At 40.6% G+C, this 57,650-nt stretch overlaps 5 protein-coding genes across 10 annotated transcripts; 4 read left to right on the top strand and 1 right to left on the bottom strand.

Annotated features, from left to right (window-relative positions):
• Window positions 1–1,956: 1,956 nt before the first annotated feature.
• trmt12 (tRNA methyltransferase 12 homolog) lies at window positions 1,957–6,507 on the top strand. The gene is made up of 7 exons (XM_073487051.1): window positions 1,957–2,096; window positions 2,497–2,665; window positions 2,773–2,971; window positions 3,057–3,207; window positions 3,332–3,441; window positions 3,626–3,783; window positions 4,707–6,507. Exons 1-7 carry the CDS (start codon window positions 2,044–2,046, stop codon window positions 5,103–5,105), a joined length of 1,239 nt encoding a protein of 412 aa, XP_073343152.1. The 5' UTR covers window positions 1,957–2,043; the 3' UTR covers window positions 5,106–6,507.
• A 1,924-nt stretch (window positions 6,508–8,431) lies between these two features.
• On the top strand, window positions 8,432–19,719 carry sytl4 (synaptotagmin-like 4). Of its 5 annotated transcripts, none has more exons than XM_073487560.1 (17): window positions 8,432–8,573; window positions 10,069–10,257; window positions 11,533–11,748; window positions 12,753–12,862; window positions 13,070–13,184; window positions 13,271–13,438; window positions 14,098–14,212; window positions 14,306–14,396; window positions 14,662–14,756; window positions 15,550–15,645; window positions 16,039–16,217; window positions 16,577–16,679; window positions 17,190–17,351; window positions 17,678–17,783; window positions 17,879–17,987; window positions 18,071–18,279; window positions 18,836–19,719. In XM_073487560.1, exons 2-17 carry the CDS (start codon window positions 10,139–10,141, stop codon window positions 18,982–18,984), a joined length of 2,142 nt encoding a protein of 713 aa, XP_073343661.1. In that variant the 5' UTR covers window positions 8,432–8,573; window positions 10,069–10,138; the 3' UTR covers window positions 18,985–19,719. The 5 variants fall into 5 exon arrangements, with proteins under 5 accessions (XP_073343661.1, XP_073343657.1, XP_073343659.1 ...); XM_073487556.1 differs by having other exon boundaries at window positions 8,432–8,697; XM_073487558.1 differs by lacking the exon at window positions 8,432–8,573 and adding an exon at window positions 8,788–8,949.
• On the bottom strand, window positions 19,257–28,268 carry srpx2 (sushi-repeat containing protein X-linked 2). The gene is made up of 10 exons (XM_073487561.1): window positions 28,083–28,268; window positions 24,885–24,962; window positions 24,322–24,513; window positions 23,613–23,789; window positions 23,115–23,238; window positions 22,909–23,030; window positions 22,081–22,260; window positions 21,844–21,977; window positions 21,524–21,645; window positions 19,257–20,334 (listed from the first exon to the last, which is right to left on the bottom strand). Exons 1-10 carry the CDS (start codon window positions 28,126–28,128, stop codon window positions 20,154–20,156), a joined length of 1,356 nt encoding a protein of 451 aa, XP_073343662.1. The 5' UTR covers window positions 28,129–28,268; the 3' UTR covers window positions 19,257–20,153.
• A 1,356-nt stretch (window positions 28,269–29,624) lies between these two features.
• Window positions 29,625–38,392, top strand: tspan6 (tetraspanin 6). The gene is made up of 8 exons (XM_073487304.1): window positions 29,625–29,831; window positions 33,099–33,290; window positions 33,378–33,452; window positions 33,548–33,643; window positions 33,962–34,117; window positions 34,268–34,351; window positions 37,450–37,534; window positions 37,736–38,392. The coding sequence occupies exons 1-7, from the start codon at window positions 29,745–29,747 to the stop codon at window positions 37,516–37,518; spliced, it is 759 nt and encodes a 252-aa protein (XP_073343405.1). The 5' UTR covers window positions 29,625–29,744; the 3' UTR covers window positions 37,519–37,534; window positions 37,736–38,392.
• Window positions 38,393–39,899: 1,507 nt separating this feature from the next.
• On the top strand, window positions 39,900–42,757 carry mid1ip1l (MID1 interacting protein 1, like). 2 transcript variants are annotated; one of them, XM_073486971.1, is made up of 2 exons: window positions 39,900–40,009; window positions 41,450–42,757. In XM_073486971.1, exon 2 carries the CDS (start codon window positions 41,522–41,524, stop codon window positions 42,011–42,013), a length of 492 nt encoding a protein of 163 aa, XP_073343072.1. In that variant the 5' UTR covers window positions 39,900–40,009; window positions 41,450–41,521; the 3' UTR covers window positions 42,014–42,757. The 2 variants fall into 2 exon arrangements, with proteins under 2 accessions (XP_073343072.1, XP_073343073.1); XM_073486972.1 differs by lacking the exon at window positions 39,900–40,009 and adding an exon at window positions 40,942–41,051.
• Window positions 42,758–57,650: the final 14,893 nt, after the last annotated feature.

Here is a 57,650-nt window from a genome sequence, read left to right as displayed (position 1 = left end):
TCTTTCATTTGAATGCAAAATGTAGATTATTTTTACTTAGGTGTTTTGTTGCTGGTCACTGTCCTCATGGTCAATTAGGAGGCAACAGATGTTCAGTAAGATAAAAGAAGATTTCTTTTATTAAAACTTAATATATTTGACCTACACTGGGGAAAATGCCACCTGTAAAACTGACATAAAGCCCTTTAATAAAAGTAGTCAGAGAACTTTCTTCTAGTAAAGTTGAGATAATCGTTTAACAGAATATTATCATTATCGATCTTGTACTAACAATATCTTTTCTTAAACAGTTAGTCCCCTGTGTTGTGTCTCTTTCATCGGCACCTTAACCTTTTACTTAAGTTTAATATCAAAGTCTTTGTGGTTATGTGTCTGTGGCTAGTAATGATAATGATATTTTCACTGGCCATGCAAGCTAATAGCCCCCGCTAAGTCTCTTTGGGTAAAGACATAAAAAGTGATTATGATGGTTCAATATTGGCTCAGCCCAGTCATACAGCCATTATAGCCTCCTTGTTGCTACACGGAGGCAACGAGATGGCACTTTATGAGACACACAGGGGAGGGCCGAACCATAAACGACCCTGAGAGTGAACCAGACATCCTTCACTCTCAGTCTGTCCTGAAATCAGAGATCATTGGTGGAAAAGCTACTGTACTTCTCCATCAGTCAGGATCCCTGCTGCTTTATATGTACTTCAGAAGAGGACATTATTAAAACATGACCTGTCAGATGTTGCTTTGATCAACCTGTCAAGTCAGGTTCCAATGCAGTCATGACTGCATGACAGTGGAAAGTCTGGATTTTAAAATCTGGTGCCACTTTTTATTACATAAGGAGAGATCGGGGTGTGGAGGTGGTTTAATACTGCCAGATGAAAGCTTATGACTGATCTAATGTGCAGCAGACAGATAGATAACTTCACCCCTAAAAGGAAAATGGTTTGACATAGGAAAAGACCTACTGATACCACCTCCACTCGACTAACACAAATAATAACACAAAAAAAGGCCATAATCCCCAAAGGGCATCAGTACAGCTCAGGAGCCAATCATCAGTAAAATTAAGAAAACCAATAAAGACCAAAAAAAACAGGACATGTTGCGCCAACATTTTAAAAATGATGTCAAAATACCATAAAGAGAATGTCAACAAGACTACTTGCATTAGTTTTTGACTTGAAATCTCATGCTACAGTCTCACAAGAAGTATTTTACCTACAGTACAGCCTGCACTGTGAGGATTATGATCAGTATGATAGTTTCACTACATGGCAGCAGTGATTTGGGTTTTGAAATAGGCAAACCCTAAAATACATAGACAATAAACACAACAAACGCCATCCTTATGCAGATACATTGCTTTTCCTGTTATGCCTGAGTTATTTTGTTGTTTACTTTTCCCATTAGAAACTTACTCTATCTGTGAATTTGGGATTTGTGACAGTATGTGACGCCCTGTGCTACACGATATCTGTCAAATGCGCCATTTTAAACACAGTGATATGACACAGCTGATTATAATGTCACAGACTGATTACTTTAGTTGTATTTAGTAGTTCAACTAATACAAACAGATGGCCCAGAGTTACATTTTCTTCGCTGTACAATAATATTACTCTCTTAACAGCCACTCGCCTTCATGAGGTTTGAGCCGTTTGTCTCCATCTATCGACATTGGCGGGAAACGTCCTCAAATTGATTTATTCCTTCTTGTTAGTTAGCGAGAGCAGCTCTCTAACACATATAAAAACACCAAACATAAATAGAGTTAAACCTACCAACATTTCGATGATAAATAGCTCTTCTTTTGGCTCAAAAAAGCTTAAACTGTGGCGGTTTATATCAGGACGTAGCCAGTTGTTTTTGACAATAAAGTTTTGTATTTTGAAACGTCCGTCTGCCTAATAGTCCGACTAGAAACACGCGTCGTGTGTTGTTGTGGAGCAGCTACGGGTTGCTTGTTATTTTTCGTTGTAGGCTAGTTTTTCATTTTTTGAAGCGTCAAACATAAATACAGTGGATTTGTTTGTTTGCTCGTAAATGGACGGCGTGCCTTGCCTTCGTGTGTCTCAATGTCATGCACAGCAGTTCAGGTAATCAGCAGTATAGTGAGTGAACAGCTAGGCTAAGTTAGGTGGTCGTTAGCATAGGAACCTTAGACATTTTTGGCAGTGTCCACAGAGATGTTTTGATTAACCCACTAATCGTAATGTTATTTTATTTACTGCACGGTGGGATCTTATGGTTTGTCCTTTCTTTAGCATCCTTATAATTTTTTTCTTTCTCTTTTGCTTATGTAGTCTTTGCAGTAGAGTGCCAAGAGCGAGCCCCTCTGAGGGTGTTTTGCTCCTCACTTTGCTAATGTGTATATTAGTCTGCATTATTTGTATATGTATAAACTAATAAAAAACAAAACAAACAAGCAAAATATCAACAAGTTCAATACGTCTTCTGTGACTTCCGGTCTCTATTTTGAAACGTCTCATCTTACAGGAGCTGTCTACAGTCCAAAGGAGCTCTTGACCTGAGTGTGTGTTTACAGAGTGACTCAACTGGGACAGTCCTTTTGCCCATTTTACCTTCCTGTCTGTCACAGCTTGATCTACAAACTCTCAAAACAGTGGTTGCTTCAGACAGTGCTTGTGAGATAGTTTGGAGTCAGGTAATTAAAGCTGAGTTTCACTTCAATACACTGGTAGAAACAGCACTATATTGCAGCTTTAAAGTAGTTTTATGTACCTCCTGTAACATGTCCTGTCTCCACCACAGTATCCTCTGCAGTCAAAGAAAGAGAGAGGACGGGCACATGGTGATAAACTAGAGAAAATCCTCCAGGAGCTGTTGGAATCTCAGGGTGAAAGATGGACGGAGGAGCTGAGGGGGGACCTCCCTCACAGCTTCCAGAGGCATGGAGACCTAGTCCTGCTGGCAGACAACTGTTTGTCCCTGCCAACATGGAAGAAAATTGGTACTGTTTCAAACTGAACCACACTAGTACTAAATGTACAAAATAATTAATTAGGACATTTATTGATTTCCTTTTACTTGCTTAGATCAGCAGCTATGGAGTGCAGTGGCCAAAGGACTTGGGGCGAAGCGCCTGGCAAAGATGAGTCGAATATCCAGGGATGGATTCAGGTCTCCCGTAGTGACGATGCTGTTGGGAGAGCACAGCTGGGTCAAACATGTGGACAACAGGATTAGGTAATTGTCAGTCAATCAGAGCCATTTATTTGCTCGCTAAATAGGTTGTGTGTACATGATTTGAATACATTTGACGATGACTAAAACATGCCTGAACTGATCATGTTTTCATCTTTTGTTTCAGTTATGAGTTCGATGTTACCAAATGCATGTTTTCAGCTGGAAACATAACAGAGAAGCTCCGCGTGGCTGGATTTGACTGCAGAGGGGAGACTGTGGTGGATTTGTATGCAGGTGGGGGACTTGGATGTTTGAGTGGATATCTCTGATGAATTTTGTTTTTAGTCCAGATTTTGATGTAATTCAGGATTAGAAAACTGGCCCATCGGGTTACTTTTACAGTGATTAACTCTTGCACTATTAGTAGTTATTAAACATAATGTTGGTGTGTAACTATCTCAACTGTATCTTGTTTCAGGTATTGGGTACTTCACTCTTCCATATCTGGTACACACAGGGGCCAGTCATGTTCACGCCTGTGAGTGGAACCCTGACGCAGTTGAAGCTTTACAGAAAAATCTTGTGGCAAACGGGGTGTCTGAGCACTGCACTGTTCACCAAGGAGACAACCGACTAGTAAGAGTGTTCATATGTGTTTTCGATAATGCCAATGTGACATGTATTGTTGACACACAACTATTATATTTATATAACTAGCTCTGTCTTAGTTGAATACTTCACCACAGGGAGAATGTTTTGACTAATGCCCTCTAGTGGTTGTTTTAGTTCCCATCTCCACTGGAGATCATGGCAGCAAGTATTGAAACCTCCAATATTTTTCAGTGTTATCTGTAACCTCAAATAGTATTGTTAATATCAAAATGATTAATTATTGTTAGAATACTGGTCATTTACACGTCATCACTCAGCTATAATTTAACAAGAATCAGCATTTTGACACTTTGATTTTATGTCATGAAACTTGAACTAAATTTACAAAAAGAAAAACAAAACTATGGTGGTGTGTTTGTGGGAAGGTCTTTCATTTTTGACAGCTATAATTTTTTGATAAATATATTAATGTGACAGAGACGGACTTGATTTCAAAGCCGCCTGGAGGTTTTCTTTCCAGAATCAAGAGAGCAGTTCAACTTGGATATATTCCAAATGCAGTCTGGTTGTTTTGTTTCTCTCTGTAAATTCTAGTATAATTGCAAGTGCATTTCTGGCATCACAGCAGCAAAAAAAAAAAAAAAAAAAAAAAAATTCTAAAATGCATCTTAATCAACAATTATCATCCAATTTTGCACAGTACAAGTCACTTGGTTTTAAAAGCCTATTGCCCATCTTTTAATCTGCATCTCCTTTCCAGGGATACCAGATATTTTTCAGGTGAAATAAGTGTAAATCATGGTCTTTAGCAGGAGCCACAGAGTCAACGCTCCTAGATATTATGTGCACTGACTGTCACTATTAAACTATAATCAGCTCTTTGACAAGAGTAATGCAAGTTTTAGAAAAAATAATTTGGTATCAAAAAGCTTTTTCTTTATTTTCAGCTCCAGCTGTGTGACATTGCTGACCGAGTGAACCTCGGTCTCATACCGAGCTCAGAGGACGGCTGGCCTGTTGCCTGTCGACTGCTGAAAAGAACAACTGGTGGAATTTTGCACATTCACCAGAACGTTACCTCACCGTTACCAAACACGGCAGCCATTCCAGCAATCGATGATGCCACCCAGAGGGTTTCTGGGAAGACAGCCGACAGAGAGGTGTGGCAGGCCTGGGCGGATGACACAGCAAACCGCATCAGCTCTCTTTTAAAGGACATCACTGGTGCACTGTGGATAACAAAACTCCAGCACATTGAACATGTTAAGTCATATGCACCTCATGTTCACCATATTGTGTTGGACTTGGAGTGCAGACCATCCCGAGGAGATGAAGACAGCTACTGAGTGGACACCATGGCATTCACCATTTTAATGTGTCACTTTAAAGAAATAGGCAGCTATACGGTCCTGAAGTTTCCATGTAACCAAACACTAAATCAGCTGGTTTCTGTGTTTATTTCATTTGTCAGCTGCTGCAGTGTCTTTATAAGCCTTTATTTATCCAGGGCAGGTTCTCCTCTGACCACAAATGCTGTGTTTTAAGAAACGCCCTGCCTCACACACATGCAATTCTAATCACACGTGGAAGCTGCCAAACCATACCACAGCCGCAGCCTTATCTTTTGGCCACTGGGCAGCTGTGGTTTAGGTGACTTGCTCAAGGACACCTTTTGGTTGTTATACATTGATTTTTCCCCCAGTGTTTGATCCCTACACCCCTTGTGGCTGGCTGCAATGAAAAGCTGAAGGCTGAGACATGAGTAACATCCACTGCTCCTGACGCTCACAAAAGTGTGTTGTAATTACAGAACCCCTTAAACTTGTAAAAATCAATATTATGACTACATTACTACAAGGAACTTTTACCCGTTTATGAAACCATCTTAATTTAATACTGATGCCTCTATATGACCTACATAAGGTCATATATCTTTTTTATTTTTTAACGAGCTATATCTTGCTGTTGGCTTATTATAATGAACGCATAAGATTACTATGAAACGTTGCTAACGTTAGCTTTGGCTCAATATACTTACTATTAAAGTGCAACCAAATCTGTTATTCAACATGTAACCTGTGTATATCACAGCTATTATCTTACATAGCCACACATAGCAGTTTGGAAAGCCTAACATTTATTGAGTTTTCAACCTACTTTAAAATATAAGTTTGTATTTGTTAACATCGGAGCAAAACAGGCTTGCATTTTGAATTATGAAATAAAAGAAAACAGCACAGTGCACATCTAGAAGTCATGCAGTTAAACACCAGTAAAACAAAGGAGATGGTGATCAACTTCGCTCCTTTATGCAGTGGTCTGCTGGGGAGGTAGCAGCACGGACAGGGACAGGAAGAGACTAAACAAACTGGTCAGGAGGGCCAGCTCTGTCCTGGACTGTGCGCTGGACTCCATAGAGGTGGTGGGTGAGAGGAGGAGCAAGCTGACGTCTATCATGGACAACAGCTCTCACCCCCTGCACCAGACTCTCACACACACTGTGTAAGAAGGAGCGCTACCGCAGGTCATTTATCCCCACAGCCATCAGACTGTTTAACTCAAGCACTACCTGAACAATCACTTTCCACTCTGTTTGTTTTTTGTAAATATCTTATTTTTGTTTCTATTTATTTTCTATTTAATTTTATGCACATTTTTCTGATTCTTTTTACTGTACTGTTGCATCTCGAGCTGTTGTAACAAGTGAATTTCCCCGTTGTGGGATAAATAAAGCCAATCTTAATCTTAGTTCAAGAATATAGGACTATGTATCTAAAACTGTAACTAAACAAGTTACATAGTGCGCTTTTAATAATTAATGTGGTTAAAATCAATCATTTAAAAAAGTGCAGCATCCCCAGTGTAAATGACACCTATGGGTTCACATATTGGGCATTGTTAAAAAGTTTGACCTCTACAAGAAATGTGAATAGTTGTTTTTTTTTTGTTTTTTTTTTAAAATATCTTGGAACGTCAGGAGGCAACAGCTGATCTTTGCAAAAAGGCAAATGCTACATGAAAGTTTCACTTCTAACTCATAAATGGAAGTAAAAACCTGGAAGAATGAGTGGAAAAACACAATGCGGATGCTTCCATACAAGGGGCTGACTTCATGTTTTCGTGAGTATGGACGTTATGTGAATCATATGATATGGCCTTCACAGTCACCAGGTCTGAACCCAGTTGGACAGCTATGCTGAGATTTAGGATCCAAATAAGGGAGTATCTTCTGGATGAATGGTGTTTATCCAACCAGAAGAAATCTGCCAAGGAGCACTGAAGCTGTTCTTGCACCTCGTTGTGCACCAACACGTTACTAAGACAGTTAATGTGTTTGTTTTTTCCCTTTGACACCCATCTGTATCTGCTGTGAAGCACAGAATTTGTCTTTGCACCACTTGCCAAAAGAGCCATTTTCAACAGACACAGTTGGATTTTAGTGATTGATGACCCACATGAGTTCCCTCGTAAGCGTAGTATTAATCATCTGAAATGCAAAGTCAGCAGAACTATCCAGAACCACCTCTGTCCTTTTCCAGTGAAGCTTGACACTTCAAATTCATGAAGGCACCTGGTTGTAGCCTTTGGCCACATGGACATTTAATGAATTGGGACTAAAAACAGCAGAGCGATTATCTGCATCAATCTAGTAATTATCAGCAGACTAGTGCTGCGACTAACAATTATTTTCATAGTTAATCTGCCAGTTATATTAATGATGTATTGATTGGTCATGTAGTCTGTAAAATGTACCAAACAAATTGTGAAAAATGCTCATTATACTTTCCCAGAACCCAAAGTGACTTTTCAAATTGCTTCTTAACAGTGCAAAACCCCAAATCTCCTCATTTTCTACCATACCATGACAAATAAAAGCAGCAAATTCTTACATTTAAGAGGCTAAAACCAGCAAATGTTTGCCATTTGTGCATGGAAAATTACTTAAACAATAAATTATCAAAGTAGTGGGCAACTCATTTTCATCTGATTGATTAAAGGTGCGATATGTAACAATCGGCCACCTGTCGCGTTCATAACAAACAGGGCGGCATATCACCAGAGAAACCACCAGCTGCTGTTAGCTACTTAGCTTGGCTTAACATAACATTAACACTTTTATTTTTTCTCCCTTAATTAATTTGAATTTTTCCAATTAAAATTGTTACATATTGTCCCTTTTAATCGACAGCTTTACAGCAGACAATCATGTGTTTAAGGCATCAACATTAATAAGAAATAAATCAATATCAATGGGGACAACAGACCATATGAAATCATTTATAGTGCCTTCTTGGATACCAGAGATTTGCTTTCACTTTTTTATTACCTAATGATCATCTGTTTTACAAGTTTATCACTTTGCATACGCCCGGACAGTAAATAACAGCATCAGGAAACCACAGAGGACACAGCAGCCCTTTTTTCTTTCTCAACATTTGTTTTGCTTTTCTCACTTTATGATAGTTGTAAAACTAAAAAACTAAAAACTTTCTGATAGTTGTTTCTTAAGTAAAAGCCCTGCACTTCTCACCTTACTCAACATGAACTGTCGCTGAAAAGGGGAACACGGGCTAATTACTGGACTGTTTCCACATCCAGCCCCTGCGGAGGTAAACAACAGCTCAAGGAAATGCACCTGTCATGGAAAATGTGGAGAGGCGCTCCCGTCCTGCCTGTCCGCTGCAAACTTTCCTCACCTTCCGGTTCTCCTCCGACACAGCGCTCACACAAAGTCAACAGTTTTTGGAGACGGGAGGAGGAGGAGGAAGAAGAAGGAGCAGGAGATCAGGAAAGCGAGTGAAGCAGCTTCTCCGGTACATGTCAGTGTAATTAAACGCGTCGCTAGCTTGTGAGCTACTTCGCCGGGAATATCGCGCTTGTTGCCCGTAGCGACGCGAGGCGAGTAGCGGAGGGAAGAGGACGACTTTTGAACGACAGGTGCGGTGTTGGTTTATCTTTTAATTAGCTTTTTCTTTTTGTATCGTTTATCACGCTGATTTCAGACTCGTATTTATTTAGAAAACACTGAATTTTCCGCCTTTTACGGTCGCATTTGGTGTGTTTAAAGCTCGCGTGACGCTGGTGGATGCGTTAGTTTACATTTAATTTACAGTTCGAACGTTGACGCAAGTTGACGCAAGTTGACGTTCGGGTCGCGTCCATCTTTAAATTCTTCACAAGTTCAACAAAGTTTGTCTCAGATTTGTTTTTCTGTGTGTTTGTTTGTCATCGTGGAGTTGAACGCTTGTTGAATTAATTCTGTTGATGTCATAGTTTACAAAGCCTCCGTGTCTAAAACAATGCTGTGCTTTTATTTAATGCGAATTCCAGCTATTATCTCCTGTTTTTTGGGTGTTTGTGAAGCGCATGCGCCATTTCCTTAAAGGTTAACTTTTACCTGTACAGGTTGTTTTGCAGGTATTGTCTAATTCCTGCCAGAGACGGACTGCCTCAGGTATTTAAACAATGAGGAAAAAAAAAAGAAGGGTGACAGGTTGAGAATTACAGCTTTCCCACTGATAAGCTTATAGCTACTTAACAGGGAGCATTTCCCCTCAATGTAATTCTCCTTTGTGGGAATTCAAAGGGAGCTTAAAGTTTGTAGATGGGAACAAGACACATGACAAGCTCGATGTTGTGCTTAAACAAATGGTTAAGCTACCGATCTCCGCCCAGTTCTCTGTATCCTTAGAGGGTGGGAACCCTGCATGATAGCCAAGTTGGTGTTGTTTTTGCCTGTCCCATTTAAAACAACCTTTCACCCGGGCACAGGCTCTCTGTGGGATTTTAAAACCCTCCAGCATCCTGGTTCCTATTAGTCACTTGTCATTTTTGTGGACGGATTCCTGCCCTCTCATGAAATGGAAAACACGAGGGTCAGTTTCTGTTGGCTTTGTGGTGATCTGGATTCCCACGAGAGATCATTTAATGACAGATTAACATGCAAGAAGGCGTCTCCGACTCTTGATCTCAAGACAATCCTTGACAAAGATGGTGTACTGAGGCTTACTTCATGGAGGCCTGCAGGAAGAGAGACACGTCACTCAGCTGTCTTATCGTTCATTTGATTAGGATCACACAACTGTTTATATCTTTATATCATCACAGCGCACCAGACAGTCAAGTTCCTCTTTCTATTCAGGTTGCTTTACATGAGATTGTAGAGGAACTGGCTCATGCTGTTCACCTCTGGAGGCGTTTTTTGATGTTAAATGTGCAGGTTTTGCAGTATTTGTTCAAACGTTTGCTGTAACTCATTAGAGGGTTTATTACCACTTCAGTGAATTTCCTGATGTTCTCTTTTGTCAGATCTTCTCCATGTGACTGCAACTGAGCCGAGCCAGTCGACCTGCACTAAGGGTTTTTGGTTAAAGGCACCATGCCCCAGGCTGCAGACATGATCAACCTGGGTTTCCTGTCTGAGGCTGAGCAGGAGCTGATCCTGGAGGTGCTGCGACGGGACGAGGACCTGAGACAGGCTGAGGAGCACCGTGTGAGGTGAGAAGAGAGCACCTCTTGTGAATTGTACTAAATGGTTATCTTACTTTCTTTAGTTTTCTCCAGATGTAAGATATTGCTTATCCCTTCAATTTATGTTACTTTCTTACCTAACTTACCTTTAATTCACAAATATAAAACATGCTTCTTCTTTTTATTAATTCAATATATGCTTTGACACTTTTTAAACGCTATTTTTCAATGTGAGTATTTGTTCATGTAGGTATTTAATATCCGTTACTGTGTGTCTTGTGAGATATGCACTCGATGTTGCTTGTAGGGCTGGATCAAAAGTTAAAGTATTGAAAGTTGGCATTTAAAAATTGGTCACATTTTGACTCTTGTTTACTCACAATTTGATCATTTTATCTAAATTATAAAAACTTTTTTATAGAATAGAATAGAAAAATACTTAAAGGGGTTATTGATAACATCCAGTCACTAAATGTGGCCTTCCATTTCCCACTCATGTCAAGACACCACTGTTGTTTGCATCATCTGCCCCCTCAAGTGGTTGCCAGAAAAACAAAAAAGTCAAATTTTGGTATCAGTACTGATATCCAGGTATCTTATTAGCACGCTTATAAAATATTTCAACAATACCCAGCCCTGGCTGCATGGTGCCAAAGACAAATTTACACTAGACGCCGTGCAGTGAATCTAATCTCATCTTGATATGAAGGTTTTTGTCTTGCAATGTGTACCACTTTGGCTTGGAAGCCAATTTAGTATTATTATCTACAATTGTGAAGAGGATTTTCTGATGTAATACATCACAATGTCAATTTCATTATTTTATGGGTTTTTTTAAAACATGTACCATATTGTGATATATATTAGATCTGCAACTAATGACTGATTTCAATTTGTCTTAAATCTATTTGCTTATTTTGCCTATGAATTGATTAATTGTTATATGTAATGTCAGAAAATAGTGTAAAATGTCCATTATAGTGTTTCAGAGCCCAAAGTAACACAGCTATTGAGCAACAGCCCAGAATCCAAAGATTCAAAATCCAATACTTAATTTATTATGAAAGGAGACTTTGAAAAGCAGCACTAATCACATTTGGGACCAGAACGAAGCAGTGAATGAGTGAATTTTTGACATTTTGGATTAAAATGCAATTAATTAATTCATCAAATAATTGCTTCAGTTATAAAACATATCAAAGTAGAAAAGGTTAAAATATTAAAAAGAAACTGATGAACATTATAACACTGAAGTAGCTTTTCAAAGTGTAATCTCTCAGTTTTAATTTCGTTTTGTCTCAGGAAGTTAAAGACGGATTTGCTGGAAGTGAAGAGGAAAGGGGCCAAACGTGGCAGCGGGAGATACAGTCAGCGCAGTTGTGGCAGATGCCTGGAGCCTCTGAGTCGACTGACTCTTTTCACCAGCCAGTGTAAGATGTGCAATCACTACGTGTGCCGCAAGTGCAAAACAATCCTCCCCAATGGATCCTGGCTGTGCAGTGTGTGTGCCAAAGAGACGTAAGAGACCATTTTCTTTATACTTTCCTTTGATCTAGTAATTACGTTTAATCAAAAATTGGGTCTCTATCAAAACAATCCTGTGTCTTCAGTTTATATTTTGGGATTTCCAACAAATCCCATGAAAAATTCCCAAATATGTACTTACATTTTAAATGGAGTATTTAGTTAATTTATTAGGGACCATTCAGTGGTAGATTAATACACATTTGGTGCTGGGACAAATATTTTTGGCACCAGGATGGTGTGTTAGTAGAATCAATCTATTGTTGGTTTTGGTCCTTTCATGGGATTTGTTGACAATAACAATAATCCTTTTAAGATAAATAGCCATTTTAAAAAAGGTTTTATGTGCATTTGAAAGAAGATACAGAGCAGAAAATCTTGAACACTGAAGTCACTAATAAATAGTATTTTGTGCTTATATTTCTAATCATGACGTTACCATTTTATTAGAGCATTTTATAGACGGATATATCAGTTGGCTAATATTATCAACTGATATTGGCCTATTGCAAATATATTGGTATTGGTGTATATCCTGTCCATGTGCGCTGACATTTACTGCTTCAGCGCAATGATGTCATTTTACACAATAACGTTTTTCATTAAACTTTTACAAATCTTTGTCACAAGTGTTTGATAACAACAAAAAAAATGTGTGTATATTGCCCGATATATTAATATCAGAATATTTTTACTGCCTAATATCAGTATCAGCATCAGGTTCTACATTTTAGATGCATAAAATTCAACTTGTAATAAGTTGTATTAACTGTAGTAAGTTGACATCAACAGTCCAACATATATCTGTCAATACATTTAGCATTCCTCACAGTTGCCAGCGGTAGCTGACTGTAAAAGGTAATAGATGTATCTCTGGAAACTCAGACCGTTGTGTTGTGTTGTAATACTCACAATTGACCTTTTTCAAATTGTCATTTTAACTGATTAATGAGTGTAAATGAGATGTTTTAAGTATTTTTATTTTTTTTGGATTCCAGGGATCTAAAGAAAATGACTGGTGACTGGTTCTTCGATCAAAGGGTCAACCGTTTCTCCACAATGTCTGGACACGACCTAGTGAGAGTTTCCCTGAAAAAGAAGCCTCTGCGTGAGTACAGGAAGAGGAAGTGGGTATGAACTGTTCAACCAGGAATGTAAACAGCCATCAGCCCAGGCTTAAAGAAATAACCACAATCACAGGAATGTTGTCCCAGTTCGGCAGTAGAAAGAGAGCAATTTTAAGAGCTGCAGTAACACAATAGAGTTTTCTTTGACTGGTGTGGAAGTGTGATTTAACTTTTGTTCTGTGTTATAGTGAATAGGCGTGAGACAACAGGAGAAATTCTGTTGAGAAGTACTGAAATACACCCAGATCCTCCGATTCCTGTACCTCGGGCCAGGCAGAAAAATCTGCCAAGCAATAAAAATGGGTGCGTCGCCATTCTCCAGTTTTAGAAATGGATGGATTTAATAAACACAGATTATCTCAACCTTTTGTCATTTTTTTCTTTCGCAGTCCTTCAAGTGAGAATTCAGGATCGATTGCTTCAAGAGAATCATTTGAATCAAAGGAGGACGTTTGGTCAAAGCCAACACGCAGCGACACAGAATCTGCAGAAAACGCCAGCATAACTAGCGCTAAAACTGGGACTGAGTCCGGCCGTGCGACCCCCGAGCAACCAAGGTAAACTCACCTGTAGTTATTCTAAAAGGTGGAAACACAACAGGATAACATCAAAGCAACTTACAAAGCAGGAAGTGTTGTGTTTGGCCCTCCTCCCCCACAGCTGGGTGGGGTACTGGACCGGTCTTGTCCTGCTACTAATTGAAGCTGCTGTTAGCTAGTTTGCTCAGTTAGCTGTGCAGTGGTTGTATTAGCTGACTCTCCCCACAGCCCGACGCCAACACTCCTCCAAAAGTGTTTTTGATAAAACTTGCTTTGTGATTGCACTGTTAAAATAGAGAATAATGATAATACATCAGTGCCGCCGATTTCATTATAGGAGCAAAAAATCCCAAATCATGAAAAGGGCAGCACTCTTGTGAAGTTATGTACTCATGCATGGACATTTTCAGGCTTGGCTGACACTTACACAACGGTGGAAGATCATCGACCTGAAACATCCATGCATAAATAAATAATGTCTTTAAAGTGCTGCCCTGCTCATGGTCTCTGCTATTAAAGTAAAACGCACAGACTGTTTCTAGTTTCGGGCTAATGGGACTGAGGGTTCACACATTCAGACGGCGGGTCACACACAACTTTTGAAAGAATATTATTGGTATATATTTGAATGTAAAACATTGTCGCTGTAATTGATAATGTTTTGTGTCACCACACAGGAAAGGGAATCACTCAGCTCTGTCCAGCCAAGCAGGATCCAGCGTTTCCAGTATGACCATCCCAGTCAAAGCAGATATTGAAAGCGTTGACGGCGGCAAACCAGACGCTAATAATGTACGATGCTTTGATGAGACACGGTCATGTTTCTGTCACAAGCTATTTTACCTCCTCTTCTCTGACTGTGACTCTTTGTTTCTGCCTCTCTAGACTGCAGAAGTAAAACCGGTCAATCCGAGCCCAGATTTAGATGTTGAAAGACTCTTCAAGAAGAGCATCAAACGAGACCCCAGGCCTACTGGTTAGTATGTGTGTGTGTGTATGTATATATATATATATATATATATATATATATATATATATACACACATACATATATATATATATATATATATATATATATATATATATATATATATATATATATATATATATATATATATATATATATATACACACATACATATATATATAACCATGTGCAGTGATGTTGTTTTTCTTCCAGAATCAAATGAAAACACTGTTTGTATCATAGCTTAATTGCTGGTCTGTAATTTTTATAACAGAGTATGTATCAACACTGGATCTGCGTGATGGACCTGACACATCAGAGGGCTCAATGGGCAACAGGAGCAAATCTGTTCCAGGCTTGGACGTACAGGTAAGAAGTTTGCTGAAAGAAATCTGATAACCGTTTATGTCATATTGTCGTGATTCTGTTCTGTTTAGTAAATCAACTGAAATGCGTGGAAGTGTTGGGAAGATGCATTTCCTTTGAGATAAGGAGCTGATACTAAAACTTGAATTTTATAGTTTCAGATAGGAAAAGAAATGATTGGTTGCTCCATGTAATACAGCAAAGCTAAAAATTGTGTCTAGTGCTCTTGGAAAAACAAAAAAGAGTAGTTCATAAACCGGAGGCACTCCAGATGTAAGAAAATGTGTCTGTATAACCTTCATTTTAGTGGCTAAATAATGAAAAGGATAATCATTTAAAAGGCAACATGTTTCAACAACTAGGACTTCATCAGGCCTCTCCTATATAGTAGCAACAGCCAATCAGAGGCAATGACACAACCCAGATAATAACATACCAGGTGAAACAAATGGAAAATAATGAAACAATAAAATAATAAAGTGAGTTGACATACATTTTTCATAAATGAATAAATCAAAAAATCTGAGGGTAGGAGCGCTTCCTGGACTCAAATTAAGTTTGTTAGGTGCTGTTTGGATACAAAAGGTACAAGAAAACTCCAACACGCTCTCTTATTAAAGCACTGACTATAATGGTATCGGCTAGTTATGGGTACAGACGTTCAAGGCCATGACTGTTGTTGTTGAAGGGTAGATTTTACCAATCACATTATCAATTAATTACACAAAGAGATCCATCTCTGGCAAACCAGACAGTATTTCTACAATCAACATTCTCAATATTTATTTTGATGCAGCAGGAAGACGGAGAGGAGGACGAAGATATCGACAGCTTGGTTTGCCTTCATAAAAGGACAATGGCTTCGAGCTCCTCCAGCCTGCGAGGCTCAAAGGTAAAGTATTGACGAGTCTCGTAGCTCGCATCAGTCCTCTAAAGGCTCTTTGAAGAGCAGCTCATTATTGTCTCTCAGAACGGAACTGATGCTGGATAATCTCAACGAGCATCTATAACCTCAGGATATCCTCCAGCGAGTTAGGAAGTGTGAGGCTAATGTGTGAAGTCTGACAAAATGTTTCTATAGTTACCAGAACCTCAGGGGAGAGAGCACAGTGACTTTTCATGCTGTCACTATGGATAAAGAAACAAAGATCCTGATCTCTTCCAATTTATTTTGTCCCTGAAGCACTTTATTTTAGAGAACATCTGTCCAGATATTATCTAAATGTCAATATTTGCTATTATTGAAACAAATAGTAAATGATCAGGCGTGTGTATGTTTCTCCAGAGCACACTGGGCAGCCTGATGAGCATCTACAGTGAAGCAGGAGACTTTGACAGCGTGGAGGTGAGCGGAGACGTCGTCTTCTCTATGACCTACGACGAACACACCCAGAGCCTCCAGGTCTTCATCAAGGAGTGCCACGGGCTGGCCTGCGGCGACACTTCACGGCAGCTTTCCAACCCGTAAATATCAAAAACTAGCAGAGCTGTAATGAAGCTCCACTAGAAAAAAAAAAACATCATTTGAAACCCAGTTAGTGCAAACGTGGGTTCAAATCGTGGCCCTGAAATAGACACGTTTTTGTCCTGCACACACACAGCCCTCAGCGCTGTTAACACAGCTTTGATCGGTGCAGATAAGAGGTTGCTGTGTTTACAAAGTCTTCGTAATCACATCCCAGAGGTGATTACTTGAGCTTCACAGGAAGCTGAATGTCAACACATATTTTTGAAAGCATTTAGTCAGGAAATACAGCCAAAGACCAGTAGCCTCGCCTGGGAGTAACATCTTTTGACATAATCTTTCTGTTCTTATGTTTCAGTTACGTCAAATGTTATCTACTCCCTGACAAATCCCGCCAGAGCAAAAGGAAGACCAGCATCAAGAGGAACACACTCAACCCCGTCTACAGCGAAGCACTGAAGGTGACGGTTTATAACTGGCAGCTTTTCTCGCCGAACCACAACTGTCGACCTTATCCTGTTGACTTAATGACACTCCCTGATTAGTGACCTTGTGCCATGCCTGCTGTAAATAATGGCCGCACCTACGGAGACCTTAAGATTGATATTGACACTGCAGATTAGAATAGCTGTTGTCAAATATTGATTTTGCTCCCAGCCTCCAGTGTAACTTAAGTACAGTGACACACCAAAACGCTGCAAAGGAAATTAGCCGGTAGAATCAATTAATGACAAATGAATGCTCTGTGGGTTTGTATTTGCTCTTTAAAGGTTAAGAAGAAGGTAATTATTTAGAAGGTTTCAGACGCAAGTTCCAATAAAATCTGAATCCATCTTCTGCTTTGATGATTTTTGAAAACCTCTCTCAGGAGCCAGAGCATTAACATTAATATAAGACTTCTCCATCGCCGTGTCGGCATTGAGACAGGCCTTTGATCCCGTCCTCTCCTCCTCCTCATCTTCCACTAACAGTACTCCATCAGCCGCTCTCAGCTGTTCACCCGCTCCATGTTGATATCAGTATGGCACCACGGTCGCCTCAGCCGCAACGCCTTCCTGGGAGAGGTGGAGATCCCCCTGGACTCCCGAGACCTCGACTCCACACACATGGACACGGTGGCTCTCATGCCAAAGGTAGACAAAAATTTGATTTATTTCTCTTCTGTCTGAATGTCTGGATTTTAAGGGACGTATCAGATGCAAATGCAGGTGAAAGGTTAATCTAGAATTATCCTGCCACTGCACAACCCTTTTTTTGAAGTCTAATAACCAAAATCATATGAACCTTTTTAACATATAGTAGAATATGTGTGTATATGTTTATTTTCACACTCAAATATCAACATCCAGTATATGTCAGGTTTTAGTGTAGAGGCCTGAATGTCAGTGGGGATGAAGTGTTTGCTGTGTTGTTGTTTGGGTTTGTTGTGTTTCCTGACTGATGTACTCTTCTTCAACAGGCAGCCTCTGCTGTGCCAGCTTCAGCTTTCGCTCAGTACAAAGGAGAGTTGGTGATCTCCTTGAAGTATGTCACACCTAAAAAACCAACAACTGAGAAAACCAAAGGCAAGACTCTCACTCTCCCTCTGCTTTCCAGCTCTGGCTGTGTTTGTTATACTTTGGCTTAATTTTCTAAATGTGTCTTGTCTTCTCCTTGTCAGGGAAAAAGGCAGTGAGTGGGGAGGGAGGAGAACTGCACGTCCTAATTAAAGAGGCAAAGAATTTAATGGCAATGAAATCAGGAGGAACATCAGACAGCTTTGTAAAAGGGTCAGTGATAATCTGTCGACTCACTCCGTTTTCATACGACTGTTTGTCTTTTGTAAACTAACTCTGCGTTTGTGCCTCTGCAGGTACTTGTTCCCAACTAAGGCAAAGACCACAAAAAGGAAGACTCCGGTGGTGAAGAAGAACCTGAATCCCCACTACGACCACACGTTTGTGTACAAGGAGCTGGCTCTGGAGCAGCTGACGGGGATGTGTCTGGAGCTGACCGTGTGGGACAGAGAGGCCATGGTGAGCAATGAGTTCCTGGGAGGAGTCCGTCTCAGCTCTGGAACAGGTAAAATAAGTCAATAAACCCTGATATTTTCTCTTTTTCCATCTGGGTTTCACTTCCTAGATGTGAGATGTAGTTTTGCGTGAGATGCTTTGCGTGTTATTGACACAACTGCTATTTTGTGAGACCTTGTTAGGCCTAATGCCCTGCTGGTTTATTAAGGTTTCCTGGGAGGTTACTGGGGAAACCATGATGAGTGATACTTCCTGTGCTCATCAGAACTAGCATAAGTAACATAATCACAATAACTGACACACTGGTGGCACTTTCAAGGCTTTATAAGTGTTAGCTAAGAGGGCTAAGATATAGTAATAGTGTTAATAGTATCCACTCGATAAAGTTGCTATAAGTATTACTATATCTAGACATTCCTAGTTTAAACGGTTTAATTGTCAAAGCATAATTGCCTTTGTGTGACAGACGTGTTCAGTTTGGGATAATTGCTCAATAATCTACAAGGCTTCCATAGTCTTTACCTGCTCTGTGTAACAGAAATTGGCAATTGATAGTAAAAGACTGCACTAATTTCCCATTCACTGTGTCACCCTCACCCCTGCAGGGATGGTAAAAACAGGGAAAGAGGAAGTGGAAATGGACTCTGTCGGAGAGGAAGTCAGTCTGTGGCAGAAGATGATGCAGTACCCTGACTCGTGGGCAGAGGGCACTCTTCCACTGCGGTCCACCATGGAGAAACCTAAGGGCAAATGAGGACAGCCACACAGGCCTGAAACTGAACTGGGGAGAAGCTGTGGAGGCCTGAGACAAATGTCAGATTATGGATTAATTTTACTTTGGAAGCTTATCAGACCGCAAGCTGGTCTACTGCAGTGAACTTACACAAAGATGATTGGCTGAGCAGACGCACAGTTCATCGACCTGCCGAACACTTAACATCTGCTCACACCTGCCTCCCTACATGAGGTTCATCTTTAGCACAGCCCCACCTGACTGCAGACTGATGTAGAAAATGTGCCAAAGCATCACAACACTAAACTCTGGATTTATTTTAAGAGCATTGACACAGTTGTTTTTATGTTTTTAAAATGAGGCGGTATATATTACTGCAGCTCAAAATCATGCACAGCGCTTAGCACAGAAACATTGTCATAATCTGTCACCCTTTTCCTTATAATTGTGTACAGAATGACACTGAGATGTGGGCAAACAATTCATTATAAACTGATATTATACAAGATGTCTGGTGTTGGATTCAACAAATTGTGCTTAGTTAAATCTATAGCAATGCATTTTACAATAATACGTAATGTCATGTAAAAATATATTTATACAAGTTGCATAAAAAGTCTTATTTCAAATTATTAAATGGTCTATTTTCAGATATAAATGTAAATAAACACTTTCATTAGAGTATGATCAGAGGCATGTTCACCTCAAGGTTGCCTTGAATTTTCTGTTCACTCAATAAAAATTTACTAAACCAAAGATGTGCGTTATTGTCTCAACTCTGTGTTACATTCAAATACCAGCGGGATTAGAAAATTATCTCCGTTTTAGTTTCCATTAAATATTAGATTTACTAACAGGCTTTTTGACAAAAATACTAATCCACAACATGCATCCAACTAAATGTTAAGTATCTATGGTATAAAAATATCTATGGTATAAAATGTATGTATCTCGTTCCCAATCCCAATTTCTGGCCTCGATGCCTTTTCAGGTGATGATCTGATATAAAAACAGTGCCCGCACTTCAGTGTTGTAAATCACATTTGAACATGATGAGAACTGCCGAGTTCTCCTTTTTTTTCCCCCCCTATTGTCCCTCTGGACCTGCTTTCTGGTTGTTTGTCCTTCCTCATCTTGTGTAAGTAATACTGATGAGTTTATCACTGTGGCAACCGGAGCGGTTTATTAAATTAGTCACAGAAGTCTCTGTGGAGCTCCAGCCTCTCTCGCTCCTCTTCGTCCAGCAGGAAGCTATCGATGTAGGAGAACAACTCTTCCGACGCCATCGGGGTAATGAAGCGCTCTCGATCCATTCCGAGCTTGTCGAGCAGCACCATGCTGAAGTAGGACCTGGAGATTCTGAACACTTGTCTGCAGAGAGACACAAATCAGCAGTTAGTTTATTAAAGGAACTTCACCAACTAGTACTTTCATATCGTTACAGCGGCTATTATCAATATTTTCAATTAGACTTTATTCATCGATATTTGAATATTCATCAGCGCAGCTTTAATCAAAGTCATTCCTTTGTTCACATTGATGTCACAGTTATATACTATATGTCCTCTTTCAGGATCCGATGTTCCCAGGGTCAGGGTTAGGCTTTTGACCCGAGCACAAAGGAAGGGTTCGTGTGTCTTAACAGAAATTGAACCGGTGACTATAGGACCCTGGAACTTAGGACCTTTGTTACATACGACCTTGGGAACATAAAACCCTGAGAACATAGACTTTGGGAACACAGGACCCTGGGAACATACAGCCCTAGGAAGATAGGGAAGATAAATACACCTTAAATCTTAAGTGAGCTGGCTTTCCAGGAATTACATTGTACACTTGTTTACATTTGTTGATGTCTTTTTGAAAATAATCCCTGTCTGTCCCTGTTCAGATGGATACACTTCCCTCATCCACTTCTACCTCATCTGACTGACTACATTTCCCAGAATGCTTTGTACTACACTCAAAGAATGTGTCTGCATAGACTGCCCTCGCTCAGCTGTGGGCTTTGTGTGTCAGTGGGGAGAAGAAGGAAGAGATTTTCCAGTCTGGAAAAAGTGAGCAGTGCCCCCTTACTCAAATTCCACAGTCAGTGGAAAAATCTATATCTTTGCCTCTTCTAAGATGAAACACTCCCTATATGTGTGTGTGTGTGTGTGTGTGTGTGTGTGTCTACGTCTGGTGCAACATTGATTTTTTAAGAACCTCTTACTAATTGATTCTCATCCAGATCCAAAGCCAGATGTTTACTATTGATGTTCTGTCAGTCCTGTCAAAATCCCATTACCACTACCCTCAAGTTATGTTGCTATTTTTAAAAGTGTTAATCTTTTGAGTGCATTTTTTCCTTTAAAAGTCAAACTAACAGTGGCTCTTTTTTCATTAGGGGGGCTCCTGACATTTAAACAGAGTGAGGACAAACAACTACTTACTGTTAATGAGACAGGGAGTTATATAAAGCCATTTCAGGATGGAATTTTTCAACAAAATGAACTTATTTTTCCCCAGAATGAACCATAAAACTGCTGAATAACTGAGTGATGAAGTATCTCACTATTACCTCAAACCCTCGATGACTTCAGAGTTGAGCAGACTTTCTTTAATGCGACCCGTCTCACGAGGCGGGGAGCCCAGGAGCTCGATCAGGGTTACATGTCGCAGGTCTAATCCACAGTCTGCTTTCTGGTTTGAACAGGGAAGACAAATGTTGAGGTTCATGTTGTTCATTAAAGGTACAGTTCACCTAAAAATGAAAATTCAGCCATTATGTACTCATCCCCATGGGCAGGAAGGTGAGTAGATAATGACTGAATTTTCATTTTGGGATGAATATATCCTCTGCCATGTGAAGTTAACAGCAGCAAAAAAAAGTGTCCTCACTTGTATCATGATGTTCTGCAGTTGGTAGTCTGCGTCAGATATGTTGGGCGCAGACATGATCAGCAGCCTCCTCTTTTCATAGAACTGATCCAGGAGAGCGGAGACTGTCTTCACGTCTGATTTAATCTCCATCGCTACAAACACACAAGGTCACAATCCAATCATTTACACCCCCATGCAGTACATATACCATTTTGCATGTGCAGCACGTCCTGAGCCACATTCTTGCAGACTTACGAACACACTCAGCAGGCAGCCCTTCCCAGTTGCGGTTGAACGTGCAGACACGACTAGATACGCCTCTCAGTTCATACCCTCCATCACAGTGGTATTCACACGTTGCACCGTAGTTATTCCCATCAGAGGAGCAGGTGAGGTAGCCGTACAGAGGTGAAGGTAGAGTTGGACATCTTCTCACTGGAGGCAGAACACAGAAAGAAGAAATCCAATTTTTAAGTTTTAATGCTGCCTTGAGTTAATGTTTAATCTCTAGAAGGAACAGTTCACCCCCCCAAAAAAAGAAAATTCAGTTATTATCTATTCACCTGGTGGAAAGTCAGGGAAAGTTTTTAAGTCCACAAAACATTTCTAGAGCCTCACAGCAAAACAGCTTTTCAGCATTCTCCTAAACAACTGAAGTAGATGGGGACTTAGAAAAACAACTGAAAAAACATAAATTGTCCAGTGTAATCCAAGTCTCTGGAAGCCCTGAGTTCCCAAATTGATTTGAAAAGATGTTATTTACACCCTTTTATAAGATGAAATCTTCACTGTAGCTGCTAAGCTAAAAGCTGTCTGAAGTGGATGCACGAGCTCGACTTCGCATTGAAGATGTAAGAAAACATCTTTGCAAATGAGCTATTCGAAGCCATTTTACATTCTTCTTTTGGTTGTTTTTAAACCATGCATGCTTGCTGTGAAGCTCCGGAAATGTATTGTGGACGACCAAACTTCACCCGACTTTCCATCATCACCGGGTACGTTATAACTGAGTTTTAACTTTTGGGTGAACTGTTCCTTTAAACTCATTTAACGAGTCGGGATAATGAAGGGTTGGCAGCTTACCCTCAACACGTACAATAAACTTGCAGGCAGCTCTGTTCCTGGCCTGATCGTACACTTTGTATCGGATGATGTTGGCTCCCTCGTTGAAGTCGGTTCCTGGCTCCTGGCCGACTAATATCACACTGCAGACAGACGGTCAAGGCCGAGCGTTAAATTCAATTTTTTAAGTTAACAGGAAAAGGAAGCAAAGGAAAGAAGTGACATACTCGAGCGATTTATCAGCAGTGTCTTTCACTGCGGGAGGGTCCCAGGTGACCACAGCAGTGAGTTTTCCAGGCTCGGCGACTTTGAGTCTGGACAGAGGGCATTTGATCTTCGGAGGATCGGTATCTAAAATAAACAGTTGGAAAATTACAACAAGGAGATTGGAGATTTTGCAGGAAGGAAATTCATTGTTTTTGGACAGTCTGTCACTATGCAGAATATGAACACTGAAAGACATCAGGTCTGGATTCAGTTCGACGACCAGAGCAGCAGGAAATATGCTTCTTTTAGTGTGACTGTGAAAGCAGACACAAAGGGATCTCAGCTTATGAAAGAATAATGAAAAATGGGGCTGCAACACAGATGGCCTGAATTTAGGTCCATTTCACGGCAGCAAGTTAAACCTCGAGTTGACAGTTCGACAAATCATGCTCACAATACTTCTGAGTTTAAACATCTGATTAGCTTTACAGAGAAGCAGATAAGACTTTGATTGATACCTTCACAGACCGGCTGTGCTCCGCTCCATGACCCCCCGTGCTGACAGGTGCGTGAGTGCTCCCCATCGATGCGATAGCCGGGGTTGCAGGTGAAGTCACATCTGGAGTCCACAACAAAGCCTTGAGTGCAGGTGTATCTGCCGTGTGGAATGAGGTTCAGCACATGGCAACGCATCCCTGAAGGACACACAACATCAATATTTATCTCAAAGGATAAGGCTGCTGATGAGCTATATTTTGTTTTTACTGAAGATTTAAATCTTTAAAAGCGGGTCATGAATTATACATATATATTTATTTTTTTTAATTTAAAACAGCTGGGCACTACAGGTTTTCACAAATGTTACTCAAACACCAGTAAATCGTGCATTTCATTGGGGACTACTTTCATCAGCGGATGAATACACATTTTGTGTGCTTTTGAGATTTAAAAGCTGCAGGACTTTATGTGGCATTGAGTCAAAATAAATTGCAGTGCCCATGTTCATGGTCATCAAGTAACATGTCAGCAAGTGCAACCATCTGGCTCATTGGTGTGATTTTAATAGATATTAAAGAGCAGAAGAAGAAGGAACATCAGGCTTGGCTACACAGAAGTTTACTTGTTATTAGGATTAATTCATTGGTGGTTTCAGTCTTTTAATGGGATTTGTTGAATATCACCAGATTGATCCTCATGTGTGAATTTAAAAGCTGAACTTCTACATACTGCGGCAGAAAGCAGTCCCGGACCAGCGTCGGTTGGCGAGGCATTGGATCGAGCTCCTCCCCACCAGTCGGTATCCTCGATCACAGCTCATCTCACAGCGGGTGCCCAGCGTGCTCCTGTAGGCGCCGCCTCGAGGCGAGTGACAGGTCGCCTCCCCATTAGTCAGACCCGGAGAGTGACACCAGTGCGGGTCTGCTGGACAACATTAATAAATATCCCATCCTGTGGTATATGTCATTTAATATTACAACATCTGTATATATCTTAATGATTGGAGAACACTGTTTTGCTGCGAAGCTCCAGAAATGTTTTGTGGACTATGTAACTTCACCTGACTTTCCATCAGCATGAGGGTGAGTCTTAACTTTTGGGTGAACTTACCCTTTAAATCATTAAAGATAAAAACTCATAGATGCATCATTGCAAAGCTTCTTGGATACCAGAGCCACCACTGCATAAATGGTAACAGCAACATATCTAAAAGTAGACAACAGTGCTGTATAATGTCTGATTGTGTACTGTCATACTGACCACCCCCACTGAGTGTGTTTTTCCGTACGCACTTTTGTAGTCGAGTTGAGGAGTGTGGGCTTCTTCTGCATAGTCATTGTAAGTGTCGTATACTGTGGTCCCTGAGCCAGCTGAAACAACAGAAAAACAGTCAGACATGTGGAAACAGCAGGATGTCAGCTGCCAAACATAGTCCTCTGGTCGTTATGATTCATAAAACTTTCATATCAGCAGTGTTACAGTAAATGTAGGACACACAGAGGCAGCCTGGCATGGAAATGCTCCTTCTCACAATCTGTTTTCCTTAACTTCCTTTAACAGACAGCTCAACAACATTCCAGTCCAGAGACACCTGGAGTTGTGATCAGTGATGCTGATGGAAACTCCTCTCAACCCTGAGAGCAGAACATGGAAATCTTGCAAATAGAATAAAGATTGTGTCCTTTTCTTGACATTAACGAAGATGTGAGAACAGAGAAAGCGTGCCGTCTTAGCACTGTGAGACATTTAAATAGCTTCACCACAAATTAGGACAAACAGCCGGTTCTCATTACTCACTTGGAGTTTGTCCCACTTACTCATCTCTTTTCATGTACTAATCAGGAGGGTTTGTTTGCTCTACTGTGGCCTTTAGTCTGACTTATTTGTCTATGAATAATCTTGCTGCACAACGAATCCTTTCACTGTTATCCTTCTTTCTCAGCAGTTGTGGCAAATTATCCTTTTTTGAAAACCCTGAATATGACTCCTTGTTCAGGACCGAGTGCCAAACTTTCCAGTGTGTCGGCCTCCACCCCCATCTCGAGTCCTGTTCCTGCTTCCTCTCTGTTTTCTGGCACAGTTGCCAAGTTGACTTTAACACAGTTTCTAATAATACTGATGCACCGCATTCAAACGTCTCTACTCTGGAAGCTGCTTCAGATTGTTGCAGCGATGTGTGGATTAAACCTGTTGTCAGCGTTTTTCTCATAATGAGCCAGATGTTCCACTCAGTAACACCTCCCCAGACTTATATTTCCCCTCCCGTCCCCCTAACAGAGAATTAGTCACAGAGGAAATAAACGAGCTAAGATCATCAGTCTGATGGTCTCTCACTGCAGGGCTCAAATACAGACAGACATTACTAGTGGTGACATGCAGAAACATGCACACGGCAATTATAAATATGTGATTTCAACCCTGATTCCAAAGAGTTGAGACAGTGTTTAAAACGTGAATAAAAACAGAATGCAATCATTTTCAGGTCCTTTTTGACCTATTTTTCAACTGAATACAGTACAAAGACAAGATATTTAATGTTCAAACTGATAAACTTTATTGTTTTTTGTCAATATACACTCACTGTGAAGTGAGATGAACGACAGCGTCCTAACATTTCTGGAAACAGGGTTATACATTCAGCTATAACTACTGCAGTGCTGAAAGGTAACCAAGTTACAGATTAAACTAGTAGTTTCCTACAGATTTGGCCTGTGACCTCGTAGGAAAAAAGTAGGGCTGAAAAAAATGATTATTTTTCTTGTCAATTAATCGTTTTCTCTGTAAAATGTCAGAAAATAGTCCCTTTATAATTTCACAAAGCCTCATTTGTCTTTTTTTGTCCTGTCAAAAGTCCAAACCCCAAAGATATTCAGTTTACTATAATATGTGACAAAGAGAAGTATCAAATACATGGAGACAAATGCAAATGTTTGCCGTTTTTGCAGTAACAAATGACTAAAATCATCTAAGATCATCTGATTGTCAAAATAATTGCAGACTAATTTTCTCTCAACCGTCTGATTGCAGCTTTGTCATGAGCTGCTTGTTTCAGATGTTTCTGAGCTGTTGCACCAACGAGACAGTTCCCTTTCTTCTAACATTGTTTCATTTAAAGGAGATCCTAATATGCTTTTTTATTGTTTTTACTCTGTTTCAGTGTGTGATATAGGTTCCTGCGCATGTAAAAGGTCTTGAAAGTTAAAAAGCCCAAAGTCAAGTTCCTCTTTCCCACAGAAAACACTGCTCCTGAAACGCTTCGTCAGTAGTCCGGCCTTTAATTCTGTGACTTCTTGACATCACACTGCGTCACCATGTCACACATTTGCATAATTGATAATATGTCTCCTGATCAAGGCTCAAAGTGGTAACATTTCACAAAAACAGCAAAAAATCAGGAAAATCCAAAATAAGTAACCAAATTCTGTGTCGCAGAACATCTTTTTTTCTTCTTTCCATCTCATGTTACGACTCCTCACATTTATCTTGTGAGCCTTTGAAGGGGCCTGACCCCCAGGCTGGAAACCACTGGGCCAAACTACCGAACTCCATAAAAAATGTTCGTACATTTAGCAGATAATACTTTCACTTTTACTACTTATGAATCCAGGACTTAGTAGTATGTTTACATTATTGCACTGGTACTTTTAGCTTCAGTAAACAACCTGCATACTTCTTCTTCTGCCTCTCGACTACTGTGGCTGTAAAATACCAAGACACTGACACACACACACACACACACACACACACACACACTGTGCAGCAGGCACCACTCACACTTCTGACTTCACCACAGAGACGTGCACTGTGTAGCAGTGATGAGTCACACCAGAGGAAGGTGTGCAGCCTGTTAGAGTTACCACGTTAAAGGCCTCATGTATCTCTAATGACAGAGGTGACATAATGAGCAGCATCCTTTTAATCACTCCACACTATCATCTGAGCTCCAGGATGCCTCTGGGTGGATCTCGGGTCTCGTGATTATCTTGCAAGTAGGATTAAATGAAGGCTTTGGCACACTTGGTCCCAGAGGGGGTCTCCTCAGTAATTAACTGGCAGTGATTGGAGCCCAGCTGTAATTAAACTGACTGGTCAGCAGGCGGAGGAGCACCTGAAGAGGAAAGCAACTGAAGCTTAATTCATCATAATTTTGACTGGGGTCTGGTTCTTTGTTGTGGAGGAGCTGCATCTTCAGCTCTTCATCCCTGCAGGGAGGAGCTGACTCCATCTGTATTCATCGCCTCAAAAATTCAGCACATCTGCATCTAATACAGATGTTTTAAATACAGAGAGGGAAGTCTTTCACAACTGCAGGGAGGGGATGTTCTAGTGATTTCTCTTTAGCAATCATGATATTTAATATATTTTACAGCTTTTTGGTGAAAACTACAATTTCCTGACAAAAATTAAATAGGCCTAATATTGAGAATACATGGAATATTTGACTAAAGACATGTTGTTTCCTACCTTTACTGTTTATGTCATGGACTCACCTGAGAAGTATAAAATGAGCACAGCAACAAAGCAGCTGAGAGGCATGTCAGAAACTCAGAGACGACACTCCTGGACGGGAAAAAAAAGACGTTTTATGCGCAGGTTGCTTCAGATCTCAGAGTCCAACAACGAAAAAACAAAGTTATAATCCAGATAAAGTTCACATCTGGTTTGACAAACTATTAAAAAAACTTTCTAATCCCCGCTGAGGACAAGAGGCGCTCCCGTCATGTCAGAGTCTCCGCAGTTTTTAGTGAAGTCAGGATCCTTTTAGGGCTTCATCAGAGTTAAAATCCACTTGGTGGCGCTGTCGGACAGCTTGTGTTTCCTCCCACCGCTGCATTAAACATGATGATTGAGCCATTTTACATCCGCCCTCTCCAACAGCTCATAAACCCAGAAAGTGAAGCTTGTACAGGCTGCAAATGGAAACATATAAAACCCATTGAGAAGAATTGTTCTCTCTAAAATGAGATCTGTGGTGACTTGTAATGACTTACCTACAGCGATTATACATATTTAAGATCCCTTTCCCTTATTATTCTTATAATCCTGTAGTGATTGATGATGCCCTCATGATGTTATTACCAAGCAATAGCTTAATAATGATAATAATAATGTATAATAGGCTTTATTTATAGAGAACTTGTCAAAAACATGCTTAAAAAGTGCTTCAAGAACAGAAAATACCGTGCAGTTATGATAGACCTCACAGTTTGTTGTAATATTTCTACTCAGTGTCCACTCACATGATGAAAGATAAAACCTTTTGTTTTGAATATTGTCATCAAATGTAGGTTAATTTACTGATAATGTGTCCCACAGTAAGCACAAAAGATGTACAACCAGATCATAACTTCAGGAGAAATTGGATATTTCTTTTCTTTTCTTTTCTTTAAAAAAAAAAAAAAAGGGAATAAAATAAATCTTTATGTTGATCTTATGAGCTCCATGCTTTGATTTAGGCTGCCTGGCTGATGTAATTCAGTCCACAGCCCACAAAGTGTCACATCACCAAGAGCACATTATCTATACAGTCAGACAGCAGCAGACCGGAAGTACGGCTACTGCCCTCAAAATAAAAGCATACGTTTTATCAAGTTAAAAAAATAAAAGTGTAACGTTGGTAAAACTGGTGGCAGTGACTCTTAAGACATTAAAGGGGCATTATGTAGTTTTGGAGAAGAGATTAAAACTCAGAATTTCAACATTTACAACATTAATGAGGGAATAATACAAACTCGGAAATGAGTAAACAAGCTGTTCTCAGAGGAAAATAAGGTCCCCGCTGTCTGTAATAGCTAAAAATTGCAGTTAAGTAGCGTTAATAGAGTAAATGTACTTTACATTTTAAGGAGTTTTGCTAAATATGTTTAAAACGTCACAGGTGGTGTTTTATTCTGAAGGCGGTGCGTGCGGGTGACGTGTGTGTAAAATGGCCGCGGGCTTGACGCCGCTGCGGACGGTGGAAATGTGTTGATCCTCCAGGAGAGTGAATCTGAGCCGGTGACGACACTTCCCCCTCTCTCTCTGGATCTATCCCCGAAGTTTTCTCTGTCCTCTCGCCTTCAGGGCGCTGTTCGCTCAACTTTTCCCCCACCTCTCTTTGTCCAGCTTTAAGTTAAAACAACAACAACAACAAACAAACAACAAACAGCACCATGTCGCCGCCATCTCGACGGCTTCAGACGAAGCCGGTGATTACCTGCCTGAAGACTTTCCTCATCTCCTACAGCCTCATTTTCTGGGTGAGTTTGCCGACATGTAATGGGGGACGACGAGCTAAAGCAGCAACAATGGGCTCAAAGCGAGGCGCCGATGCCAACAAGGCTAAAAATCACGACGGGGAGCTGAGTGTTGAGTTAATGTCCGCGGTGAGGAAGAAGAAGAAGAGGAGTCAGTGCTGAAGAGCCACTTGTTGAAACGGACCGAGACACATTTATTAACATCTTAGTCCTGAAAACCGCCGCTAGCTGTTTATATCACTCACTGAGAAATTAAAACATTTAACCTAAATATAAGTTAGTTATTAGAAGTGTTGTGTTGTCCATTAAAGGTCAGATTTTAATTTCTTGTTGTTCTGCAGCCAAACTTAATTTAAACTGCAAAGTGTGCTCGATTAATCGATTGAGGAGTCGTTTATCGAGTCAGAAATGCTGTGTGACTTTTTAATAATCCCCTGTGAGAAGCTAATTTAGGGCTTATTACTGTGACTTTTCCATCTGTTGGGTTTGTTTCTTGATTAATCTTAAATTAAAGGTGCAATCTGTAGATTTAGGGAAGACTTTTAATCCTAAGAAAACCACCTTCACTCATTGTTTCATGCCTGAGCAAACTAAATAAACAAACTAGTTGTTTTCATGACTGAATAAACTAAACTGACTTTTAAGGACAACACAGTTTCACACTGTTTTACTTTGTTTATACGTGGCGGACCCTGCCACCTTCCTAGCTTCAAGCTGTGATCTGGGGACATTATTTTGCTTGTGTGAAAATAGATATTTTTGAGTTTGTGTTATTACCTCATTAATTTTTGTAAATATTAAATTTCTGAGTTTTGATTTCTTCTCCCAAAACTACATAGTGCCCCTTTTTAATAAAATGTCAGGGACAAAAACAGTCAAAAACCAAAACTCAATCTTCAAATGTCTTTTTTTTTTTGTCTAACAGTCCAAAAACTGAACGATATTCAGGTTTATTGTCACAAGAGACAAAACATAGATGCAAATCTCATTTTTGACGAGCAAGGGCGAGAAAGTTTTTGTTATTTTAACTTGAAAAAAGTTTATTTTTCTGTCGATCGACTTGACAGTTAATCGAGTCGTCGTCGCAGCTTTAATTTGATGCCTTTCTATGTCTGTTATAGTCTGGACTGTTGAGCAAATGAAATACACAATATGAAAACATGGCCTTGGGCTGTGGGACATTATAATTTTACACAATTTTCGAATATTTTACTAAGAAATTGATTAATAAAAAGAATAACTGATTATAAGAATAATTGCGAGTTAAAGCTCCGTTTACATGTAATGAAAATATAAACATAAGCTTGTCTTCAGAAGAAAATGAGCTGTTATCGTTGTCTCCCTCTTTTAATCTTTGTACCGAGCAAACAGCGATCTCAGCCTACTGCTGTTAACACAAAGTTCAGGTCAGTGCTTTTATCTGACAATTTATTGCTCTCGGCTGGTTGAGCTAATGCCTCCCCTCAGGCTAATGACTTGTGTGATGGGCCGTCTTAAAGCAAAAGATGCTGAGATGATTAAACCGCAGGCTGAGGCTCGAGGGGGTATCCCAGGTGTGTTTTCACTGATACGTTGCCAGGTAAATGAATCATCTGCAGCCCGTGAATCATATGTCTTCTGACTGACACAAGAAGGAGAGGCGGCTCTATCCTGTGTTACTCAGTGCATGTTGTGTGTCAGAGCTCTGCTGCTTCTCATCTGCATTTCCTCGCCTGTGAACAGTGACGATTTAATAAAGGAAATCGATGAGGGTCTTAATTAAAGTATCCCTGGTATTTGCTGGATTCGGTGCAGATCATTGGTCTGTCTGTTTAGCTTGATATGCATGATCATAGCTCGGCACGCGAAAAAGGTCGTATATACATAATTTGAGAGCTGCGTCGGGAGACCTGACATGAAGAGCGTTTCCCTCCACCAACAGATATGAGAGGTTAGCTGTTGTGACAGGTTGGGTTTTAATTATGGCTGCAACTCATTATTATTTTCATTATCACTAGTGTGACAAACATTTTATTTTTGATTTATTTGTTTTAGAGCTGCGATGATTAATTAGCTGTCAACTATTTAATTAATCGCCAAGTATTGAAGGAAGAGATTATTTGGTGTGAGTAGTTTCTTTTTAATTCAGGCTTCTTAAATGTGAATATCTCCTGGTGCCTTTTCTCCTCCATGACAGTTAAGTGAATTTCTTTAGGAAGTCATCTTGGGCTTTGGGAAACACTGATTGACATTTTTCACCAGTTTCTGACATTTTATGGACCAAACAACTAATCAAGTGATCAAGAAAATAATCAACAGTTTTATCAACAGTGAAAATACTGGTTAGTTGCAGCCCTAGTTTCTCTGATTTGTTTGGCCTTTAAAAGGTCAGAAAATAGTGGAAAAATGGCCATCACAGGTTCCAAGAGCCCGAGATTACATGTTCAAATTGCTTGTTTTCAGACCAAAACCCAAAGAAAATATAGAAATATAAAATGCACAGACAAGCGTCATGACTTAGATAATCAAAAAATTGACAAAGGAAGCAATCTGAAGACTTTTCTTTGCACTCTGGGATATTTTACTGAGCATTTTTCAATATTTAACTTCAATTCAATTCAGTTTCAAATATTCAGAGTTGATATGTATCAACATATATCTATTTTTTGACAATACTCCGAATACAATACAAAATAATCGGCATATTAACCGATAATTAAAAATAGTCGCATTAGTTGTTGCATTAAAATGAATTCATCTGCTCATGTTTTGCTCACTTTACTTTTTTCATGTATAATAACGTCAGAGAATATTAAAAAATGTCCATTGCGAGTTAGTTGCCAGATCCCACGGTTTAAATTAGACAGTAATAAACAGTCAAAAACCTCAAAATACTGTTTTAATATCACATGTGACAATTATAAAAGCACAAAATCCTCACGTCTAAGAAGCTGAAAGCAGGAAATTAGTCTGTAAAAATATCCATATTTGTTGAAGCCCAAATCTATAAATCTGATCAAATCTTGTGTTCTTCCTGTTCTTGTTTTTATTTTACTTCTTAAACATGAAGTTATTCTTCACTGTTGTCGCTTAAAATTTATGAAAGCAAACTCAGATTCAAAAGGATTCTGGTTTGACAGACTGCTACTGAACTCTGACCGTAGCAGTGTGTAATTGACCGAGTGTGTTCGAGCCTTTAATCTTAGGTCTTGTGTCAGGGAGACAACCCTAACAAAACCTCTCTGAGGCTCTTTGATGGTCGCCTCTGACTCTCCCTGCTGTCTTCTTCAGTTCACAGGCGTGATCTTGCTGGCCGTCGGGGTGTGGGGGAAGGTGAGCCTGGAGGCCTATTTCTCTCTGGCGTCTGAGGAGAGCAGCACCAATGCACCATATGTCCTCATCGGGACCGGAGCCATCATCGTTATTTTCGGACTGTTCGGCTGCTTCGCTACGTGCCGCGGCAGCCCATGGATGCTCAAACTGGTCGGTGAAGTGTGCAGTAAGTTTCCCTGAAGTATTCCTTTCACATGTGACCCTGTGTGATTGTTTTTCTTTGTATGCTTCCTGCAGTACGCCATGTTTTTGACCTTGGTGTTCCTGGCTGAACTTGTGGCCGGTGTTTCAGGCTTTATCTTCAGACACGAGGTGAGTTTCTCGCCCCAAAACATACAGATATATTTAAAAAGTGAACCACATCAGCTCATTAAAATATATCATCTGTTTTGTTTTTAATTCACCAGATCAAGGCCAAGTTAGGTGTTGCCTATAAAAACGCTGTGAAGAACTACAACAGCACAGACACCAGCAGCTCTGCAGTCGACGCCATCCAGAGGACTGTGAGTGGGCGGTTTTCCATTACACTAATGGTGTTGCTCTTATCTGACTTTGTTTGTGTCGCACTGTACAAACCAAAGAACTATTGTTGATATAAGAACATTTTAAAAGGGCACAGAGAACAGAGAAGCACTGCTGCTCTCTCATGTTGCTCTGGTCACTGCAGGTGTTTCCCCCAGAGGTCGATCTAAAACATCTGCAGTGATGTCACTCATTGCATCGTGGCGAAAAAACAAATATCTGCCAGTTTTTTTTTTTTCTTTTATCAAAACACTTTTTGACATTTGTTACAACGCTGTATTAAATTTGTTTCCATGTAGTTGCATTGCTGCGGGGTGCATAATTTCACCGACTGGGGCGACACAGAGTACTTTAAAGAGAAGGGCGTCCCTGCCAGCTGCTGTAGAGACAACGCCAAATGCTCACTGGAAACCCTGAAAGACCTCGAGAAGGCTGCGTCAGAGGTGTACACGCAGGTGAGTTCACTGCCTTCACAACTACGAGATATTCATGTAGTTTAAATAAAGTTTGTTTTTAGGAACAAGTGGGTCATCGCTTGGCTGCCCAACTGTGTTTGTAGAAAGCTTCAAGTCACTCTATAAACGTTGTGTTTTTCTGCTGCGTAGGGCTGCTTCACACTGGTGACCGATGTGATGGAGTCCAACCTGGGAATCATCGCCGGGATCTCTTTTGGGATTGCGTTCTTTCAGGTACATCACATGTCGTTCTTTCAGATACTTTGTCACAGAATGATTGGTGCACTCCAGATGGCTTGAAGCACAATTCGCTTGTTCCAGTGATGTGTCATGTTTTTCGTAACTTTGGCCATTTTACTCACAAGATTGTTGAGGTCTAGTGATTCAGTGACACGAGTCAGGCGACGTCTAGATGGATTTACACCTTCAGTTTACTATTTTATTTCCCTGGGACCTGTAGAAGAGGCATTTATTTATTATACCCAAAGGAGGCATTTGTTCATTTATGGGTTTATTGTCCTTTATTGTCCTAGTGGACATTGGGCATTCCCCTAGTTATGTTTTTTGTTTACATTTTTATGTAGGTTGGGCTGGCCTGTAGGCAATTTACAGCCAGTACCGCCACACCTTTAAGTTTAAAACCATAGCCTACAGCAGCACTTGGTCTATATTACACCAATACTTACAATAATTTCTTGTCAGCAAAAATATTTCTATCTAGGCTTTTTGGAAATCACATATTTATTTCACTGTCACACACTGCACATTACATCTGTATTAAATGTGACACTAATGAGCATAAGTATACAGATTTAATAACACAAAGGTTTCTGTGTTTGTGTTTTTTGCTTCACATCTTTTTTCGGCCACATATTGGACAAAAATATCTACAAAAATAAAAGATAAATAAGTAAACATCCAGTTTAAACCAGTTCCAGACTGAAGTTATTGTTTACGTTCACTATTCGGTTCCACTGCATTCCCTGGCGTCTCCTAAACCAAGATGTAATAGGCGAGACATTTTATGTGCTGACACTCCCACACACAGTCACACACACACCAGAGAGCTGCAACAAGTATACCTCCTCACACAGCACATCAACATCTCTGAGAAAGACATAAATGTGCTTCTAGTGACGGTCAGAGCGCCACCACACTCCCTGACTTTCCAGCAGCGAAACAGAGAGATATGACAGTAGCTGATCATGGCTCATTAGCTCTGACCAACAGCTCTGTGTCACTGTCCACGCTACACTGAGCAGTGGTCAGTCAGTGTCACCCGTGTCCACTGACCCGGCACATGAGACTGTCTCCTGCAGTCGTTGCCTCCTCACTCCTCTGTTGCATGAGAGAGTGTTGTTGCAGGATTTGAGGGTGTAGTTAACCTTTTTCAAAACTTGGATTGTTTACATCCATGTTTACCTTCTTGCACTCTTCTTCTTCTTTTTCTTCCTCCTGCCTTTACTTGCACATTTGTTGTATTTATCCTCCTTTTTTCTTCCTCATTGGCAGGAATTTGTGTCATGTCACTCACGTCCTGCTGCACAAGCATGAACAAAACTGGGACCCCCTCATTAAAGCGTTGCTTCATGGCTCAACTAGCAGCCAGAAAGCTCCACGGCATACCTTTAACTAAACTGGTGTACAGTATTTACGGTCCACCACAGCGTGAAATGTATACATGTTGCCTCTAAGTGTCTAAAGTCTCAGTTTACTGTTCACTCCTGATTATTAAGTAATGAAGGAGATAGCAGTTTTCACAGCCAAGATAAAACGACTGTAAAAACAAACGTGACGTGATTATTATCAGCGATCATATTATAAAACTGAGTGCAGCAGGTCCACGTTGAACATGTGTTTCTCAAACTTTTTCACACCGAGGACCACTTGACCAATAAAAAAAAAAAAACGTCACGGACCACCAGGCATTAACTTCACCAACAACATCCCCAAAAACTGTATATTTCAAATTATAGTCTTATTAGATGACGGTCTTGCAAAATAGCCTCGCCTACTCACTCATCATTGTCTCTGTTGCCATCTTACTCACTGCGAGGATTTGGAGTCGTTCAGTGTCGCATACAGTTTCAGAAACACACACAAAAAATGATATTTTACCAAATATACTTGCGGACCACTAGAGGGCTCACAAGCAGTTGTGTGGACAGTTTTTTGTCATCACCATAAAAGTCTGTACACATGTCAACTGTTCAGTGTGTTGTAAACAGAACAAGTAGTGCAGAGCAATAAATACTCATTAAATATGTGTACATGCTGTGAATGAGTTATGTAAATTACCTCCATGTCTACTAAGTATGCAAATGTAAAGCAATTTCTTTAATTGATAGCTAGCAGCCTTAACGAACGATGATCTGTTTATCATTAATAATGTGTACAAATATGTTTAAACAGCAACATGATCTGTGTTCGATCCAAAATCAGAGAAGGCTTCTTTAGAAATGAAAAGATATAGTAAAAACTAAGTTACTTGAACGACAACACTAAAACTAGATAACACACAATGATGACTTCATTTTAATTGTGGAGCTCCCATCTGTCAATATTCAACAGCTGGCACAACAACATCCAACACATACTGGGTCTGCTAAATGGCTCAAATGTAGAGATATCAGTTTGTATGGACTGTCTTTGTGTCTTTCTGTGCTTTTTGAATGACAAAGTACTTGTATTTTTCTATATTATAAATCAGTATTTTATAATTTATTCTTATATATTTGATAAGTAAGATACGTACTTGTTGATGTATGTGTGCCCTTGTTCATAATAAATTCTTTTTAACGATTAATCATTAACACCCCTAATGTGGACGGTTATTTATAGCCTGTCTGAGCACAGATGTGGTTGTTCTCTGCACTCTTCTGCTTCCTTACCTATTAGGAACTAAGGCCTGTGTCCACACAGCGTTTTTTCTGAGTGCCACAGTCTTTTTTTCAATTGTTCCCAATGAGGAGCGAGCATCGGCGGCTGCTGTGTCGCTCCGAGTGAAAGGCGATGGCGGCCTCTGCGATAATAATCACCATATTTTTGTCTCCTATGAATCATGTCATGCACCCACACCCTCCTCGCTCTGCTGTCCTGATTTCAAATAAAAAACAAACGGACAGTAAACCTCAAAGGGGCAGTCTGGTCATACAGCGGCAGTTGTCAAGATATTGTTGTCATAGAGACAAGACGCACATGCAGTGTTTTTCCTCTCAGCACTCTGCTTTTCTGCCCGAAAAAAAAAAACGCTGTGTGGACACGGGCTCTAAGAGGAATTTGTTGTGTTGTGATTGTAATTGTGTCTCTGCTTTTTGCCTTTTGTGTCTCAGCTCATCGGGATCTTCCTGTCCTGCTGCTTGTCTCGATACATCACCAACAACCAGTATGAGATGGTCTAACAGTGACCTTCCACAGGTCAGACTTCTTTCAGTTATTAAATAATGAGGACGGGAACACTGCAGTTCCTCGTTGGTACACTTGATCACGTTTCACACAAATTAGGACGGATTGTACTCTGCACGGATTGTGTACTTGCTGCAGTGATTTAATTATCCAATGTTCAAATGCAAATACAAGTGAGCTGCTGAATGATATGTTCTCTGTGTGTCTTTGCAGGTCACTGATGGGCAGCTCCTGACGCGAACGAGTGAAAGAACCTCCTGTGATTTTAAACGTTGTGTTTGTGTTAGTTGACGTTATTTTAGAGGGAAAAACACCCACTGCTTCTCCTTTTTATTCAGTCTCACCCATGACGAGCAGAAGGGAATCAAGTCAAAGGGACGTTACCTGCAGTGTAGTTTGACCAAAAATGAAAAGGGACCTGGACATTTTGGAGAACTTTTGTTACTCCTGGGATTTATTTAGGGATTTTCATTAAGCCTAGATGTTATTATATAGCTGTCGTCACTGTCATTTGAGTTCCAGTTGTCAACATTTCAGTGTCTTGTGTCTTTATATAAACGCAGCTGCCTTATTTTGTAATTTTGCTAAGATTAGTCCGTAGCTGAGCAGTCGAAATCTAGACAGTAAGCTGATAATGTTAAACTTCTCTGCAACACTAAGTGAATTTCTGTGTCAAACCCATATAAGCCTGAGAGCTGGACAAAAGGACTCAGTCCTGTAGGCCAGTATTGTTTAAAGCCTGCGTTCAAGCGTGCCAACAACACTCATCCAGCCGTCTTCAATATCACAGTTTTCAGTGTTAAATTGTTATTCTTTTGTGGATGCATGTGAAATACTTGAGTTAAAAAAATAAAGATGATGTGTCTTTAATGGTGTGTGGCTCTCTCCCACAGCTGTTTGCTTCTGCATTCATCAGAGAATACACAAATCAGAATATTCTGGCAGAAGCAGAGAAACATGACACAGTTATTTGGGGCCTTGTGAGGGATTCACACAGAATACAACATGTGAGAGGCGTTTAGTTTTAAATATGCATGAACAACTTTTCATTTAAGACCTAAATATTGAAGGATCTAACAGTTTTTATTTGAGTTTTGATGCCTTAGTGCAGTCTGTTGGTACTCGTCGATGTTAATTCATTTTGATTGTGAGGTTTGGCCCTTTTCGTAGCAAAGAAAACATCTGTAAACTGTACGGTCAAACTAACAACATTTCATGAGCGCAGAAAGGATCACTTTTCTGTAATGTGGACAAATAGAGATGATACTAATCTAGAGCAAGATGTGTCATCCAGAAATCACACACACATCTAGTCTATCACAATATTTATGTATCAACATGTAACGCTTGTTTTCTTGCTCCGGTAGCGTTCTCCAGTCCCAGCCTGACAATTTGTCTTTGTTTACTTTTCTTAAATCTTTTCGACACCAAACGGCAAGACAGCGTTACACTCATACCTGCCCTCCTAATACACAAGCAGGTAGGAACCAGTATTCACTATTAGGCCAGAGGACATAAAATACAACTTCAGTGTTGCACATGTAAATACACATATTAAATAATAATAGCGTTTATAAATGATGATCTAATAATTATTGTGTTCAAACTTAATTCCACAAGTTCAAAATGATGCTGTGGACTCATTCCTACTGAAATAATGTAATTTACCAGTAAACTTCAACAGGTCGACTGCTCAGTAATATTGATTTACACATTACTGTAAATAAGTCTCTGCTTTTTAAGGTCTAAGAAAGGATTGATTTTTCATCTTCAAACTGTATTGATCACACCGGTGTTCATTTTTAATCAATATTAGATTTTTTTTTATATAAACCTACACTAACAAAATGTTATACTCTTTTCCTGTTTCCTCCTGGCTTTTTTAAAAATACATACATATAACCACAAAAAGCCAGATGAGACAGAGATCAATACAACAGCGTTTCAGCTTAAACAAACCATATGGTACTGAATGTCACTGATAAGGTTTTTTTTGCCCTAACTTCTTTAAAAAAAAAGTGTCACCAGATAAACAAATCCCCACTCCAGACAGTTTTAATTCTTTTTTTTTTTTTTTTAACTCTTATGGGTTTTTTTTCACATAGACAAAAAAATAAGAAATATAATAAAAATGCCAGAATACACTGGAGTGGGAAAAGAAAGTAAAAAACAATTTCTGCAAAACAAAATTATGTTTGTCTAGATTATTTTTTCTTTAAATCATTAGATAAGTTCTTGCACGAGCTTCTTAAATGTACTAAAACTGTGAAGTTGAGTTTCAAAAGCTTTTAGTGAGCTACTGGTCACAGGTGTGATCAATAACATCAGTGATAAGCCAATAAGCGCACAGCCACGCCTCACCGTTTATCACCTTCATCAAATACACCTGAGCTGCTCCTCTCAGCACTGCTGACTGTTAGTACGTGCTGATTCACCTGAAGGGTCCATACCTGTGTGAAGGATCTGTGGCCAGTGCAGCACTTTCTGGTAAGAAAATATAGCATTATATACGTACTGTGATTGATTATTTGATTGATAGCTTAAAGGAGCACTATGTAGTTTTGGAGAAGAAATTAAAACTCAGTATTTTAATGTTTATATATTATTGAGGAAACATTTATTTTTTCCATAAACTGAATAAACAAGCTGCTCTCAAGGAAAATAAGGTCCCATAACACTGTTTGAAGCTAGAAAGGTGGCAGGGTCCGCCACGGATAAACAAAGTAAAACGGTATGAAATTGTGTTGTCTCTTTAAGATCAGGTTGTTTAATGCAGTCATGAAAATAAAGTTTCTATAGTTTGTTTAGGGAAATAATTTAGTCAATGAAGATGTTTCAGTGCACCTTTTTTTTAAAAAAAATTATTATTTATTACAGTAAAGCACTGATTAGTGTACAGACAGATTGAACCACCAGGTGGCAGTGTTGTGTAGCATAACAACCAGGCAGCTGTGGATTCAGTGTCTCTGGAGGTAAAGGCGGAAGAACAAGCACAAACTATACTTTTCAAATCCACTTAAAACAAAGAATCTTGAATATTTAATCCTCCTTTTTTTTAATACAAAGTGTATCACTGCAGGTAAACTACACACCTGACATATCTGAGACATGACTCACAACAACTGCAACTGTACAAACTTGCATCAGCCTTCAGGCTACAACCGGCCTGGAAACGATGAAGTAAATAGGGTGCAGCTAATTGTTGACCAGCCCTTGACAAATACATTTGACTGGCAGCTGAGCTCTGCCCCGTGATTGGTCCGTTCGGGATCAGATGCTATGAGAGTCCGCCCACATCCTCCGCGCTGGCCAATCAGCGCGGTGGAGAAATACGAGGAGGGCGGAGCCTGTGTTTTTCCTTCCACCCTGCCCGGCTCGCGCCGTATAAAAGCCGGGTTCAGCCACCAGTCAGTCGAGGAAATACTCAGTTTCCTTCCCGGCGGGTGGTGTGCAGAGCCCGACACGATTTGATCCAGCAAACCGGCACAAATAAGATTTATAATTTTCCTCAAGTCACCTCGTGGTTCAGGTCAGTCACACGTCCTTTCATTTCCGGGTTCTGTGAGCGAATAATGTGAAGGGTTTTTGTTTATTATCAGGAAGTCCAAGGTCATGTTGGTGTGGCTCGACGTCTGTATAATGCAGCAAAGTGATTTTACTGGTGTAGAAGTCGAAATGTATTGTGGGTTATTCTGGTGGTAGAAGTCAGGGTGTGCTGGTGAGGAGATGAGGAAGCTGCAGCGGTTTCATAACATTTCCTGCAGCCATGATGTACTCTAGTGTGTGTGTGTGTGTGTGTGTGTGTGTGTGTGTGTGGTTATGAGCTGGTTGCCTTTTGTGTGTGCTGAATGTGCAAACCTGTGTTTCTCGTCCTTGATGTCGCTCAACCCTTCCTGCATCCTCACGTTTCCCCTCTTCTTCTCGCAGATCACCCACCACTTAAGCTCTGCCTCAGCAACCCCACCCGCCAGCTCTCTACACCGCAACAAAGCCTTCAAGATGATGCAGATCAGCAGCGACCCCGCCAGCAACAAGCACTCCCTCATCAACGTCATGCACCGCTTCATAGCAGCCGCCAACAACATGGACGAGACCATCATGGTGCCGAGCCTGCTGCGAGACGTGCCGCTGGAGGAGCAGGCGGCCAGCGAGGCGGTGGAGAGCAACAACAACGAGTCGCCGTGTCCCAACAAGCAGAGGGACATGTACGAGCACTACCTGCTGCTCAAGTCCATCAAGAACGACATGGAGTGGGGCCTGCTGAAGAGGGAGATGAGCAGCGGGGCCAGCTTCCTGGAGATGGCGGTGAAGCAGGAGGAGCAGCAGCGGGTCACCGGGGAGCTGCTCCTGGACGACAACTCGGACCTGGAGCACCAGTTTCACTATCACCTCAGGGGACTGTTCGGAGTTCTGTCCAAGCTCACGCTGCAGGCCGACCACCTCACCAACAGATACAAGAGAGAAATCGGAGGTGGAAACTTCATGAGATAGAAGTCACTACGTGGTTTTTCTCTCTTCGCCCCCCGCCCCCCCCACCCCTCGGACTGCTTGACTTGCACAATGGGATGTGTTGAGAAGGGGCTCCATCTCTTCCTAATAGATCTCAATGGACAGTGAACTGACCAGGGTAACCACTTCGTGACTTCTGTCACTCCTTGAGTAGCGACACTCCAACTTCCCAGCACCACCAAATGTACCTGAAACCGGTGATGCCTGCACGTGTCCCTCCGGCGCAGAGGTCGACACTTTAAGTGCTCGGTGGAGGTTTTATTGAATCCAGAAGTCCAGATGAAGCACAGCTCTGGTTTATGCAGATACTTGCCCTGCCTTTTATTTTATTATTTTTTTTTTATTTTCTTTGTCTTTTCATTTAAGTTCGAGCATATTTGTCACCAGATTGTGAATAAAAGAAGGTCTCTGACTGTAGGAGAAGTTGAATGCTGGTTATTCTGTCCCTCCTGTAAAAATTTAAAATGGATTTTAGCGCTGAGCTGAAGGGCTCCCACCTGCAGAGCTTTTAAATCTTTCCACTTGGTTTTACTGTAACATGGCGTGCCTTGACTTTTTGTATACCCCCTCATCATGCCCTGTTCGGTTACATTGTCTGACTGCTTAAATGATTCATCGAGATGTTCGTGATGAAATGATGCATTTGTTTGTCCTTGGATATTTCAAAACCAATTTTATATTAAAGCAGAAATGCAGTAAAACTGAAATAAATAATTGGAAACTTGATGTTGGCTTCCTTGTTTTTGTCAGTGCGATCAGGAAGGACGCTGGTGGCATCGATGCCTCTTCCTCTTAATGCCGGTTGTGTAAAGTGCTTAAAGCTTTGCTGGAAGGTACAACGGCTAATTGACTTGCAGCTTTTATGTAATGTTACCTTTGAGGGATTTAAAGGTGCTTTACTGCAAAGCAGGTTTGCAAAAGAGGTCATGGCTCTCAAGCACATTTTGTTAACTCCACACCTTTCCATCTCATTGCCATTTTATGCAAATAGACAGCTGTGCTCACAGGGAAATCACCTGCCATCGTTTCATAGCAAGTTAATACAATATCCTGCAGCTTGTTTACCCTTAGAGTGCAGTAAAGAATTTTTATGGGTTTTTTTTTTAGCACCACCAATAACATTTTCCATCATTGATAACAAACGCCTAAAGCATTGCATTATAATCAAAGTTATTTTTTAAATGTTTTATCAGTTTATGATTAAATACCCAATAGTGCCATCGTGTCAGGGTGTCACCCCGCAACCTGTTTTTGTTCTCGTTTTCCATCTCAAAGTCACAATTTTGCTGATATTTCCAGTCTGCTAATCTGCTCAAACGATGGGAATAACAGCTGGAAGAGGGCTATAAAAGTGTGTTCACTCATCTTAAAGGGGCACTGTGTAGTTCTGGTGAAGAAATTCAAACTCAGCATTTCGATATTTAATTCAATTCAAATTGAATCAATTAATTCAAACATGTTTACCATAACTGAACAAACGAGCTGTTCTCAGAGGAAAATAAGGTCTCAGAACACTGAAGCTAGAAAGGTGGCAGGGTCCGTCACTTGTAAACAAAGTAAAATGGTATGAAATTGTCCTTTTAAGGTCAGTTTGTTTTCAGTTTATTTAGTTGGTTTAGGCTTAAAAACTACATAGTGCACCTTTAAGTGATTAGACTTCATCTGGTTGTGACAAACTTGTTAAAAAAAAATAAAAATGGCACCCCGGTGGCTCAGAGAACATGATCTTTAAAACCTGAGTGGATTTAGAGGATATCAATCTTCAGCGTTGTCACGTCGAACATGATGGCAGCAGAGTATAAATGAGACATTAAATTGATATATATGTCGCTCAAACCGGTTGCCCTCTCCAGCTGCCACATCTATCCATCACTGAGTGAAACCCTCCCCTTAGCAACAGCTCCACCGAGCGCAGCCAATCCGAAAGCAAAGAGCTTTTCCCCCTCTCTCTCTCTGTTTCTCTCTCAATGGCACAGCGGTGATTAAGAGATTGTAGTGTGATGAAGGGCATCCAGGAAGCGAGCGGAGGGCAGGCATGGTCAAACAAACCGGTGCTCCTCTGACCAGCAGTGGCGTGGACGCCGAGGATGAGAGTTTGCATAAAAAGTGCTGCGTGAGCCCTGTGGTGCGAGGCTGCAGGCCTGTCTCTCCACTCACAATGGGCCATACAAATGGCTGCAAATCAAAATGGCTGTGCTGGTCAGTGCGCCTGAGCCCACTCAGACTAACTGGGTCAGCCAAACTGGTGACAGCTGGCCAGACAGGGAATGTGAACAGAACTGAGGTTTCTATGCTTTCAAGATAATACAGAAAATACAGCCATCATATCCATGTGTGTATGTACGAGTTAATCATCGGCCTAAATTAAAGCAAAAAGCTCAATATTTTTGGGAATTCATCTTATCGGCTCTTGTGCCCACTCTCATATCTGTCTGTTAAACCTTAGGCAACAACCTGCAGCCGATTAGCTTAGCTTAGCATGAACATTGCAAACAAGGGAAAACAGCTAGCCCGTCCAACGTTAGCAAAATTCACCAGAGCAGCTAAAACGATCGTAAAATGTTGGCCTGTAGTCTTCAGTTTTTAGTGAACATGTTCATCGCTAGCATTGTTAGCATACAAACTTCAGTAGACATCTCTGCAAATTAACACATAGATGTCTTTTGACTGTTATTTATTCACAGTGTCGATAATAAGAAAAATTCTGGCCTTATCTTACATGTTGATCATGTTGATGTTGATCTATGAGAGTGATATCAAAATGTTCTCACCAAACTTTCTAACAGGAAATGAATGGCAGGCTACCCACAGGCCATGTGGGCTGTATACCCACATGTATAAACTGCTGCCTCAGGACAAATGTGTTATGTAAGCTACTTCTTTGTGACAGTAAATTCTTTGTAAATGTGTAAATAGTACATGTGTGATATCAGATAAATGCTTTCAAGTTGTATTTTTCCATTGCGGACTCAAACCAAACAAATCTCAAAGGTCTTGAACCGTGACATTAATATTCTGCAATGCAGCTCTGACTGCATGAGTCTCCCAAGTCACGTTAACAGCTTGAGAAACCTGAGAGCAAAAGGCTTGCAACCACTCAGTATATTGCAGATTTGAAATGGCTCCAGAGTTGTGAGGAAGATGTGCTGTTTCATCCTGCACTGCAGTTTAAGTGTTTCAAAGTCCATAGTCTAAACTGGCAAATCAAACATTTTATGTGCAATAAGAAATCTGCTTATGCGTCAAGATTCTGGTTTTACGAAGCCGTGACCTTGTCGCAAATCGGGTCACGGCTTCGTAAAAAAACCAGAACCTTGATGGAGACAGCTGTTTATATGTCTGATATTTTTGTCAAGGCCGGGGTGTTGCAAGGGGTTTTGGGTTCAGTGCAATGCGACAGACAGATCTTGGGGCATGGGAGACATTTGGTGTTGAAAGGCCTCTTGAAACTGTGTGGTTGGCAGGTCGTTGCCCCACGCGGCCTGCCAGCATGAGGCTGCGTGATCACAGACTTGGCAGATAATGCCAGTGTCTGCTCGGCCCCGTCTGGCATTGCCAGAGCCGTATCTGTTTCTCAACAGCTGTAAAACTCATACCTGACAGCCTGACAGAAGCAGAGATTATTGCTCCACGAGGCAGCGAGTGTCAGACAGGTGATGTCTGATAGGGTCAATAATGTAATAAATAAAGATTTGTATCTTTTTAGTCGTGCTAATGTGCTTCCACCTTTAACATGTACCTGCCTGTCATGCCTACAACAGGTTTGCTCTTATCGCACCTTGTTCTGCACTTTTCTATGGTAACAGCACTGCTCCCTGAGTAAACGCCCGACTGCATTCACTGAACTGTTTGCTGTAATAAGGCATGCTTCAGTTCACCTTTGAGCCAATTGTGAAATCAAATAAAAAGACAAACGCGTGACTGTAAGCGAATTTGGAAACAATTTATTTTCTGTCTCCAGACGGCTTTTGAAGGGTAACTCCATCAGTTTTACACATTAAAGTGTGTTTACGGGTCAGTACAACTACATATGTGAAAAACGTGGTAAAAAGCCTTTTGTGGCTCCAGAGGAAGCTGCATGTAATCTGGTAAATTATCTCCAGTGATGTCACTCAGTGGCTAAGATGCATTGTGGGTAATGTAGATGCCAGGTTTTAAAAAAGCTCCTTTAAAAACTGTTTCAGCAGAACCAGAGATATCACCTCTGTCCCCTCATCTCTTAGTGGTAACTTTGTGTCTCTTTGTGGAAGTTTGTCGTCTCTGTGGTAGTTTGTTGTCTCGTTGTCATAACTTTGTTTGTGCTTTTCTTGTCTTTGTGGTAACTTTGTGTCTCTTTGTGGTAGTTTGTCGTCTCTTTGCAGTAACTTTTTGTCTCTTTGAGGTAACCTTTTTATTGCTTTTCTTGTCTTTGCGGTAATTTGTTACTTTTTGTGGTAGTTTTTCATGTCTTAGTGGTAACTTTGTGTCTCTTTGCAGCAACTTTTTGTCTCTTCGTAGTAACTTTTTGTCTCTTTGTAGTAGCCTTGTTATTGCTTTTCATATCTTTGTGGTAAATTTGCGAGAACAGCCTTCAGTGCCATTCTTTGCTCTTCTATTAATGAAGAAATACTGTCTAGTCCTGATATAACTGATGCTATAGCAGCTACGCTAACATCTCGAGGAGTTGCCATTTTTGTTTTTAAACTAATAGTCGCCAGTAGTTCCTCATAGGACGCTGTCTGTTTGCGTCTCCCATCATAAGCACATGGTTTGAAGCTCGGCAAGATGGTGATCTCGTGAATGCAGCTGCTGCGCGAGGTAGGTATGAAGTAGCATACAACAGAAATACCAAAAAAGTAGCATGAAATTCTTACGTACAGCGCTCGAGTAAATGCTCTTGGTTACTTCCCACCAGCTGAACTTGAAGGATCCCTCCAGTAATTGCTTAACGTGCTTCCATGGTAACTGTTGCTTGAGATTAAAACAGGTTTGTTGTTGTGTAATGTGATGCATGTTGCCCACATACGTTGCTGGGCTTCGCTGTTGTGTAAAATTTTCTCATGTGAAAGAGGGTGAAGCCCACATCATTGTGCAAGGCTCAGACTCACAATATGATGCCTTGTGCTGCAGATGTAATGAGAACCAGCACGCTCACTGATGTCGTTAACATTTCTGTTTGTCGTCTCCCTAACAGCACCAGAGCACCACGGTCGCAGTAAACATCCGTGAAGGAAACAGACTTCTTCTGAAAGTCATAATTATATCATAACTCATGAAATCTCTCCTCCAGCTATGAATGACTTAACGTAATAAAAAAAGTGTTGTCGTCAGCAAGGTTTGCTGAATGAAGAACGACACGATTCAACTAGAAACAGATCAAACACAAGGCAGTGACTAACGGTAGCATGTTTAACTCCATGTGATCATGTGTCACTTAATGTTTCATTGCTTTGGCTTTAATAGGAAGACAGTACTGTTTGATTACGGTCTGAAGGTCACACGTAGGAGGAAGTGACTTTAGTTGTACGCAGCACTTAAATCAGGAACTGAGATGTTGTGGGTCCAGGCACGGGTTCAGACTCGGGCACAGTTTTAGAGACGGGGAGCAGTAAAATGACTAAAAATGTGTGAAGACTCAAGTTTAAAGCCTCGGTTCACGGCAACAATAAACTACATTATCGACAGTTCAAATAGTCTGACATGAAACTGAATCAATAAAGCTGCTATTTGCAGCACGGACATGGACGGACTGTGGGAAAATAGGCTGCTGGACACAGACGTTTAAAAGGTCTCCTCGGCTCATACACCAGAGGAGACACCCCGACTGAGAGAGAAACATTTTGTCTCACTGACGTCTTTTTGTGTCACTGGTTGTTGTGCATAGTCAGTTTTTTGTCTCTCCGTTGTCATTATGCATCTTTTTGTAGTAAACTTGAGTCTGGTAATTTTATGTCTTTGATGAAAATTGGTGTCTCTTCATGGTAGTTTGTTGTCTCTTTGTAGTATCTTTGTGTCTCTTTGTGGTAGTTTTTTGATTTTCAATCCAATAATACATGTTGCATATAATACTTTTACTTATTGACTTTTACTTGTTTAAATTAAGTAAAGGATATGAATACTTTCACCACTGGTACCACTGACGTACTTTTATAAGCTGTTTTTCTGGGTGACTATTCCCTGATTATAATTGTAACACTTAACAAAGCCTCTGTCTTAACCTACGCTTATGGCACAAAAACATCAACATTTGACCCTGTGTATGAAGTCTCAGTGTTTTAAATGCAGGCTGCAGTTTGTCCAGCTTCAGATCACCGTGAGCTCTTTTGTCTCGCCAGCATGGAGAATCAGATGTATAGACGGGAACATCATGTTCTCTTCTAGGCGGAGGCTTTTCCACCGAACCCTCACCACACAGATGCAACACCCCCCCCCCCCCCCCCACTCTGCTTCTCCCCTCGACTTTATGATGAGACCTGGACCTGTCAGACAGCTGTGTTCTCTGTTTTGGGGAAAATAATCAGTCTGAGTGGTTTGGGCTTCCTTGCTGGTGAAACTTACCAACCAAATCTGAGATGGGAGAAGAAAATATTGATTTCAAAGCACGATAAAGCTTTTCTTCATTTTTCCAAAAAGGGAAAACTGTAATCTACCCACACTGTGTGTTACACTTGGAAAATCCCAGTGAACATGCCACTCTACCATCGCTGATGAATCCCACACCACGATCAGTATGTGAGCGCCTCTTACAGAACATAGGGAGGAATGTATGAGGTTATGTAAGAGATGAGTGGGTGTGGAGTCCAGCTGGAGCAGCTTACAGCCTGACACAGAGTGTCTCTGAGAGCGAACAATCCCCTCCGCCCGCCCTTTTTTTCCCCTTGCTGCTCACACACTTGCTGATCCCTTTATGTACTGCTTATATAGGTCAATACAACCTCCTGTCGTGCACATAATGTGCACACGCATGTAGACTCAAGATCGGGTTAGTCCAGGATGTGCATCGTGTGAGCTTTGGCTCGTATGCTTCATGTGTTTTTCCAAAGATGAACTCTCTGAGCCTTTTGTTGTAGTAATGGAAACACTACTTGAATCTAAGTAAAGATGGCCGCTCTTTACAAACCCTGTAACAAATAAGTGAGTTTCCTTTTTGCAAAATTTTACTTTGAAGTTTTACAGTATAAACAGTAAAATGTACTTGAAGTAAAAGTATTCTGTAGACAGAAAAGCTATGTTCAGAGTGCTCAGTGGTGGAATGTAACTAAGTACATTTACTCAAGTACTATACCTACAAAGGTACAAAGGTACTTGTACTTTACTTGAGTAGTTCCATTTTCTGCTACTTTATACTTCCCCTCCACTACATTTTGGATGCAAATATTGTACTTTTAACACACTACATTTATTTAATAACTTTAGTTACTATCACTTTGTAGATTGCATCAGAGTAGCACATTTTTAATTTAATGTATTTTATCTGCATTTTTTTTAAAAACCCTTTGATTCTGATAATCAGTCGACCCCTAGAACAAAGTATATAAATACATGTAAACACATGTTTAAAATACTTGCTTATACTTTTGATCCTTGAGTACATTTAATATCTAGATACTTTTACCCAAATACGATTCATATGGGTGACATTAACTTTTACCAGAGTAATATTTTAACACAATATCTTTACTTTTACTCAAGTACGACTTTTAGGTACTTTTTACAACACTGAGTAAAAGTAGTCGTAGTACCACAGTGGAGAAATACTCTGTTACATGTAAAAGTCATGTAAGTACAAAAGGAAGTAATATAAACTACGTATCAGGATTCAAAATATACTTGAAGTACCAAAAGTGAAAGTACTTATTATGCAGAATATCTAATTTCAGAATCATTTACATAATATTATTGGATTATATTGTCACTCTATGTGATATTTTTCACAATATCGAGTATCGAACAGCTGTTATGTCATCTTGGGGCTTTTATTTTGAAAAGAAAATACATGCAGAACTGTTTTCCTCGCCATAAGTGGGTGTTCACGAGGATGATATATTAAAATCTGGACACAGCTACAACTTCCCAGCTATAAAATAACTTTGGGTTTAGCGCTTGGCTAACTTGAACGGGGATGAAATAATCTTTCCAAATTTAATTGGACTGAATGGCTCAATTTATGACAGTCAAACAAGTCATTTCGCCGGGGCTGTGACACTGTAAAAAAATTATCCACCGTTTTACAGCCGCTTCTTTCACAATGTAAGCTTACGTGGATAAGTCTCGTTGGGCCCCGGTGCATCACGTTACACGGTTTGGCCACTGTGACAGTTGTCATCAAAGCCTGGCACTCTTCCTGGAGGCTCGGTGTTCACTAAACATGGCAACACCACAAATTCGGGTTCCCACCTCACAGTCCATCACCAGCGCAGTTCCAGTGTTGAAAACGTCGCAATATTTGGGCTGGACAATATCGTGATAACACATTTTGGATATCGCCCAAGTCTACTTTTTACATTAGTTATTGCAGTAGTTCTTATCTTATCTTAACCTAACTTAACTGCTTTATCTATCTGAATACAAGCACGTCAAAACAACTGAGCGAGTGCTTCCCACCACTCATTTGTTGGCCTTGTGTCTCTCCGTGTGTTCCTCGGGCCGTCATATAACTCTAATCACCAGACAGGTAGCTGATAAGAATCAGGGTGATCCCTCGCTGCAGAAATCCTCTGCTCTCTGCAACACAGCGAGATAAAGAGTTGAGTTCAGTCAGGTCAGAGCGCGTGTCCCACTCAGGCCGGCTGCTGTATTTAATCTAATCTGCAAGACAAGAACTGAGACAATGGCCAGGCTGTGTGTGCGAGCGTGCTCTCTAACATGAAGCCCTCTGTTGTCAGTGGAGCTGCTGGAAACCCATTGAACTCACAGAAAAACACAGTGATCAGATTTCCAACATCAGAGTTTGTTTGTAGCACGAAACTCGAGATTTATCTTTCACCAAGTTCCTCGCGATTCGAGAAGCTTCTCGGTTTCTTTTGTCGACGTCAGCATGTTTTTCTGACAGTTTTGCAATTTCAAAACATTTCACAAAGAAGGATAGCAACGATGCTAGTCGTTGTCGTAGTCCCAGGTTTTAGTTCAGTCGATTTCCTGACTACGTTGAACCTTTATCCTCATGTGTGATGTGTTTTACTTTCCACTTCCTGTATTTGTCTGTTTTCCCACCCTCAGGGTTTCTTCATTAGCTCTTCTTGTGTATTTACATAAGTCTTCTGTGTCTCCTGTGTCCTCTGTGGCTTCTGGTTTGTCTTCAGTTCAGTTTTCCTCTTTTCCTTGGACTTTCCGTTGCCTGACTTTTGCTGTTTTGCATTTTGGATTTTTGGATATCAGCTCATCATTGAAGCTCACTTTTTATTGTTCTGCCTGCTTGCCTCCTCCAAAAAAGAAAAAATCAACAAAACTCAACTCATGGACCACGACGAGCTGTAATGTCTGTAAAATACAATTTCTAGTCAGGAGGGAAACACAGGCAACATGTTGAAACACCTCTCGAAACTGTGGAGAGACGAGTCCACGAATTCCATGTGTTTGACACTCGACACACAAGAACCTCTGCTTGACAACAGAGCAGTAAATTAGTAACAGAGGGTAAATATCCTGTGTTATGTTAGTTCGTTGGATGTTATGTCACCCAGGCAGGCTCAGCAGATTTTTTACACACAGAATATTGGTTAGAAATCAGTGAGGGAATTATTGTATATACTAACTTTTATATTAAGTTTATTTTTTTATAGTAGTTTACTTATTTTTCCTAAATGTATCTTATTTTTATTGTTATTCTATCAGGCACTGATGTCAGCATTTACTCTGTTTACGCATTTTTTTTATTAGGCTGTTGTGTCTTTGTACTTTATTCTGAGTTTTATCTTCTTAAAGAATTCGACCGATAAGCAGAATCAATAATGGTATTGGCATCGCTAACATCTTATCAATTCTCGTTCCCTCCTGTGATTTTGTTTTGAGTACTTGTTGTTAACCTCAGTTAACTTCCATCCAAGCACCTCGACCACCTACACATCGCTGCTCACATCCAGTAACATGAGCTGAAGTCTGTTATCACGGCGTGAAGACGTTTCCTCTGAATCTCCCTTGTATCATGTTTTTGTATCATAACCCCAGAAACTCAGTACATTAAGCTCCATTATAGTTTTGATTAAAACATTTGAATAACTTTATTTAAAAAAAACCCAAAAAACAGTGCTAATGCTCTGCACATTAAGAGCATTTTTATTCATTTCCTCATCTTCAGGGGAAGAGTTTCTCAATTGTGTGGGCGGTGGAGCTTTATAAGGGCATGTACAGGCTGGATGAGATGTTGGCACACCAGCAAAACAAACTCTTAGACTTTTTAACAGAAGAGTCAACATCTTTCAGTGCTTCAATGTCCACTGACCTCAAAGATACACACAATGTGTTCTAGTGAATGTAAACACAAGTTGTGTTTGTTTACACCGAAACCTCACAGGTCAGCTTCAACTGCTTTCATCTCCCGACACTTCAGCTGCAACTACAACTGCATACAACTCTTTACTCATCGTCTTCTTACAGGGTTTAAAATACAGCTATAACATTCCAGCTCACACTTCAGCTCCTTTCATTGTTTATACTCACACCTACACTTCAGCTATGACAGAGCTTCAACTTCTGTAAGCAGGTTAACTGAAACAGCTGATATCATCTTGACACTTCAGCTGCTTTCAGCTCTAACTTGTCACTGACACTTCACCTCCTTTCAGTGCTTCAGCTGACAGTTTAACTGCTTTCAGTTCTTTCTCTTCAGTGTTTTTCAATGCTTATAAACTGGCAACTAAACTTTACACAGCTTTTTGCAATTACACTTTAACTGACTTCACTTCTTTCAGCTTTACCTTTTTATTGACACATCAGCTCCTTTCAGTGCCTCAACATCAACCGACTCTTCCAGTTGTTTTACAGCTTCAACCTGAATTGAAAATCACAACGGCAACACTCAATACTACAATATTAATCAAGCAACATATCAGCTGACATGAAAGTACTGAAAGCAGTTAACTGCTTTCAGTACTTTCATGTCAGCTGATATGTCTGTCGCATTCATGGCTGAGATACTCTCTTACATTAAAGCCAACAGTTCAACTGCTTTCAGCTCTTGCTAACCTACAAACTGCCGACTCAAGTTCTTAAAGCACCGAAATTAAAATTTCACATGATTTTAGCGAGTACACTTCAACTGACTGCAAGTCACTTCAGCTCCTTTCACTACTTCAACTCAAACTGCAACTCCCACTTATGCAGCTGACGTGCTTTCAGTGCTTTTATGACACTTCACTTTTATGACACTTCCCTTTTATAAATACAATATTTATCATGCAGCTGACGACTGAACTGCTTTCGGACCTTTTACGTCAACTGACTTAATTTGCTTTCACTTGTTGCACACCAGCATAACGTTTTGTTGCTTTCAGTCTGTTTCAGTGCTTACATGCATACTGGCTAAATTTCAGTTCCTCAACTTTAAACCAACACTTCAACTCCTACAAGAGCTCCAAATTAAACTAACTCTCGTTATTTCACATGCAAAGAATCAGCATTTTGCAGCCTTTTCTAGTTACATTAACCTTCATGTAGCTCAAAATACAAAGTGCAGATGTCACTGAGTTTTAGCCAGATTTCATGACTGTGTCAGGGCGACTGGTTACACGCAGGCCGTCTGAAATGTTGGCTGCATAGATGCTAACTCAGATGTCTGGACAAGGTCAGCACCCTTGCGACATAGCGCGGGGCAATACATGACAGTGTTATTTTCCCCCTGGGTTATATTTAGAGCTGTAGGAGCGAAGCCAACGAGCCTGAGATAACACCGGATTAAACACAGTTCAGTGTCCTAATATTAACATGAACAAAGTATATTTAACAGACTACTCAGAGTGTTATTTGAAAAACGGTGCTGCAGCTTCTATGATTTATCGATATGTTTTAAAGTCTGCAGACATGCCCGGCTGTGCAGAGAGAATGATTAGCATAACAAAGGAGTGCTGTGCAGTCTCAGGAGACGACGGCTCAAAGTTTCAGGAGTTTGTTCTGTCTCCAGCAATACAACGCTCCTCAGATGTCCAAAGAACATGTCAGACAGATTACAACATGTTTAAGATTCTGGTGAGCAGCCGACAGAGCAATATGTCAAGTTGTTTTCAATGGGGACTGAGTGAAAAGAAAGTATCTGGGCTGAGCTTCAGATGCAAGTTAAGCAGGCAGGACTTTCTCCTTTGGTGGCTTTTAGTGGGTTTTTTTTCAAAGAGCTCTGTTACATAACCCGAGCAAAGCGCCGTTAGAAGAGACAACAGATGTCCTCTGTTAACCCCGACGCAAGAGGAACTAATCTTCATAACAAAAAATACACAGATGGACATAAAATGATCATTTACAACCTGAGAAAAAGACTTTTTGGAGCATGGCTGCATGTGGGAATTCAGTTTTATTCAAAGATTTGGTGAAAAGAAAGAGTTCATGGTGTTCAGGAGAGTTTATTTTAAAACATAAGAAGTTCACACACACATACACACACTTCATTTGACGTATACTAAACTGTCCCTTTGTGTCTCTATGTAAGGACAATACACAGCTCCAACAGGCAATCCTCCCTTCCTCTTTCCATGTCAGTCTGTCAGTAGGTCTTGTGCAGACTTGCCCTCGTTTTCGTCCAATCAGATGCCACTGCCCCGCAACGGGAGGCCAATGAGCGCCGAGGCATGACAGGGGCTTGGTGAACGGGGCGGCCCTCAGAGCTCAGCCCCATGTATGATGTAAGACCTGATTTACAGGAGAGTAATTTCCCTCCCAGAAACCCCTCTGAAATATGATCACTTGGAACATCTTGAACCGTCTGGATAGCTTGCCACTAAAAAAAAATACAACAAAAACTTTAAATAGTTTACACCAAACTCCAAAGGATTTTTCATGTATTTAAGAATCTATTCTTCTTCCACAGCCATAAGTAGATTAAACAGATATATAAAGAGTGCCATGCTGGGAACTGACGCCCAGTGGCTGCAGTGCCTGAACTCGAGTAACCTCATGGGGACTGCACAGGTTACACTGTGGTTAGGACCATCTGTACCATGAGGCCCTGCGAGGGGCTGCGGCTGGTATGTTACGCCTCGGCACAATGAAACATCTCTGCGTCTCACAGTCACACTGAGACATCAAACAGAGGCCCATATGCTCCCAGGATAATGTTGAAATACAGGATTTCATAACTGCTGAAATATTAGTGGTAGCATGAGGAGAAACATGCTTCTTCCCGGCTGAGTTTTGTTTTGCATCCGTAGAAAATTGAATGTTTGTGTTCATAGCACCAAAAGTTAAATACATCTGATCAGTAAGTGTGATTTAAAGGCCCATTTGTGGGAAAAGCTGATTTTTGAATCTCATTCCCAACTCATTAGTATTACACTTTGGGATGGTGGTCAAACGGACCCACAATCCCAAAAGCGTCAGTGTTTGACGAGTTCATAGTGACACCCGAAAATCAACTTTTCTTTTCAACAAAACAGACCTTTAAAGGCACCTTTCGGTCACTTTTCTGCTTTCTTTTAGTGCAATTCTTGTAGATAATTGATCATCTCACTTACACAGATGTATATTTGTTTCATTTTGAAGGGTAATAACGTTAAATTCTGAGAAATTAGCGAGAGAAATCTGAAACGAATATCACATTTTTGTGTGTTTAGTCTGGGAGTAGACTTTCCCAACATGAGCCGCTGGCCTTCAGACTGGAAGTCACAACATGCCTCACATGATGCCCACCTCCTCCTCCTCCTCCTCCTCCTCCTGCTGTGTTGCTCTGTAACTTTAGATAACATGGCTCCATCGTGTCTTGAACAGCCGTGTCTGAACAGTGAGGTGAAAAGAATTTGTAGAAGTGTTTGCTTCATATTTCTGGGCGCTGCTTTGATCCTCACAAACAGGTTGGACACTTTAGATTGCTCTTACGTGGGCTCAAACCTGAGTTAAAGGCTTTTTTTTCAGGTAATAAATAATATAATGTGAAATCTCTAGTAAGTCATGAATTGAAGCTGACTGAGATCAGACAGACTCAGGCAGCAGATTGCTCCTCTCAGGTTAAACATTAACTAAGTCGTTGTCATTGGTTCCCTCTAGTGGATAAAATACAGTCAGACCACCCTGAACGTCTGAGTTTCCACAAAAAAATCACTGAAACATTTTCAGTCCTGAGCCTCGCAGTTACTTTTGGAAACGGCAGCTGTCTTTCAGCACAACGTCCACACACTCTTCAGCCTCACACAGGTTTTTATCAGCAGGCTGAGTTCGCTCACTTGACCTTCCGTGATTCTGAGCACGTCTCGCCCGTCTTATCTTTGCTGGCTTGAAGTGAAACCAAGCTTTAGCGAGATTTGCCTGCGAGTGACATCATTCTGTAAATGGTAAACTTTACAGCAGTTACCGGGAGAAGGGTCAGTGAACTGAGGCAGTAATGTCGGATAAACAGCACCGACACCTTAAAGAGGGTTAGGGTTATGAAATGGTGTTGTCCTTTAAGCTCAGTTTGTTGATTCAGTCATGAAAACAAAGAGTTTATTTCGTTTGTTTAGCCGTAAAAATAATCAGTCAACGAAGATGTTTCTCTTAGTATTAACATTTATCCCCAAAACTGCATACTGCACCTTTAAATTAGTGGTTATTCCAGTCCGTGTAAAACTTCGACAGCAAAACCAAACTGGGTGTATTGAAGTGAGCAAAGGCATGTGTACTATTTATGAATTCAACTTTTCATCGGGAGGACAAATAATCTCAAAGGTCAATCTGACGACTGTGTGAGATTGCTGAAAGCTCCACACCAGGCGAGTAAGTGGACCTTGAAATGAGATTGTTTAGTCAACATTTTTAATCTTGCTTTTTGTTTCTGGGAAGGATCGTTTTTATGGAGAAAAACAAGTACGCACATTCATAAAAACCCACACAAAACCCAAGGAAACAGACCCTTTTCTTCTTCAGGCGCTAGCTGCACGAACAAAGATCAGATTTTAGGCCCCAGTATTCCCTCTGTGGCCTCTTTCAGCAGGATGTCGCAAAAATTGTTCAGCAGTGGTCTGATAAAAACACAGTGACATAGTGTACGGCTGTTTTGGTCATTGGCTTTATACACTTTCTGCTGTGAAACCTCTAAAACCAAAATTCTTTGCACATGGGGGAACCTGGGACAGAAGTTGAGGGGTCCTTGACGTGAAAAAGTTTGAGGGACATGACGAAGAGTTCAAGGTGTTGACTTCGCCTCCTAAGATCTCAATCGATCAGCATCTGTAGGATGTGCTGAAACAAGTCAGCAAAGCAGAGAAAGCTCAAACACATGACGGCTTACTGACAGACGAGACACCACAAACCCACAGATGAAAGCACATTTAAGTAGTTGTACGTTTTTTGTGCTCCAAAATTTCGTGCTAAGGCTGCGCAAATAAAGGAGCAAGAGGCTCAAGGCGCACTGTCATTACGAAGTAGTGTGTCTCAAGTGTACGCATACTGCAGGCGACAGTATGTACTTTGTAAGGTCAGCTGCAGTACGTACTATAAATGAAAAGAACAAGTGTGTGATTTG

This window comes from Pagrus major, chromosome 18 (assembly GCF_040436345.1).
Source record: "Pagrus major chromosome 18, Pma_NU_1.0".
In the NCBI taxonomy this organism is placed as follows: domain Eukaryota; kingdom Metazoa; phylum Chordata; class Actinopteri; order Spariformes; family Sparidae; genus Pagrus; species Pagrus major.
This window is presented reverse-complemented; position numbering and strand designations above follow the sequence as displayed.

Bases quoted from the DNA above. Each gene is read 5' to 3' on its own strand.
- trmt12 (XM_073487051.1), top strand. From the start codon at position 2,044: ATGGACGGCGTGCCTTGCCTTCGTGTGTCTCAATGTCATGCACAGCAG. The intron at 2,972-3,056 runs GTACTGTTTCAA...TTACTTGCTTAG, and splicing joins GCCAACATGGAAGAAAATTG to ATCAGCAGCTATGGAGTGCA. The intron at 3,442-3,625 runs GTGGGGGACTTG...ATCTTGTTTCAG, and splicing joins TGTGGTGGATTTGTATGCAG to GTATTGGGTACTTCACTCTT.
- sytl4 (XM_073487560.1), top strand. From the start codon at position 10,139: ATGCCCCAGGCTGCAGACATGATCAACCTGGGTTTCCTGTCTGAGGCT. The intron at 10,258-11,532 runs GTGAGAAGAGAG...GTTTTGTCTCAG, and splicing joins GCTGAGGAGCACCGTGTGAG to GAAGTTAAAGACGGATTTGC. The intron at 15,646-16,038 runs GTAAAGTATTGA...ATGTTTCTCCAG, and splicing joins CCAGCCTGCGAGGCTCAAAG to AGCACACTGGGCAGCCTGAT.
- srpx2 (XM_073487561.1), bottom strand. From the start codon at position 28,128: ATGCCTCTCAGCTGCTTTGTTGCTGTGCTCATTTTATACTTCTCAG. The intron at 24,514-24,884 runs GTGCGTACGGAA...GTTGTCCAGCAG, and splicing joins TCCTCAACTCGACTACAAAA to ACCCGCACTGGTGTCACTCT. The intron at 21,978-22,080 runs GTAAGTCTGCAA...GTGTGTTTGTAG, and splicing joins GCTGCCTGCTGAGTGTGTTC to CGATGGAGATTAAATCAGAC.
- tspan6 (XM_073487304.1), top strand. From the start codon at position 29,745: ATGTCGCCGCCATCTCGACGGCTTCAGACGAAGCCGGTGATTACCTGC. The intron at 33,291-33,377 runs GTCGGTGAAGTG...TGCTTCCTGCAG, and splicing joins GCCCATGGATGCTCAAACTG to TACGCCATGTTTTTGACCTT. The intron at 34,352-37,449 runs GTACATCACATG...TTTGTGTCTCAG, and splicing joins TTGGGATTGCGTTCTTTCAG to CTCATCGGGATCTTCCTGTC.
- mid1ip1l (XM_073486971.1), top strand. From the start codon at position 41,522: ATGATGCAGATCAGCAGCGACCCCGCCAGCAACAAGCACTCCCTCATC.